Here is a 71677-nt window from a genome sequence, read left to right as displayed (position 1 = left end):
TGTTGGTGCCTCGTTAAAAAACCCTTGAAATCGGAAAAAGAGTTCATCAATTAAATGAGGTTCACTACTTAGCTGTAGTATTTCCTTTGGTTACAAGCGTGCCAGGACTTTCGGAGCTCCCACCCTTGGAGGTCGGACACTTTGTAGTAACCTTTGCCTAAGACCTCTACAATATTGTAAGGTCCTTTCCAGTTTGCAGCCAGCTTTCCTTCTCCTGATACTGTATTTCGATGTCATTTCGAAATAGGATGAGGTCATTGGTGGTGAAGTTTCTATTGATCACCTTTTGATTGTATATGAGAGTCATCCTTTGCTTCAGAGCTTTCTCCCTAATCCGAGCTCTTTCTCGAAATTCATGGAGGAGGTCAAGCTCTTCTTTTTGCACCTGGGTGTTAACTCTTTCATTGTAAAATATGACTCTAGGTGACTCTTCAACTACTTCTATGGGAATCATTGCTTCCATTCTGTAAGCAAGTCGGAAGGGTGATTTTCCCATGTGGAATGGGGTGGTCCGATATGGCCATAAGACTTGAGGGACCTCGTCTGCCCAAGCTCCTTTTGCATCTTGCAATCAGCGCTTTAGCCCGGCCAATATGACTTTGTTGGCAGCTTCAGCCCGTCTATTGGCCTCGGGGTGCTCTACTGATGTGAACTGGTATTTTATTTTTATGTCGGCCACCAAGTTCCCAAAGGTTGAGTCGGTAAATTAAGTCCTATTGTCTGTGGTGATGGAGCGGGAGACTCCAAACCTTGTGACAATGTTCTTATAGAAGAATTTCTGAATTTTTTTAGCAATAATTATTGCTAAAGGCTTTGCCTTAATCCATTTAGTGAAGTAATCAATCTCTACAATAAGGTATTTGACTTGGCATGGTGCTTGTGGAAATGGTCCAAGTACATCGAGGTCCTATTTCGCAAATGGCCAAGGTGAGGTAACACTAATGAGCTCTTCAGGAGGCATCAAATGAAAATAGCATGTTTCTGGCAAGGCGGACATACCTTAACAAATTTAGCTACCTCCTTCTGTAAGGTCGGCCAGAAAAAGCCAGCTTGGATCACTTTTTTAGCCAGTGACCGACCTCCCAAGTGATTTCCACGTATGCCACTGTGTACGTCCTCTAAGACTTCCTTTTTGTTGGAGGTTAGGACGCATTTTAAGAAGGGTGTTGAGATCCCTCTTTTGTATAAGATATTGTAGACTTGTGTGTAATTTTGTGCCTCTTTTATAAGCCTTCTGGCTTCCTTTTCATACTTGAGGAGTATGTCAAATTTGAAGTAGTTGACTATAGGAGTCATCCACCCTAAATGTTGATTCGATATGGTCAGTACTTCCTTTTCCTTTGATATAGATGGTGATTGCAGAGTCTCTTGAATGAGACTTCTTATTTCTTCTAGCTTGGTGATGGCTAATTTTGAGAGGGCATCAGCTCAGGCATTGGATTCCCAAGCTATATGTCAGACTTCACTTTCCAAAAGGTGTGTCAGTTGTTCTTGGGCCTCATCCAAGTACTTCTTTATAATGGGGTCTTTAGCTTGATAGGTGTCATTAATTTGGAAAGTTAATACTTGCGAATCACTAAATACCACCACTTTTTCTACCTCTACTTCTTTAGCCAGCTTCAAGCTAGCAAGTAGGGATTCATACTCTACTTGATTGTTAGAAGCATGGAACTTGAACCTTAAGGATAGCTCTATCTGAGTTCCTTGGTCACTTTCTAGAATAACACCAGCTCCACTTCCAGCTTTATTTAATGACCCGTCTATGCAATACAACTGGGTTTTCCAGGTTTTTGTGTTTTCAGCAATAAAGTCATTAAGGTACTGCGACTTAATGGCTGTCTGAGCTTCATACCTTAGGTCGAACTCGATAGTTCTACTGCCCATTGTAGCATCCGACCTACCAAGTCTGTCTTTTGTAAGATATGTTTCATTGGTTGATTAGTGCGGACTTTAATGGTATGAGCCTGGAAGTAAGGTCAGAGCCTTCGAGATGTGAGGATAAGAGCATAAGAAAACTTCTCTATCTTTTGATAGTTCAAGTCTGCCCCTTGTAGGGCTTTGCTGCTAAAATAGATAGGTTGTTGCCCCTTTTCTTCTTCTCAGACCAGGGCTGAAGCTATAGCTCGGCTTCTAACTTACAAATATAGCATGAGCACTTCCCCTTTGATAAGTCGGGTAAATATGGGTGGTTGCCCCAAGAATACTTTAAAGTCTTGGAAGGCTTGTTCGCTTTTTGGAGTCCATTCAAATTGCTTCCCTTTCCTTAGGATTGAGTAAAGGGGAAGTGATTTCAGGGCTAACCCGGCTAAGAATCTGGATAGAGCTACCAACCTTCCATTTAGTTGTTAGACCTCTTTGACATAAGTCGGGCTCTTCATGATGAGTATAGTCTGGCATTTGTCTGGATTTGCTTCTATGCCTCTTTATGTTAACATAAACCCCAGAAACCTCCTAGCTTCTACTACAAAGGTGCATTTTGAGGGATTTAACCTCATTTCATGCTTCCGTATAGTATAGAATACCTCGAGAGATCGAACAATAGTGTCGTATCCTTTTGGGTCCAAACGAGCATGTCGTCCAATACCTCCATGAGTTTTCCTATGTGAGGGGAAAACACTTTGTTCATTAATCATTGGTATGTAGCCCTTGTGTTCTTTAACCCAAAAGGCATTACTACGTAACAATAGTTAGCCTTTGGGGTTATGAACGAGGTCTTCTCTTGATCCGGCTTATACCTCAAAATTTGATTGTATCCCGAGTAGGCGCCCATAAAGGACAAATATTTGTAGTCTAATGCTGAGTTGACCAGAGTATCAATTCTAGGGAGCGGATAAGGATCTTTAGGGCAGGCTTTATTGAGGTCAGTATAATCAACACACATTCTTTACTCTCCATTTTATTTTTTCACCAACACAACATTAGGTAACCAAAGTGGATATTTTACTTCCTTTATAAATCCTGCTTCTAGCAAGGCTTGTACTTGCTCTTCTACGATCTGTGTCCTTTCAAATCCGAGCTTCCTGTGTTTCTACTGAACAGGTCGGGAGCCCGGATATATTGTCAGTTTATGTGACATCAGGTCAAGTTTTATGTCGGGCATGTCGGAAGCTTTTCAAACAAAGAGATTGGAGATTTCCCTTAACAGATCAATGAGTTGTTCCTTCAAGCTTCCTTCTAGGTTTGCCCCTAGGTTCGTTGTCTTGTCAGGATGGTTTTCAATTTGTACTTCTTCTATTTTGCCTTCAGGTTGGGGGTGCAATTCTTCATGAGTTCGGACCCCTCCTAGCGTGATGGTGTTGATCTCTTTTTCCCCTGGATTGCCTTTCAAACTGAGGCTCTCATTGTAACATTTTCGTGCTAACTTTTGGTCCCCCTTTACAGTGGAAATCCCCTCTGTTGTGAGGAACTTCATGCAAAGGTGAGGAGTAGAGACAACAGCTACAAGTCAGTTTAAGGTAGTCCGGCCTATTAAGGCATTGTAGGCCGAGTTTACATCGACTACAATGTAGTCGATGCTTAGTGTCTTTGATTGGATACCTTTTCCAAAAGTGGTTTACAATGAGATGTAACCAAGAGGATGGATTATGGTATCCCCCAGTCCGAAGAGGCTGTCGATGTATGCCTTTGGATCCTTTTCTTCTAACCCGAGCTTGTCATAAGCGGGTTTAAACAAAATATCAGCCGAGCTACCATGGTCTATCAAGGTTTGATGGAGGTTAACATTTTCCAGGATCATAGTTATCACCACTGGGTTGTCATGCCCTAGTAATATTCCTTTAGCATCTTCTTTAGTGAATGAAATAGTGGTTAGGTTAGTTGAGTGACTGTCTTCCCCAATTTGATATACCTCCTTGAGATGTCATTTTTGTGAGAATTTTGATATTCCTCCTCCAACAAACCCACCATTGATCATGTATATGTGTCACCCTGGGGTGTGAGGAGGGTGTTCTGGTCATCCTCCTTCTTCATCTCGTCTTCTTTTCTTTAGGTTGTTCGACCTATCGGCCGGATATCTATCAAGTCGGCCTTCATTGGCCAACTATTCTATGATATTTTTCAAGTCATAACATTCATTAGTGGAATGTCCGTAGAGTTTATAATACTCGCAATATTCATCCCGATTTCCAACTTTTTTGTGCTTAATCGGATGAGGGGGTGGAAGTTTCTCCGTGTGGCATATCTCTCGATAAACATCCACTAGGAAACTGATGGATGCGAGGGTTTATGTTGGTTTAGAATTGATCAAAATAAGAATCACTTCATTAGTAGCATAGTCCAAACCAACAATGAACTCTCACAATCAAATTTAGTTCAAAAGGGTAGTCACAATCAAAACAAAATAACCGGGAGTTTGAAGTCCCGGGTCGTCTCCCAAGGAAGCACTTAAGAAGCAATGAGTGTGCAAATTCCGGTTGTAGCAATCAAAGGGTTTTCAATGAAGAAATAAACATATAAATCAATAAAAGAACATTCAAAATTGTAATGATTGAACTAATAAAGAAATTAAAGAACCGACTATGTAATATGAACAAGTAAAGTATAAAAGAGATTAACATGGCAATGTATGAAAGGTTAAAAACTTAAAAAGAGGTCTTGGCTTGGAGTGAGCTAAGGATCCTTTCCTTGTTGGAACCATAACTATGACAATTGTATTGGATTAGTCTCACTTGATCAACCCTCACATCAGAAGGTAAGTTAAATGACCATAAGTGTTATTAACCCACAAATCCTAAATTGCTTGCTAATTGCCTTAGCAACAAATTAGCGTTAGTGGTAACAAGAACAATTAACAACCCAAGAAATGACACTAAATGTTGGACATTCCAACTCTAGGAACCCCATTGTCACTTCATCCAAGCCAAGAAGCAAAAATTTAGCCTAAAACCATGTTTGACATTTTGTCAAACACTTGGTGGGCAAAAAGCTTAATCATGAGAAAAAAATAGGAAAAGACTTGGAATAAGAAGCAACAATTAATCTCAATCAACAAGAATAACATAAGAAATCATGAAATGAACATCAAATATCAAACTCATTAACAAGAAAGTGAAATTGCAAAAGAGAAACAAAATTTGAGTATATCTTGCATGAGAAGAAAGAGTAATGATAATATAACCATAAAGAGTAATAACAAGAGATTACTTACAATGAGATTAGCAAAATCCAATTATCAAAAATGGAAATGGCACTTGTAATATAAAACCCTACTAAAACCCTAATGGAGAAGATGAGAAAACTTAGAGAAAACTAAACTAAAAACCCTCTATTCTACTCCTAAAACTATACTAATGCCATGCTCTGTTATTTCCTTTATTTCCCCTCCAATATAAGCTCTAAGACTTCAGAAATGGGCCCCCAAAGCCCTCAAATCGCAAGGCAGGTGCTTTTCTAATGAGGTCATGCGTGGACACCTGTGCGGACGCACAGGCGTGTGCGTCCGCACACTTTGCGAAAATTCCCTCTTGTGCATATGCACAAGAGGCTGTGCGCACGCACACTAGACGATGCTAGGCGGGATGCACGACGCGCTCGAACTTATCCACGCGCTCTGCTTGGGCTCCCGTGCAGGCGCACAGAGGGCTGTGCGCAAGCACACTTCTCTAAACTCTTCTCCTTTGATTCTTCATGCTTCCTCTATTTTGCAAGCACTTCTCCAATTTTCTCCAACCCGTTCTTACCTTATAAACCTGGATTTACTCACAAACAAGATCAAGGCATCGAAAATAGATCAAATTAAGCATAAAAGAGCATGTTTTCAATATCAAGCACAATTTGGGAAGAAAGTTCAAAAGCATGCTATTCAAGGGAATAAGTGCAAGTTTATGTGATGAAATCCATTCAATTCTAACCAAAAATCATCATCAAATATGGATTCATCAATTCCCCCACACTTAAACACTAGCATGTCCTCATGCTAAACACACTCAAAGGAGATAGATGAAAAGGGAAAATGACTTATGCTATATACTACGTAAATGCATGCAACTATCCTAAGGCCAATAGCTAAAATGTGTTATAATGACAGTTGGTAGAAACAAACCATGAAATTCCAATCCATCACAAGAAGGCTTAAGGGCTAATGCAAAGACTTCATGCATTAAGATTAATGTCCAAAGAATTGAATTGAAACTCTTAAAAATTACCCAATCAAACAACTTGCAAGAAGATACAGTGTAAGGTGTAAGAACATAGAATTGAGCAGTCGAACCCCTCACCGGATGTGTGTTCACTCAATTCGCTCAGTGTTTGAGGTTTAACCACTCAATTCTCCTTTTATCATGCTTTTCAAAGATTTGCAAGTCATCTAACAATCAAAATATCATGAGGTCTTTATTGGGATGTAATGGGGCTAAGGTTTAGGTAGGATGAAATATGGCTAAGTAGACTTAAAGAATTAGCTCTTTGATTAACTTGAATATCCACCTAATCCTATATCACCTATATACACATATTAATATACCTTATTTACCCATTTTTTCATTTCACCTCACCCATGCATTTCTTTTCAAACATGACATATGCATCCTTTATTGAACTCTTTATTTCATACTTTGTTATGTACAAGTTTTTTGTTTTTTGAAAAGAAAATTGAACTATGAATGCATATGTCTTCCTTAATGCAATGCATGAGCATCACCTAATTGCCAAAAATTTTCCACATCAATGCTTATGCCTTCATCACCAATGTTTCCCAAAATTCCCCCACACTTAGAATTTACACACTAATCTACCCAAGCTAATCAAAGAGTAATTCGGGGACATCAATGGTTTTCTGCTTAAGGGGAGTAATGTGCTATCATCAGAACAAAAGGGAATTCATAGGCTTAAAGGGGTTCACAAAGGTATATGCAAGGATTGGCCATATAGGTTAGTGAGGTTATCATCAAGCACGGCCTCAATCATGCTAAATGCATTCAAACATAAATACAGGATATAAAGAATCATGCAAATCAATGATCACAATAAAAAAGAGTAATAATCACACACAAGAACAACATTATGGTTGAAAAGATGCAACCTTCTATTAAGGCTCAAAGCTCATAAGGTATGTTATTCCAGCTCTTTTCCATGTTCTACAAACAATCTACTTCAAGCAAGTTGGCATACACAATATTTCCTTCAATTCAATCAATGGTACGCCCTAGAAAACGATTTCATGGAAATTCCTTGGTGTTTCACCAACTTATTTATTCTATCATGCAACATCCAAGTACTAACTACTAAATATCCAAGTGCGATAAAGAAATATTTACAAGCAACCAAACAAGACAAAATAGGTATAAAACTACTTAAAATAAAGAAAAAGTACTACAAGAAACATTGCAAAGTGCCAAGAGAAGAGAAATTTTTTTACCCCCTTGGGATCATCGATCCTCCCCCATACTTATTTGTTGCACGGTCCTCCGTGCATGCTTACGCTTTCGGGAGGATGAAGAGGGGCCACCTTCAGCTGATGAACTCAAAAGTGGGTTGATCAACTGCATCATACTCCTCCCCAGCTATCTTGGATGAAGCTCTAGGAGGCGGGCCAGGGTCTCTTCCTTCTAGTCTTGCCGCTATCCACTCAAAACATGTTTGCTCTAAATACTCCATGCGGTGGATATCGTGCAAGATGTCTCCATATAATTCCGAAAGAGGACGGAGAAAGGGTAAAGCAGGTGACGAAGTTGGTAAATTTGATGGTGTTGTGAGTGTCTTCCTCTTAGAGGGTGTTTCAGTTATTGATCTCTCCAAGTCACCCCTCGGAATGTACTTGTTGCTAGTAGGGACCTTGAACATGATGTCTCTCGAACGCCACTCTACCCCCGCTGTTGTTGCTAAACACATCACCATCGATGGAAAAGGGATGTTGATGTTCCTTTTCTCAATTAATTTCCAAATCGATGTGCATAATAAAGGTACAATGGCTATCCTTTTTCCTTCCATGATAGCTGATAAACCCATATTTTATGATGTATATTGAGCTCAATTTAAGTGATTTATTCAACCCTTCACCTACTTATTCATGTAAATTGCTTGGTTTCACTTTCCCTTCCTTATTATGTGATATATGAGAAAATATGTTCCTTATGCTTTAAAATAATCAAATTTAATTATCTTTTATTACCATTCAATGCTGTGATTTGTGTGTTGAGTACTTTCAGGTTTTACAGGGCAAGAATGATTTAAAGGATGGAAAGGAAACATACAAAAATAGAAGAAAAGCACAAATTGGAGTTTTGGAGCAATTGGCAGTGACGCGTCCACATGGACGACGCGAACGTGTGGCTCGCACAAAAGAGAATCGATGCGAGCGCATAGATGAGGCGAACGCGTGACTTGCGAAATACAACTGACGCGGGCGCATAACTGACGCGACCGCGTGGAAGAGCAACACTCCAGATCACGCGACCGCGTGACCCACGTGGACGCATGATGTGTGCGATCTGTAGAATTTGCAGATCTTGTTTCCAGCGATTTTTGGGCCCTTTTGGCCCAGATCCAAATCCAAGAGGCACAGATTAGAAGTTATAAAGTGGGAGAATGCATTCAGACGGAGGGTGGACAATCAGATAGCGAGTAATTTTCACTTTTCATAGTTTAGATGTAGTTTTTAGAGAGAGAGGCTCTCTCCTCTCTCTTAGGATTTAGGATTAGGATTTCTATTAGGATTAGGAATTATCTCATCTTCATATCAGATTCAATATTTCTTTTACTTTGTATTTCTCTTTTACTTTCAGATACTTTGATGCTTGTATTACTTATGTTGCCTATTTGGCTTATGCACCATTCATGTTAGGATTTTCTTAAATAATATAATTTGAGGTATTTTCAGATCTATGATTTTCATATAGCTTTTTATATTCTTGGCATTTAGTTGATTATTTGGTAACTCTTGAGTTGTCAAACTCATTGTCGACTGAAAATTGGAATTCTTCAAGAATTAACTCGAGTTCCAATAACTCTAGCCTTTCCCAAGGAATAACTAGGACCTGAGGAACCAAACTTATTCCATCCACTTGACTTACCTTCATAGTTAGAGGTTAACTTAGTGGGAGAAAAATCCAATTCTCATCACAATTGATAAGGATAACTGGGATTGGACTTCCAGTTTTCATACCTTGCCAAGAGTTTTATTAGTTATTAATTTATTAATTCTTGCAATCTATTTCTATTGCTTAAAACCTTTTTCAAACCCAAACACTATTTTTTCCATGACCAATAATAAATCATACTTCCCTGCAATTCCTTGAGAAGACGACCCGAGGTTTGAATACTTCGGTTTATAAATTTATTGGGTTTTGTTACTTGTGACAACCAAAACGTTTGTACGAAGGGATTTTCTGTTAGTTTAGAATCTATACTCACAACGTGACTATATTTTTACAAAATTCTTTACTAGCAAAAATCATAACGTCAATATCTCAAAGTAGCAACGCAGTCTTGAATCTCACGTGGGTAGCATGGGTGCTGGGAATAATATAGTCCGCCACAATTTGATGCCATATACGAGCTTCGACATTCAAATTAGTGTAAGCTATAGTTGCGTGAACAGAATTTCTCCCTTTGCTATACTCCCAAGAGGCACCGGGACGGCCAATTCTCTGAAGTATGGGAGTCAAGGACATCCTCCCCTTAGACGCATTCACCTTGGTCTTTAAATAATCATCATCCTCGGGTGAAATGTGGGGGATCTTCAGAATAGCTTCAATAGCTCGGTTAGAAGTATCCAACCTCTTGCCCCGGAAGAATACCGACTCCGCTTCCCAATTTTGGTAGTTGGCGTAGAATTCCCGCACCATGGTTTCATTAACTTCAATTGGGTCTTGTTCTAAGAACTCCCAATGAAGTGAGGCAATCCGCTCATGGAGGACCATTTTATACTTGATCAGAACCTTAAGCGTCCGTTCCCAGTGGATTGGCCTTTTTTCAATTTTGCCATATCGGTGCTCTGCTTTTTCGGTTGATTAAGATGTCCAGATTATCGCTCGGGCAATCCATGAAGTATGTTCTCGATGCGTGAGTTGTAGGTTCCACAACTGGTGAAGCGACCGGTTTCTTACCCTTCTTTCGCATCCTAAACAGAAAGTATCAAGGTCATAAGATAACAACAAAGCTAGAACAAAGAGGAAACACTTAATAACAGCAAGAAAACTAAGTTCTGGTGCACGAAATTGTGATCTCAATGGCGCCAACAACTTGGTACGCACAATTGTAATCTCAACTCTTTTTCACAACTTTGCATAACTAACCAGCAAGTGCACTGGGTCATCCAAGTAATAAACCTTACGTGAGTAAGGGTCGATCCTACAGAGATTGTCGGCTTGAAGCAAGCTATGGTCATCTTGTACATCTCAGTCAGGCGGATTCAAATGGTTATAGAGTTTTGATAATTAAAAGATAAATAAAACATAAAATAAAGATAGAGATACATCTTCTAAATCTCTGCTTTTCTACTGCCTTCATCCAATCCTTCATACTCCTTTCTATGGCAAGCTGTATATTAGGGGATCACCGTTGTTAATAGCTAGCGTCCATCCTCTCAGTGAAAATGGTCCAAAGGCGCTGTCACCGCAAGGCTAATCATCTGTCGGTTCTCACTCATGTTGGAATAGGATCCATTGATCCTTTTGCGTCTGTCACCACGCCCAACACTTACAAGTTTGAAGCTCGTCACAGTCATCCCATCCCAGATCCTACTCGGAATACCACAGACAAGGTTTAGACTTTCTGGATCTCAAGAATGCTGCCAATTGATTCTAGCTTATACCACGAAGACTCTGATCATGAACTAGAAGGCTAAGAGATATGCATTCAAGCTCGTTTGCATGTAGAACGGGAGTGTTTGTCAGGCACGCGTTCATAGGTTGAGAATGATAATGAGCGTCACATAATCATCACATTCATCATGTTCTTGTGTGCGAATGGATATCTTAGAACAAGAATAAGCATGAATTGAATAGAAAACAGTAGTAATTGCATTAATACTCGAGGAATAATAGAGCTCCACACCTTAATCTATTGTGTGTAGAACTCCACCGTTGAAAATACATAAGTGATGATGGTCCAGGCATGGCCGTGAGGCCAGCCCCCAATTTCTAAGATAGCATAAAACTGATCAAAGATCCCAGCATGTCCAATACAATAGTAAAAGGTCCTATTTATACTAGAATAGTTATTAGGGTTTACAAAAATAAGTAAATGATGCAGAAATCCACTTCCGGGCCCACTTGGTGTGTGCTTGGGCTGAGCATTAAAGCTTTCATGTGTAGAGACTTCTCCTGGAGTTAAACGCCAGTTTGCATCCTATTTTGGGCGTTTAACTCTAGCTTGTAACTTGTTTCTGGCGTTTAACGCCAGAATAGGGTAGGGAATTGGCGTTTGAACGCCAATTTTTGTCGTCAAAATTCAAGCAAAGTATGGACTATTATATATTGCTGGAAAGCCCTTGATGTCTACTTTCCAACGCAATTAAGATCGTGCCATTTGAGTTTCCGTAGCTCCAAAAATTCCATTTCGAGTGCAGGGAGGTCAGAATCCAACAACATCAGCAGTCCTTCTTCAGCCTCTGAATCAGATTTTTGCTCAGGTCCCTCAATTTCAGCCAGAAAATACCTGAAATCACAGAAAAACACACAAACTCATAGTAAAGTCCAGAATTGTGAATTTTGCTTAAAAAATAATAAAAATATACTAAAAATTAACTAAATCATACCAAAAACTATCTAAAAATAATGCCAAAAAGCGTATAAATTATCCGCTCATCACAACACCAAACTTAAATTGTTGCTTGTCCCCAAGCAACTGAAAACAAAATAGGATAAAAAGAAGAGAATATACAATGAATCCCACAATATCAATGAAACTTAGTTCTAATTAGATGAGCGGGACTTGTAGCTTTTTGCTTCTGAACAGTTTTAGCATCTCACTTTATCCTTTGAAATTCAGAATGCTTGGCATCTATAGGAACTCAGAATTTTAGATAGTATTATTGTTTCTCCTAGTTTAGTACGTTGATTCTTGAACACAGCTACTTTATGAGTCTTGGCCGTGACCCTAAACACTTTGTTTTCCAGTATTACCACCGGATACATAAATGCCACAGACACATAACTGGGTGAATCTTTTCAAATTGTGACTCAGCTTTGCTAATGTCCCCAATTAGAGGTGTCCAGATTTCTTAAGCACACTCTTTTTGCTTTGGATCAGGATTTTAACCACTCAATCTCAACCTTTTCACTTGGACCTTCATGACACAAGCACATGGTTATGGACAGCTTGATTTAGCCACTTAGGCCAGGATTTTATTTCCTTGGGCCCTCCTATCCATTAATGTTCAAAGCCTTGGATCCTTTTTATCCTTGCCTTTTGGTTTAAAAAGCTATTGGCTTTTTCTGCTTGCTTTTTTGGTGCACGAAATTGTGATCTCTAATAATGGCATTCAACGTGGTATGCGCGTTTATAACTCAGCACTTTCTTCACAACCTCACACAACTAACCAACAAGTGCACTGGGTCGTCCAAGTAATAAACCTTACATGAGAAAGGGTCGATCCCACAGAGATTGTTGGTATGAAGCAAGCTATGGCCATCTTGAAATTCTCAGTTAGGCGGATAATATATGGATATGGAATTTTCGAATAATAATAATAAATAAACAGAAAATAAAGATAGAAATACTTATGTAAATCATTGATGGGAATTTCAAATAGGCGTATGAAGATGCTGTACTCCTTCTGAATCTCTGCTTTCCTACTACCTTCATCCAATCCTTCTTACTCCTTTCCATGGCAAGCTGTATGTAGGGCATCACCGTTGTCAATGACTACATCCCATCCTCTCAGTGAAAAAGGTCCAAATGCTCTGTCACAGCACGGCTAATCATCTGTCGATTCTCGATCATGTCGGAATAGAATCCATTGATTCTTTTGCGTTTGTCATCACGCCCAACAATCGCGAGTTTGAAGCTCATCACAGTCATTCAATCCCTGAATCCTACTCGGAATACCACAGACAAGGTTTAGACTTTTCGGACTCTCATGAATGCCGCCATCAATTCTAGCTTATACCACGAAGATTCTGATTAAGGAATCTAAGAGATATGTGTTCGGTCTAAGGTAGAACGGAAGTGATTGTCAGTCACGCATTCATAGGTGAGAATGATGATGAGTGTCACAGATCATCACATTCGTCATGGTGAAGTGCAACGAATATCTTAGAACAGGAATAAACTGAATTGAATAGAAATAGTAGTAATTGCATTAAAACTCGAGGTACAGCAGAGCTCCACACCCTTAATCTATGGTGTGTAGAAACTCCACCGTTGAAAATACATAAGTGACGGTCCAGGCATGGCCGAATGGCCAGCCCCCAAAATGTGATATGAATTCAAAAATAGGGAGAAGGACCCCTAGTACAATTGTAAAAAGTTCTATTTATACTAGACTAGCTACTAGGGTTTACAGAAGTAAGTAATTGATGCAGAAATCCACTTCCGGGGCCCACTTGGTGTGTGATTGGGCTGAGCTTGAGCTTTACACATGCAGAGGCTTCTTTTGGAGTTGAATGCCAAGTTGTAACGTGTTTCTGGCGTTCAACTCTGGTTTGTCACGTGTTTCTGGCGTTTGACTCCAAAATGCAGCATGGAACTGGCGTTGAGCGCCAGTTCGAGTCATCTAATCTCGAATAAAGTATGGACTATTATATATTTCTGGAAAGCTCTGGATGTCTAATTTCCAACGCTTTTAAGAGCACGCCATTTCGAGTTATGTAGCTCTAGAAAATCCATTTTGAGTGCAGGGAGGTCAGGATCCAACAGCATCAACAGTCCTTTGTTAGCCTTTTATCAGAGTTTTGCTCAGGTCCCTCAATTTCAGCCAGAAAATACCTGAAATCACAGAAAAATATAAAAACTCATAGTAAAGTCTAGAAATGTGAATTTAGCATAAAAACTAATGAAAACATCCCTAAAAGTAGCTAGATCCTACTAAAAATTACCTAAAAACAATGCCAAAAAGCGTATAAATTATCCGCTCATCACAACACCAAACTTAAATTGTTACTTGTCCCCAAGCAACTGAAAATCAATTAGGATAAAAAGAAGAGAATATACTATAAAGCTCAGAATAACAATGAATATTAATTCTAATTAGATGAGCGGGACTTGTAGCTTTTTGCTTCTGAACAGTTTTGGCATCTCACTTTATCCTTTGAAGTTTAGAATGATTGGCATCTCTAGGAACGTAGAATTTCAGATAGTGTTATTGATTCTCCTAGTTAAGTTTGTTGATTCTTGAACACAGTTACTTTTATGAGTCTTGGCCGTGGCCCTAAGCACTTTATTTTCTAGTATTACCACTGGATACATAAATGCCACAGACACATGACTGGGTGAACCTTTTCATATTGTGACTCAGCTTTGCTAAAGTCCCCAGCTAGAGGTGTCCAGAGCTCTTAAGCACACTCTTTTTGCTTTGGATCACGACTTTAACCACTCAGTCTTAAGCTTTTCACTTGGACCTGCATGCCACAAGCACATGGTTAGGGACAGCTTGATTTAGCCCCTTAGGCCTGGATTTTATTTCCTTGGGCCCTCCTATCCATTGATGCTCAAAGCTTTTGATCCGTTTTACCCTTGCCTTTTGGCTTTAAGGGCTATTGGCTTTTTCTTCTTTCTTTTTCTTTTTCTTTCTATTATTTTTTTCGCCACTTTTTTTGCAAGCTTTTGCTATTCACTGCTTTTTCTTGCTTCAAGAATTAATTTCATGATTTTTCAGATTATCAATAGCATTTCTCTTTGTTCATCATTCTTTCAAGAGCCAACAATTTTAACATTCATAAACAACAAGATAAAAAATATGCATTGTTCAAGCATTCATTCAAAAAACAAAAAGTATTGTCACCACATCAATATAATTAAACTAAATTCAAGGATAAATTCGAAACTCATGTACTTCTTGTTCTTTTGTATTAAAAACATGTTTCATTTAAGAAAGGTGAAGGATTCATGGAATTATTCATAGCTTTAAGACATAGTTACTACATACTAATGTTCATGTAATAAAGACACAAACATAGATAACATAAAGCTTAAAAATCTAAAAACAGAGAAATAAGAACAAGGAATGAGTCCACCTTAGTGATGGTGGCGCTTTCTTCTTGAAGAACCAATGATGTCCTTGAGCTCTTCTATGTCTCTTCCTTGCCTTAGTTGCTCCTCCCTCATTTCTCTTTGATCTTCTCTAATTTCATGCAGAATGATGGAGTGTTCTTGATGTTCCACACTTAATTGATCCATATTGTAACTCAAGTCTTCTAGAGAAGTGTTGAGTTGTTCCCAATAGTTGTTGGGAGGAAAGTGCATCCCTTGATGCATCTCCGGGATTCCTTGGTGATGAGCTTCCTCATGCGTCTGTTGGGATCCATGAGTGGGCTCTCTTGTTTGCACCATCCTCTTCTTAGTGATGGGCTTGTTGATGAGCGGATAATTTGTACGCTTTTTGGCATTGTTTTTAGTATGCTTTTAGTATGATCTAGTTAGTTTTTAGTATATTTTTATTAGTTTTTAGTTAAAATTCACTTTTCTGGACTTTACTATGAGTTTGTGTGTTTTTCTGTGATTTCAGGTATTTTCTGGCTGAAATTGAGGGTCCTGAGCAAAAATCTGATTCAGAGGCTGAAAAGGACTGCAGATGCTGTTGGATTCTGACCTCCTTGCACTCGAAGTGGATTTTTTGGAGCTACAGAAGCCCAATTGGCGCGCTCTCAACGGCGTTGGAAAGTAGACATCCTGGGCTTTCCAGCAATGTATAATAGTCTATACTTTGCCCGAGATTTGATGGCCCAAACCGGCGTTGCAAATCAGCTTCAGAATTCCCAGCGTTTAACGCTGGAACTGGCATAAAAATTGGAGTTAAACGCCCAAACTGGCATAAAAGCTGGCGTTTAACTCCAGAAAAAGTCTCTACACATGAAAGCTTCAATGCTCAGCCCAAGCATACACTAAGTGGACCCAGAAGTGGATTTTTACGTCATTTACTCATTTCTGTATACCCTAGGTTACTAGTTCACTATTAATAGGATCTTTTGACATTGTATCTGTACCTCATGACACTCTACACATTTCTCATTGTATCTTTTACAGCATGAGTCTCTAAACCCCATGGTTGGGGGTGAGGAGCTCTGCTGTGTCTTGATGGATTAATGCAATTACTACTGTTTTTCATTCAATCACGCTTGCTTTTATTCTAAGATATCACTTGTTCCTAAACTTGATGAATGTGATGATCCGTGACACTCATCATCATTCTCACCTATGAACGTGTGCCTGACAACCACCTCCGTTCTACCTTAGATTGAGTAGATATCTCTTGGATTCCTTAATCAGAATCTTCGTGGTATAAGCTAGGATTGATGGCGGCATTCAAGAGAATCCGGAAGGTCTAAACCTTGTCTGTGGTATTCTGAGTAGGATTCAATGATTGAATGACTGTGACGAGCTTCAAACTCCTGAAGGCTGGGCGTTAGTGACAGACGCAAAAGAATCACTGGATTCTATTCCAACCTGATTGAGAACCAACAGATGAATAGCCGTGCCGTGACAGGGTGCGTTGAACATTTTCACTGAGAGGATGGGAGGTAGCCATTGACAACGGTGAAACCCTACATACAGCTTGCCATGGAAGGAGCCTTGCGTGCTTGAAGAAGAAGACAGTAGGAAAGCAGAGATTCAGAAGATGGAGCATCTCCAAAACCTCAACCTGTTCTCCATTACTGCAAAACAAGTACTTATTTCATGTTCTTTTACTTTTCACAATCAACCCTGATAATTATTGATATCCTGACTAAGAGTTACAAGATAACCATAGCTTGCTTCAAGCCGACAATCTCTGTGGGATCGACCCTTACTCACGTAAGGTATTACTTGGACGACCCAGTGCACTTGCTGGTTAGTTGTGCGGAATTGCAAAGTGTGATTGCAATTTCGTGCACCAAGTTTTTGGCGCCGTTGCCGGGGATTGTTCGAGTTTGGACAACTGGCGGCTTATCTTGTTGCTTAGATTAGGACTGTTTTATTTTTGTTGGTTTAGAGTCTTTTATTTGAGTTTAGTTTCATATTTTAAGTTTGGTGTCATTTGCATGCTTTTGTTTTTCTTTTAATTTTCAAATTTGCATGTCCTTAGTCCCTTTTTGATCCTTAAAAATTCTAAGTTTGGTGTCCTCTTTGTGTTTTTCCTTTAAAATTTTCGAAAATTAGTGTTTGATTTTCTAAAAATTTTAAGTTTGGTGTCATTTTGTTGTTTTTCTCTTTCCTCTTTTCAAAAAAAAAATATCAAATCTTTTTCAGAATAATTTTCAATCATATCTTTTTAATTGCCAATTCCAAAATCTTTTTAATTAGTTGATTGATTTAGTTTTCAATTTGCTTTGATTTTATTTTTCTTTTAGTTTACGACATTTTATTTTATTTTCTTTTTGTTTTATTTTATTATTTTCGGTCATTTTTTTTTAAAAAAAATTATCTACTTGTAATCCATATCATTTCCCTTTATCCATCATGGACCTAAATGGAATTGAACAGTCCAGAAGGACTTTGGGGTCATATGCTAACCCCATTACAGCTGCATATGGGAGTAGCATCTGTACACCTCCCATCAAAGCAAGCAGCTTTGAGCTAAATCCTCAACTCATTATCATAGTGCAGCAAAACTGCCAGTATTCTGGTCTTCCACAAGAAGAACCTACTGAGTTTCTGGCACAGTTCTTACATATTGCTGACACAGTACGTGATAAAGAGGTGGATCAGGATGTCTACAGACTATTACTGTTTCCATTTGCTGTAAAAGATCAAGCTAAGAGGTGGTTGAATAACCAACCTACAGCAAGCATAAAGACATGAAAACAGTTATCAGACAAATTCCTGAATCACTTTTACCCTCCAAAGAGGATGACACAGCTAAGGCTGGACATCCAAGGCTTTAAACAAGAGGATAATGAATCCCTTTATAATGCCTGTGAGAGGTATAGAGGTATGCTAAGAAAATGCCCCTCTGAAATGTTTTCAGAGTGGGTACAGTTAGACATCTTCTACTATGGGCTTACAGAAAAAGCTCAGATGTCTTTAGACCACTCAGCTGGTGGATCTATACACATTAGGAAGACAATTGAAGAGGCTCAAGAGCTTATAGACACTGTTGCTAGAAATCAATATTTGTACTCTAGCAATGAGTTCTCTCCAAAAGAGGAAGTCATGGCAGTAGCCACTGATCCTAATCCTCAAGAACAGATGATTGAGCTTAATCAACAATTACACCTGATGACAAAATAGTTAGCAGAATTTAAAGAGATGCTCCATGAAACTAAAATTGCTAACAAGAACATAGAACTGCAGTTGAATCAAGCAAAACAGCAGATATCTAAACAGATAACAGAAGAATGTCAAGCAGTTCAACTGAGGAGTGGGAAGACATTGAATAACACTGCTCAAAGTAGCAAAAGGCCAAATAAGGAACAATTGACAGAGGATAACCAAACCACTGTCCAAAATCCCTCTGAGGACAGTAAGAGCCCAGAGAGGAGTACTTTTGGCATTCAAATGCCAGAAAGGGGAGGAAAGCTGGCGTTAAACGCCCATTCCCTGCCCAATTCTGGCGTTCAAACGCCAGAAAAAGGAGAGAAGTTGACGTTAAACGCACAATCTTCACCCATTCTTGGCGTTCAGATGTCAAGGGAGGATCAGACACTTGAGAGTGCTGATAGTAATCCCTCTAAAAAGGCTTCTTCAACCACTTCTGTAAGGAATAAACCTGCAGCAACTAAGGTTGAAGAATATAAAGCCAAGATGCCTTATCCTCAGAAACTCCGCCAAGCGGAACAGGATAAGCAATTTGCCCGCTTTGCAGACTATCTAAGGACTCTTGAAATAAAGATTCCGTTTGCAGAGGCACTTGAGCAAATACCTTCTTATGCTAAGTTCATGAAAGAGATCTTAAGTCATAAGAAGGATTGGAGAGAAACTGAAAAAGTATTTCTCACTGAAGAATGCAGTGCAGTCATTCTGAAAAGCTTACCAGAAAAGCTTCAAGATCCAGGGAGCTTTATGATACCATGCACATTAGAAGGTGCCTGCACCAAGACAGCCCTATGTGATCTTGGAGCAAGCATCAATCTAATACCTGCATCCACTATCAGAAAGCTTGGGTTGACTGAAGAAGTCAAACCAACCCAGATATGCCTCTAACTTGCTGATGCCTCCATTAAACATCCATCAAGCATAATAGAGGACATGATTGTCAAGGTTGGGCCATTCGCCTTTCCAACTGACTTTGTGGTGCTGGAAATGGAGGAGCACAAGAGTGCAACTCTCATTCTAGGAAGACCTTTCCTAGCAACTGGACGAACTCTCATTGATGTACAAAAAGGGGAAGTAACCCTGAGAGTCAATGAGGATGAGTTCAAGTTGAATGCTGTAAAAGCTATGCAGCATCCAGACACATATAATGACTACATGGGCGCTGACATTATTGACTCTTTGGTGGAAGAGATCAATATGACTGAAAGTCTAGAATCAGAGCTTGAGGACATCTTCAAGGATGCTCAGCCTGATCAAGAAGAACCAGAGGAAACAAAGGAATTTTCGAAAATTCCTCAGGAGGAGGATAAACCTCCCAAACCTGAACTCATACCACTACCACCATCCCTGAAGTATGCATTTCTGGGAGAGGGTGACACTTTTCCAGTGATTATAAGCTCTGCTTTAAATCCACAGGAAGAGGAAGCACTGATTCAAGTGCTAAGGACACACAAGACAGCTCTTGGGTGGTCCATAAGTGATCTTAAGGGCATTAGCCCAGCTAGATGCATGCATAAGATCCTGTTGGAGGATAATGCCAAACCAGTGGTCCAACCACAAAGGAGGCTAAATCCAGCCATGAAGGAAGTGGTGCAGAAAGAGGTCACTAAATTACTAGAGGCTGGGATTATTTATCCTATTTCTGATAACCCCTGGGTGAGCCCTGTCCAAGTTGTCCCCAAAAAGGGAGGCATGACAGTGGTTCATAATGAAAAAAATGAACTGGTTCCTACAAGAACAGTCACAGGGTGGCGTATGTGTATTGACTACAAAAGGCTCAATACAGCCACCAGAAAGGATCATTTTCCTTTACCATTCATAGATCAAATGCTAGAAAGACTAGCTGGTCATGATTATTACTTCTTTTTGGATGGCTATTCAGGTTACAACCAAATTGCAGTAGATCTTCAGGACCAGGAGAAAACAACATTTACTTGCCCTTCTGGCATGTTTGCCTACAGGAGGATGCCTTTTGGTCTGTGTAATGCTCCTGCAACCTTTTAGAGATGCATGCTATCCATCTTCTCTGATATGGTAGAGAAATTCCTGGAAGTCTTCATGGATGACTTCTCAGTATATGGAGACTCATTCAGCTCCTGTCTTAACCACCTAGCACTTGTCCTGAAAAGGTGCCAAGAGACTAACCTGGTTTTAAACTGGGAGAAATGTCACTTTATGATGACTGAAGGAATTGTCCTTGGACACAAAATTTCAAGCAGGGGAATAGAGGTGGATAAGGCAAAGGTAGAGGTAATTGAAAAATTACCACCACCTGCCAATGTTAAGGCAATCAGAAGGTTTCTGGGGCATGCAGGATTCTACAGAAGGTTCATAAAGGATTTTTCGAAAATTGCAAAACCTTTGAGCAACCTGCTAGCTGCTGACACACCATTTGTGTTTGACACACAGTGTCTGCAGGCATTTGAGACCCTGAAAGCCAAGCATGGTCACTGGCATCACAGTGTTGGGACAGAGGCATAACAAGCTTCTGCACGTCATTTATTATGCCAGCCGTGTTCTAAATGATGCACAGAAGAATTACACAACCACAGAAAAAGAATTACTTGCAGTGGTCTATGCCATTGACAAGTTTAAATCCTATCTAGTGGGATCAAAGGTGATTGTGTACACTGACCATGCTGCTCTTAAGTACTTACTCACAAAGCAAGATTCAAAACCCAGGCTTATAAGATGGGTGTTGCTTCTGCAAGAGTTTGATATAGAAATAAGAGACAGAAAAGGGACAGAGAACCAAGTAGCTGATCATCTATCCCGAATAGAACCAGTACCTGGGGCGTCCCTCCCTTCTACTGAAATCTCTGAGACTTTCTCAGATGAGCAACTCTTTGCCATTCAGGAAGCTCCATGGTTTGCAGATATTGCAAATTATAAAGCTGTAAGGTTCATACCCCAAGAGTACAGCAGAGTGCAAAGAAAGAAATTACTTTTAGATGCCAAGTACTACTTATGGGATGAGCCTTATCTCTTTAAGAGATGTGCAGACGGAATGATCCGCAGATGTGTACCCAGAGAAGAAGCACAAAGGATCCTATGGCAATGCCATGGATCACAATATGGAGGACATTTTGGAAGTGAGCGAACAGCCACTAAAGTCCTCCAATGTGGCTTCTACTGGCCTACTCTCTATAGAGATGCCCGAGAGTTGTGCGTAACTGTGACAGCTGCCAAAGAGCTGGTAACTTACCTCATGGATACGCCATGCCTCAACAAGGGATCTTAGAGATTGAGTTGTTTGATGTATGGGGAATTGACTTTATGGGTCCATTCCCACCATCATACTCAAACACTTACATTCTGGTGGCAGTGGACTATGTATCTAAATAGGTAGAAGCAATTGCCACACCCACTAATGATACTAAAACCATACAAAAATTCCTCCAGAAACACATCTTCAGCAGATTTGGTGTTCCCAGAGTCATAATCAGTGATGGGGGTACTCATTTCTGCAATAAACATCTTTACTCCGCTATGGTCCGATATGGAATTAGCCACAAAGTGGCTACCCCGTATCATCCACAGACAAATGGGCAAGCTGAAGTCTCTAACAGAGAGCTAAAAAGAATCCTAGAACGGACTGTAATGGCCCGAAGAAAGGATTGGGCAAGGAGCTTGGATGATGCTCTGTGGGCATACAGAACAGCATTTAAGACCCCAATAGGAACCTCACCATACCAACTTGTGTATGGCAAGGCCTGTCATCTGCCCGTGGAACTGGAACATAAAGCCTACTGGGCAACCAGATTCCTAAACCTGGATGCTAAGTTAGCTGGTGAAAAGAGATTACTCCAGCTAAATGAGCTAGATGAATTTAGACTCAGTGCCTTTGAAAATGCAAAGATTTATAAGGAAAAGGCAAAGAAGTGGCATGACAAGAAGTTCTCATCCAGAGTCTTTGAGCCAGGACAAAAAGTTCTGCTCTTCAACTCTAGGCTCAGATTGTTCCCAGGAAAACTTAAATCCCGATGGAGGGGTCCGTATGTGATTACAGGAGTGTCACCATATGGATATGTTGAGCTTCAGGATATTGATTCTGACAAAAAGTTCATTATTAATGGACAGAGGATCAAGCATTATCTTGAAAGCAATTTTGAGCAGGAATGCTCAAAACTGAGGCTGGAATGATCCTCAGTAAAGGTCCAGCTAAAGACAATAAAGAAGCGCTTGCTGGGAGGCAACCCAGTTATTAGCAGGTTATATGTTTTATTTCTACAAGGGCAATTATCAAAATTGAAGGAATTCACAAAGTTACAGAAGGATTCAGTGCAAAAAGCAGAGAAAAAGAGCTTACTGGCGAAAAAATGCCAATAAGGGGTACTTTGGGCGTTAAACGCCAGAATGGGCACCATTCTGGACGTTTAACGCCAGTAAGGGTGCCATTTTGGGCGTTAAACGCCAGAATGGGCACCATTCTGGTCGTTTAACGCCAGGTGTGCAGCATCCTGGGCGTTTAACAAAACGCCCAGTGACAAAGGGGATTCTGGCGTTTAACGCCAGCCAGGTACCCTGGCTGGGCGTTAAACGCCCACAATGGCTAGCAAATGGGCGTTAAACGCCAAAATGGATGCCATTCTGGGCGTTTAACGCCAGAAAGGTGGGGGACAGAGATTTTGCTTTCTGCTTAATTTTTTTCAAACTTTCCTTTTTTGAACCATACTTTTCTACACAAACACATTTCAAACTTTCATCATTTATCCTCAAATCTTCAAAAAAAAAAATTAAAATCAGTCTTCAAATCTCTCTCAAATCCTTCCCAAATCTTGTTCAAAAACTCAACTTTCTCTCAAATTCTTTCCATATCTTCTCAAATCTCCTTCCAAGTTTTTGAAATCTCTCCTCCCCCCTTATAAATACACGTTCGGCCTCCCTATTCCCCCACACCATTCGAATTTGCTCTTCTCCTCTCTCTCCTCTTTCCTTTCTTTTGCTTGAGGACAAGCAAACCTCTAAGTTTGGTGTGCTTTTCCATGATCACTAAGCCAAGATTCATCAAGATCATGACTCCTAAGGGAAAACAAACCAATTTAAGAGGAAAGAAAGAGAATAATCCAAAGAATCTTTGGAATCAAGAGAAGTTCTTAACCAAAGAACATGAAGACCATTATCATAAAATAATGGGTCTGAGGTCAGTGATCCCGGAAGTCAAATTCGATCTGAAAGAAGATGAATATCCGGGGATCCAAGAGCAAATTCGAAACAGAGGATGGGAAGTTCTAACCAATCCTGAGATAAAGGTTGGAAGAAATATGGTTCAGGAATTCTACTCAAATCTGTGGCTAACAGATAAGCAGAGAATGACTGGAACTGCTTTCCATACTTACAGAACCATGGTCAGAGGGAAAGTTATCTACTTCCATCTGGACAAAATAAGAGAAATCTTCAAATTGCCTCAACTGCAAGATGATCCTGAATCCTTTAATAGGAGAATGGTGAGAGCAGATAAAGGGTTGGATCAAGTTCTAGAGGACATATGCCTCCCTGGAACTAAGTGGATAACCAATTCAAAGGGTGTCCCAAACCAACTCAAGAGGGGAGACCTCAAACCAATTGCAAAAGGTTGGCTAGACTTTATTGGGCGTTCCATATTGCCCACTAGCAACCGTTCTGAGGTCACTATCAAGAGAGCAGTGATGATTCATTGCATTATGCTTGGAAAAGAAGTGGAGGTTTATCATCTAATTGCTTGTGAGATCTACACAATTGCAAATAAGAATTCCACTGAAGCCAAACTGGCTTACCCAATCTTGATCTCCTTGCTCTGTAAAGAGGCTGGGGTAAAGATGGGAGTAGATGAATTCATACCCATTGAACATTCAATCACCAAGAAGTCAATGGAAGGACAAATACAAGACAACTCTATCAAGAAGAGGGCGCAGGAGTTCCTCCCTGAATTTCCTGAAATTGACTACTGGGCCGGCCTAGAAGCGCCTATCACCAAGTTGCAAGAGACTATGGAGCAACTTAAGGAAGAACAGCAGAATCAGAACTGCATGCTTTGCAAATTGCTGAAGGAACAAGAAAAGCAAGGGCGTGAACTTCAAGAGTTGAAATGCCAAAAGCTCTCCTCTCAAGTTGAGGGAGCATCCGCTTCTCAAAATCAAGGTTGTTGAGTCCTAACTCTGTGATAACCTCTATCATTAGGAGCCTATTTAAATTTTTATTTTCTATTCCTACTAGTCTTATCTTATATCTATTTTTGAGTCTTGTTCTTAATTCATAATTAATAAAATTTAAAGTTCATGCCTTAAAGCTATGAATGTCCTATGAATCCATCACCTCTCTTAAATGAAAAGTGCTTTAATCAAAAAAGAACAAGAAGTACAGGATTTTGAATTTATCTTTGAAACTAGTTGAATTAGTTTGATGTGGTGACAATGCTTTTTGTTTTCTGAATGAATGCTTGAACAGTGCATATGTCTTTTGAATTTGTTATTGTTCGGTAGTCGGTTTCCGGACAGGTCGGGTGAGCAGGTGAGATAGTGGGAACGCCTCTACGATCATGCTGGAACTGGTCTTGCCGAGTAGCCGGGTTTAGGTTGCAGGAGAATGAAGGGGGTGCCACCTGCAAAAACACTCCGACGCTCTTGTCAGCAATGTGCAGGCGGGAAGGTGGTTAAATGAAAGGGGATTACGTACCTTGGGGAAGGGCAGGTCCTTCCCTATTTAAACTGTGTCAGAGGTGGGCCCAGAGGGGACGAGCCCACTTTCCACGAAGATTCCCCCCAGCTGTGTTAGGGGAATGGTGAGGACGCGTGTCCAGGTGTCGTGGCGAACGCTGAGAGCTCGACCGCTCGGGTCGGGTTCTCGATGGGTCGGGCCGACCCGTACGTGACTTGGGCCAGACCGTAACAGTGCCCCCACGCGCCGATAATCAGCCGTATAGGCTGTTGGCGGCGAGTCTTCTATCATTGTTGTCGTTTGGTCGGCCGTTCGTGTGGGAGACGCGCTGCCCGCATGCGTGTCCGTTCGTGGTTCGGGCCGTTCCTTTGTCGCCTCGTTTCTCGCGCGGGGCATTAAATGCCCATAAAAGATTGAAAAATCCCGTGTGTGCAAAGACGATTCTGCCCCCAGGTCTTTCGCGCTTCCACTAGAGCGGTTTTGAACAGTTTTATGTTTCTGTTCTTCTTCCATTTACTTTGCTTTCCTGATCATACTGCCCATTCGTCCTTCCTTCGCTCTCATCACACAAAGGTTGTTTCCATTGCTCTAGTGTGCTTCGTCCTTATTTGAACTTCCTCAATTCATCCAGGTAACTACTTCTTTTTCCTTTCACTTTGATGAGTGTTTGCATGTCTGCCATGATTATTTTTCCTGTGCTTGCTCTTTTCTTGTTGTTCATGGGCGCATTTTTGTGGATGCACTTCCTTTTTCTTTTGTTGATCGTGGTGTGTCATAGGGGGTTTATGTTTTTGTTTTGGTCTTGGTTTGTTTGGTCCCCCCTGTGGTCACGGCACGAGGGATTTCTTAGGGTCTTTCCCGGATTCCGGCCTCACGGACTAACCGCGCGGTGCCCCCACTGTAGGTATGCCTCGTGTCGTTAGCCGAGCTTCAAGCTCTGCCGCGGGTTATGACCCGTATGCGTGGGTGGTTTCCGACCTCAGGAACTCTCCCAATCAGATGGGTGAGGAGGAGCTAACGGAGTTTCGTCAGGCCGAATATCTCTGTGGGGGTACCGACGAGGAGGCGAACTATGATGTTTATGTCCCCGCCCCTCACGAGCGGCTTTATGAAATTAATTTCAATGCCCCCCGGGTTGCCGATTGGATCTGGTTTTATAAGGCCATGTTCACTCAGGTTGGGGTCCGCATCCCCTTTTCCCCCTTTCAAATGAGCCTCCTAAACCGGATTTCCGTGGCACCGTCTCAATTGCACCTGAACAGCTGGGCATCCATTCGCTGCTTCGAGATGGTGTGCGAGTACTTAGAGCTACCGATCTCTGTTGACGTCTTCCTCTTTTTCTTTAATCTAACTAACCCTTCAAAGGAGGGGAAACACAAGAAAGGGTTCATGTCCTTCCGGTCTGCCCAAGGCCGGAGAATCTTTGGCTTGTTCGAGGACTCCTAACATGGGTTCAAGGACAAGTACTTTAAGGTCCGCCCGGTTAAGGGTCATCACCCTTTTTGGTTATCTTTGGAAAAGGAGCGCCTCATCCCGACGTATTGGAGTTTCGGGGCGGGGTCTAATCCTTTTATCAAAGTTACTTATAAAGGGATGTCGACCGTGGATCGGCGGATAGCCGACATTTTGTGGGCGGTTCTTGGGAGGAATAATGTGAATCCTCATCTCCTCATGGGTAACCGGGAGGCCGCCCGAGATTATATCTGTGAGTTCTCTTGTCGTGTAGTCGCTTGTTTGAATTTTCCTTTGCTGCTTCCATTAACTTGTTCATTTTTCAATTTGTTCTGCAGTGGGGCTTTCTGCCGAAGTGACCGGCATGGATAACTTATATCAAACCTTTCTTCAGGATGACGAGGGTGAGGAGACCGGAGGACAGCAGGTGACGGTTCCTCCGGAAGTGCCTCCTCCTGAAGTCGACGCGTCTGCTAAAGTTGCCACTCCTACTTCCGCAACCCCAATTCCTCCCGAGGTTCCAATTCCCGGGCACTCGTCCTCTTCTCGCCGGGAGGAGGAGGAAGAATTGTCCGTCATCCCCACCCCCAAGAGACAGAGGTCGCAGTCTAGTCCCAAGGGGGTTTTGACTGTCATGGAAAGGAATTTTGATGCCGGGACCTTCATAGATGCCCAGCTGCTTCCGGGCACGGAGGATCATTTCCATGGCACCGACCTCTCGGGGCAGGCTCGGTGGATGTACCGTACCCTTCTTCATGGCGCGGCCATAGCCCGAAAGGCTGAGTTTGAGCTTTCCGGTATGGCCTCGCTTCGTCGGAAGCTTGAGTCTGCGGTTGATGCCAATAAAAAGTACAAAACCCAAGTAAAAATGCTTCATGATCAGTTGGTTGAAGCGGGGAACAAGCTTGACGCCGCCCAGAAAAAGACTGCTTTAGCCGAGGAGAAATTGAAAACTGCCGACGCCTCCGTGTCCCGTTTGACGGAGCAAGAGCTGACCTTGAAGAGCCAGCTGAGCGCTGCGCAAGGTCGGGTGTCCGCTCTGGAGAAAGAGCGGGACGAAGCGGAGGCGGCTGCAAAGGCTGCCCGGGAGGAGGCCGAGTTGTTCAAACGAAAGCACAAGGAAGTCAAGGAGCAGGGCAAGAATGCGATTTTCATGACTGAAGAGGCCCTCAAAGCTCAGGTGAAGATCGTTTCTCCGGACTTCGATGTGTCGGCGATCGGAGTTTTCAAGACCATTAAGGATGGTAAAGTTGTTGATATGCCGAAGAAGTGATGTTTGTACTATTTGAACTTCTTTTTGTTGAACCTTTGTATTGCGACTTTGGTGCCCGTTAATGGGTTTGTGGGCTCGTTTGCCCGTAAGTTTAACTTCTTGTTTTATTCGTTGTTGATTTACTTCGCGTTTCCGTTTACTCGCGTTGGCCGTTTATGGCGTGCGTTCTTGTTATGGTCGTTCACCGTGTTTTTTGAACTGAGGGGCTCCCGGGGTGATCAGTCCCGAGGCCGCGTATCATCATTCTCATAGTGGTCGCTCAAAAAGTTAGAAATTAGAAAATAACATAGGCAAATATAGCATGTAGAAATTGGGCAGGTTCAATCATTGTAACAAAGACACTGAAGTGCTATTACAAAATAGATGGCTTATGAATAGAACCTCCTTAAGTTATCCGCATTCCATGTCCTCGGGACCTCCTTGCCATTGAGTCTTTCTAGTTTGTATGCTCCTCTTCCGATTACCTCCTTGACTCGATATGGTCCCTCCGAGTTCGCCGCTAGTTTGCCTTCTCCCGGGGTAGACGGGCCGATGTCGTTACGCCTCAGGACGAGGTCGTTTTCTTCGAACTTTCTTTTGAGTGCTTTGGCATTGTAGCGTAAGGCCATTCTTTGTTTTAGCGCTGCTTCTGCCAGATGGGCCATTTCCCTGGTTTCTTCTATCAGGTCTTTCTCGACGGCTTCCTCTACTCCCTCCAGGAGTAACCGTGGACTCGGCTCTCTGATCTCTACAGGTATCACTGTGTCTGACCCGTAGGTTAGTCGAAAAAGGTGTCTCTTTAGTGGAGGATTGCTCGGTTGTTCGGTAGGACCAGAGGACCGAGGCTAGCTCGTCGGCCCAAGCGCCTTTCTTGCCATCCAGCCTCTTCTTGAGCCCTTGCAGGATGATCTTATTTGCGGACTCGACCTGCCCGTTTGTCTGCGGGTGCTCTACCGAGGAGAATCTCCGCCTTATGCCCAGGCCGGTGAGGAACTCTGTGAACTTTTTGTCGGTGAATTATGTCCCGTTGTCCGAGATGACGACTTCCGGGATACTGAATCGTGTTATGACTTGTCTCCACATGAATTTCCTGCAATTGGACGAGGATATGCTGGCCAGCGGTTCGGCCTCTATCCACTTTGTGTAGTAGTCGATAGCGACTATGAGGTACTTGACTTGTCCCGGGCCGACGGGAAAAGGTCCTAAGAGATCGACTCCCCACTGCAAGAATGGTCGAGAGGCCGTTAGCAAGCTGAGCTCAGAGGCGGGTGCACGATGAAAGTTGGCATTTTCTTGGCACTTGACACACTTCTTAACGAATTCCTTGGAGTCAGCCATCATCGATGGCCAGTAATATCTAGCTCGGATTAGCTTCCTCGCTAGGGCTTTGCCTCCTATATGGTGGCCGCAGCATCCTTCATGGACTTCCCTGAGGACGTAATCCGTCTGGTCGGGGTGTAAACACTTCAGTAGGGGATGATTGAATCCCTTCCTGAAAAGCTGACCCTGGATGATGGCGTATCTGGCGGCTTCCCTTCTTAACTTTTTGGCATCTTTTTCGTTGTCGGGGAGCTTGCTGTTTTCTAAGAAGTCGATGATGGGATCCAACCAGGAGGGGCTTAGCTTCGAGAGGTGTAATGTGACTGCTGGCTCCTTCAACTTTCCTTGGATTAGAGACCGGTTACCCTCTCCCGGTTTGGTGCTAGCCAACTTTGACAAGAGATCTGCCCGTGTGTTCCTTTCTCTCGGGACGTGCTGGATCGTGACTTCTTCAAACTTTCGGCTCAAGTCCTTGACTTTTTCCAAGTATTTCTGTAGCAGTGAGTCCCTAGCTTGATAACTTCTGTTTACTTGGGAGGTGACGATTTGCGAATCGCTGCATATCTCCAACCTTGTTGCCCCGACCTCTGCTGCTAAGGTTAAGCCTCCTATAAGGGCTTCGTACTCTGCTTGGTTGTTTGAAACGGGAAAATCGAACTTAATTGACTGTTCGTATACGACTCCAGCCGGGCTTTCCAGGATAATCCCGGCACCCCCGAACGTCTGGTTGGAGGCTCCGTCTACATGGAGCTTCCACCGTGTGTTCGTGTCTTCGACCAGATCCCCCGCTACTTCCACTAGAAAATCCGCCATCTCCTGCGCTTTGATGGCTTGCCGGGGTTCGTATCGTATGTCGTATTGAGAGAGTTCAATCGACCAGGTCATCATTCTCCCCGCCAAGTCGGGTTTTTGGAGCACTTGCCGGATCCCCTGATCCGTTCTTACGACGATCTGGTAACTTTGGAAGTATTTCTTCAATCTCCTTGAAGAGGTCAGGAGTGCCAGCTAACTTCTCCAATTTGTTATATCTTAGCTCTGCCCCTTGTAAGGCCCTGCTGACAAAATAGACTGGTTGTTGTGTCCGTCCTTCTTCTCGTACCAAAACTGAGGCCAAGGCTTCTCCTGTTATGGCGATGTACAGGTATAACGGCTCCCCTTCTTTTGGCTTCCCGAGGACAGGTGGTGCCGCCAGGATTTCTTTAAAATGCTGAAAGGCTTCCTCGCATGCGGGTGTCCATTCGAACGCCATTCCTCTCTTCATGAGATTGAAGAAAGGTAGGGCCTTTGTTGCCGACGCTCCGAGAAAACGTGATAATGAGGCCAGCCGACCTGCCAACCTTTGGACGTCCTTGATACTGCCTGGGCTCTTCATTTGGAGTATCGCCTGACACTTCTCCGGGTTGGCTTCTACCCCTCTTTAGGTTATCATGAATCCGAGGAACTTCCCAGCTTCCACAGCAAAAGCACACTTTAGGGGATTCAGCCTCATACCGTGTTGCCTGAGGGACGCGAATACACTCGCCAGGTCGTTCAAAAGGTCGTCAGGTCGTGTTGTTTTTGCGAGGATGTCATCCACGTAGACTTCAACTGTCTTCCCTATGAGGTCGTGGAATATCCTATTCATCAGCCTCTGGTATGTTGCTCCCGCATTTTTTAGGCCGAATGGCATCACCTTATAGCAGAAAGTTCCTCCTGGCGTTATGAACGCCGTCTTGTCTTCGTCTAGACGGTGCATCGGTATCTGGTTGTAGCCGGAGTAGGCGTCCATGAAACTTAAATACCGGTATCCCGCCGCAGCGTCGACGAGTGCATCTATGTTAGGGAGGGGGAAGCAATCCTTGGGACATGCTTTGTTAAGGTCAGAATAGTCTACGCACATTCTCCACTTGCCGTTGTGCTTTTTCACCAACACTACATTTGAGAGCCATGTAGAGTAGTCTACTTCCCGTATGAAGCCTGCTTCTAGGAGGCTGGCCGTCTGCCTGGCCACCTCCTCTGCTCTCTCCGCCGACATCTTTCTCCTCCGTTGGGCCACTGGGCATGCTTCCGCCTTGACGGCTAGATGATGCGAGATGATTTTTGGGTCTATGCCCGGCATGTCGGCCGGAGTCCAGGCAAACAAGTCCTTGTTGGCTCTTATCATTTCGACCAAAGGCTCCTTCAACTCGTGCGGGAGGTTCTTGTTAACGAACGTGAATCTTTCCTCTTCGTCACCGATTCTAAACTTCTCTAGATCCCCTTCTGGTTCCGGTCTAGGCTTGTCGTCTACTCTGGCATCTAGGTCGGCTAGGAACACACCGGACGCCTCCTTGGACTTCTTTCTAAGGGAGAGGCTGGCATTGTCACAAGCGACCGCCGTCTCAAGGTCTCCTCTTATGGTCCCTATGGATCCGTCGTCGGTAACGAATTTCATGATTAGCCGCTTTGTGTTGATTATGGCCTCGAAATCATTGATCGTTTTTCTTCCCAGAATGATATTATAGGCGGTGGAGTCTCGGAGGATCACGAACTCGGCCATCGCCGATCTCCTGTCCTGGGATTGTCCTACTGAGATTGGCAGGGATATTATTCCGTCTGGTTTGATGAAGTGGTCGCCCAATCCAATGACCCCGTGTTGGTGAGTCGTTAGATCGGCATCCTTTAATCCCAGCGCATCGAACACGTTGCGGAACATGATATTCGAGTCCGCTCCCGTGTCGACAAGGATGCGCTTGACGAGACCGGTCCCTACTCGGGCCGTTATGACCATGGGTGGGTTTTCCGGGACGTCGTCGAACCATTGGTCTTCTGGGCCGAAAGAAATGAATGGAGGCTTCTTAGAGTTTCGCGTCGATGAGGAGGAGATCGACAATATCTTTGTGTCCTTCTTGTGTGCGGATCTGGATCTTGGTGTGGCATTTTTGGCCGTTACTACGTTTACCACAGTGAGGCTGTGCTCTCCGCCTTCTGGCTCTTGTCGCCGTTTTGCCGAGCGGGTTTTGCCTTCTTCGTCTTGGTCGCGGTAGCACCTCCTTGGCTCCCTGATTAGGTGGGAGAAGGCCGCTAGTTTTCCTTCCCTTATCGCTTGTTCCAGTGCATCTTTCAGGTCAAAACAATCCTGCGTTAGGTGGCCATAACCCTTGTGGTAGTCACAATAAAGGTTTTTGTTCCCTCCAGTACGGTCCTTGAGTGGTCGGGGCTTCGGCAGGATTCCTTTCTCGGCTATTTGTTGGTAAACTTCCGCGACGGGGAGAGCGAGCGGAGTGTAGTTGGTGAATTTCCCGATTCGGGGGAATGTCCTCGGTGCCTTACTTAGCGCCTCTTCCCTAGCTTGTCCTTTTGGCCTTTCCCCGTTGCCCTGTTGTCGGGTTTGATTATAAATGGACTGCCGTTTGTTGGCGGCTACGACTCGGCTGACTTCCTCGTCGTTTATGTATTCTTTGGCTACCGTCTGGATCTCATGCATTGTCCAAACCGGTTTCGTGGTGAGATGTTTTCGGAAGTTCTCGTTGAGGAGGCCGTTTGTTAGGCAAAGACTGGCCACCGAGTCGGTTAGGCCATCGATTTCCAAGCATTCATCGTTGAACCGATCTAGGTATCTCCTGGTCGGCTCTCCTTGTCTCTGGGTTACCCCTAGAAGGTTGATGGGGTGTTTTGCCTTTGCTATCCGTGTTGTAAATTGGGCCAGGAATGCACGGCTGATGTTCGAAAAGCTGTAGATGGATCCTTGCGGGAGGCCGTTAAACCACCTGATCGCTGGCCCCACTAAGGTTACTGGGAAGGCACGGCATCTTACCTCGTCCCCCACTCCCTCGAGATTCATCCTGGCCTCAAAGGCCGTGAGGTGTTCTAGAGGGTCTTGAGTTCCGTCGTACCTCATGTCCGTTGGTTTGTCGAAGTGTTTCGGCAACCGGACCTCGAGGATAGATTGGTGGAATGGGGTGGCGCCCATTATCACAGGTTGTCGTGTTCTCTCGGATCTCCTTTCCTCGTCTTCGCGACCTCTTGTCTCTCGGCGGGTTAGCCTGCCCCGGGAGTAGATGATCGTGTCGTTTCGTCTTCTCAGGATAGGAGACTCCTCCCGCGTGCTCTCCGCTTCCGTTCGGGATGCGGGTGTACGCCGCGGGCGGCTTCGGTGAGAGTCTTCCTCCTCGCTTCCGGGGGACGTGGTATAGCTGGGATCGGTAGTTCGTTCGTCCCGCTCCCGGTCGGCCAACTGTCGCTCCAAGTTCTGGACCCTGTGGCGCAGCTCCTGCATTATTATGGCGCTGTCGCCGCCTGTTCCCCCGAAGGGTCGTGCCCTCGTGTGCTGTTCTGTGTATTGTCGGGGGGACCTCCGCCGCCCCCTTAGCGAGGCGACGGAGGCTGCCCCCTCCGCTCCGGCTGCTCGGGCTTGGTCTCCGGGACCCAGCGCGACTTTCTTTTACGTCAGACTCCCCACAGACGGCGCCAATGTTCGGTAGTCGGTTTTCGGACAGGTCGAGTGAGCAGGTGAGATAGTGGGAACGCCTCTACGATCATGCTAGAACTGGTCTTGCCGAGTAGCCGGGTTTAGGTTGCAGGAGAATGAGGGGGGTGCCACCTGCAAAAACACTCCGACGCTCTTGTCAGCAATGTGCAGGCGGGAAGGTGGTTAAATGAAAAGGGATTACGTACCTTGGGGAAGGGCAGGTCCTTCCCTATTTAAACTGTGTCAGAGGTGGGCCCAGAGGGGACGAGCCCACTTTCCACGAAGATTCCCCCCAGCTGTGTTAGGGGAATGGTGAGGACGCGTGTCCAGGTGTCGTGGCGAACGCTGAGACCTCGACCGCTCGGGTTGGGTTCTCGATGGGTCGGGCCGACCCGTACGTGACTTGGGCCAGACCGTAACAGTTATTTTAAGAATGTTAAACTTGTTGGCTCTTGAAAGAATGAGGGAAAAGGAGAACTATTATTGAGGATCTGAAAAATCATCAAATTGATTCTTGAAGCAAGAAAAAGCAGTGATTCAAAAAAAACAAAAAAAAAAAACGAAAAAAATAGAAAAGAAAGAAAAGAAAGAAAAAAAAAGAAATAAAGTTGTGATCCAATACAAAAAGAGTGTGCTTAAGAACCCTGGACACCTCTAATTGGGGACTCTAGCAAAGCTGAGTCACAATCTGAAAAGGTTCACCCAAGTATGTGTCTGTGGCATGTATGTATCCGGTGGTAATACTGGAAGACAGAGTGCTTTGGGCCACAGCCAAGACTCATACACTAGCTATGTTCAAGAATCATTATACTTAACTAGGAGAATCAATAACACTATCTGAGTTCTGAGTTCTTATAGATGCCAATCATTCTGAACTTCAAAGGATAAAGTGAGATGCCAAAACTGTTCAGAAGCAAAAAGCTATTAGTCCCGCTCATCTAATTGGAGCTAAGTTTCCTTGATATTTTGGAGTCTATAGTATATTCTCTTCTTTTTATCCTACTTTGATTTTCAGTTGCTTGGGGACAAGCAACAATTTAAGTTTGGTGTTGTGATGAGCGGATAATTTGTACGCTTTTTGGCATTGTTTTTAGTATGTTTTTAGTATGATCTAGTTTGTTTTTAGTATATTTTTATTAGTTTTTAGTTAAAATTCACTTTTCTGGACCTTACTATGAGTTTGTGTGTTTTTCTGTGATTTCAGGTATTTTCTGGATAAAATTGAGGGTCCTGAGCAAAAATCTGATTCAGAGGCTGAAAAGGACTGCAGATGCTGTTGGATTCTGACCTCCTTGTACTCGAAGTGGATTTTCTGGAGCTACAGAAGCCCAATTGGCGCGCTCTCAACGGCGTTGGAAAGTAGACATCCTGGGCTTTCGAGCAATGTATAATAGTCCATACTTTGCCCGAGATTTGATAGCCCAAACCGGCGCTGCAAATCAGCTTCAGAATTCCCAGCGTTTAACGCTGGAACTGGCATAAAAATTGGAGTTAAACGCCCAAACTGGCATAAAAGCTGGCGTTTAACTCCAGAAAAAGTCTCTACACATGAAAGCTTCAATGCTCAGCCCAAGCACACACTAAGTGGACCCAGAAGTGGATTTTTACGTCATTTACTCATTTCTGTATACCATAGGTTACTAGTTCACTATTAATAGGATCTTTTGACATTGTATCTGTACCTCATGACACTCTACACGTTTCTCATTGTATCTTTTACAGCATGAGTCTCTAAACCCCATGGTTGGGGGTGAGGAGCTCTGCTGTGTCTTGATGGATTAATGCAATTACTACTGTTTTTCATTCAATCACGCTTGCTTTTATTCTAAGATATCACTTGTTCCTAAACTTGATGAATGTGATGATCCGTGACACTCATCATCATTCTCACCTATGAACGTGTTCCTGACAACCACCTCCATTCTACCTTAGATTGAGTAGATATCTCTTGGATTCCTTAATCAGAATCTTCGTGGTATAAGCTAGGATTGATGGTGGCATTCAAGAGAATCCGGAAGGTCTAAACCTTGTCTGTGGTATTCTGAGTAGGATTCAATGATTAAATGACTGTGACGAGTTTCAAACTCCTGAAGGCTGGGCGTTAGTGACAGACGCAAAAGAATCACTGGATTCTATTCCAACCTGATTGAGAACCGACAGATGAATAGCCGTGCCATGACAGGGTGCGTTGAACATTTTCACTGAGAGGATGGGAGGTAGCCATTGACAACGGTGAAACCCTACATACAGCTTGACATGGAAGGAGCCTTGTGTGCTTGAAGAAGAAGACAGTAGGAAAGCAGAGATTCAGAAGATGGAGCATCTCCAAAACCTCATCCTGTTCTCCATTACTGCAAAACAAGTACTTATTTCATGTTCTTTTACTTTTCACAATCAACCCTGATAATTATTGATATCCTGACTAAGAGTTACAAGATAACCATAGCTTGCTTCAAGCCGACAATCTTCGTGGGATCGACCCTTACTCACGTAAAGTATTACTTGGACGACCCAGTGCACTTGCTGGTTAGTTGTGCGGAATTGCAAAGTGTGATTGCAATTTCGTGCACCACTTGTCCTCATCAATAAGGATGTCTCCTTCTATGATAACTCCAGCTGAGTAGTATAGATGGCAAATAAGATGAGGAAAAGCTAGCCTTGTTAAGGTAGAGGGCTTTTCGGCTATTTTGTAGAATTCAAGGGAGATGACTTCATGAACTTCTACTTCCACTCCAATCATGATGCTATGGATCATGATGGCCCGATCCACAGTAACTTTGAATCGGTTGCTAGTGGGGATGATGGAGCGTTGGATGAACTCCAACCATCCTCTAGCCACAGGCTTGAGGTCCAGTCTTCTTAATTGAACCGGCTTGCCTTTGGAGTCTCTTTTCCATTGAGCTCCTTCACACATATGTCCATAAGGACTTGGTCCAACCTTTGATCAAAGTTGACCCTGCTTGTGTAGGGGCGTGCATCTCCTTGCATCATGGGCAAGTTAAACACCAACCTTATATTTTTCGGATTGAAATCTAAGTATTTCCCCCGAACCATTGTAAGATAATTCTTTGGATTCGGGTTCACACTTTGATTATGGTTCCTAGTGATCCATGCATTGGCATAGAACTTTTGAACTATTAAGATTCTAATTTGTTGAATGGGGTTGGTCAGAACTTCCCAACTTCTTCTTTGGATCTCATGTCGGATCTCCGGATATTCATTTTTCTTGAGTTTGAAAGGGACCTCAGGGATCACCTTCTTCTTGGCCACAACATCATAGAAGTGGTCTTGATGGGCTTTAGAGATGAATCTCTCCATCTCCCATGACTCGGAGGTGGAAGCTTTTGTCTTCCCTTTTCCTTTTCTAGAGGTTTCTCCGGCCTTAGGTGCCATAGGTGGTTATGGAAAAAAAACTATGCTTTTACCACACCAAACTTAGAATATTGCTCGCCCTCGAGCAAGAGAAGAAAGAATAGATGAAGAAGAAGAAAATATGGAGGAGAGGGAGAGAGGGATGTGTTTCGGCCAAGGAGGAGAAGAGAGGGTTGTGTTGTGTGAAAATGAAGAAGAATGGAGGGGTTTATACAGTGGAGGGAGAGGGAGTAGGTTCGGCTATTTAGGGTGGGTTTGGGTGGGAAAGAGATTTTGAATTTTGAAGGTAGGTGGGGTTTATGGGGAAAAGTGGAAGGATGTGAGTGGTGAAGAGGTGATGGGGAAGAGAGATTGAGGTGATTGGTGAAGGGTTTTGGGGAAGAGTGTTATTGGATTGTGTGAAGAGGAGAGAAGGTGAGTTGAGGTAGGTGGGGATCCTGTGGGGTCCACAGATCCTGATGTGTCAAGGATTTACATCCCTGCACTAATGAGGCGTGTAAAATGCCCTTTTCATGCAATCCTGACGTTCAACGCCAGATTGATGCTTGTTTCTGGCATTGAACGCCAGCTTCATGCTTGTTTTGGGCGTTCAACGCCCATTTACAGCATGTTTCTGGCATTGAACGCCAGTTCCATACTTGTTTCTGGCGTTCAGCACCAGCTCTCCTCAGGGTGTTTTCCTGGCGTTTAAATGCCAAGATGTTACTTGTTTCTGGCGTTCAATGCCAGATCCATGCTCTGTTCTGGCGTTGAACGCCAGCTAGATGCTCCTTACTGGTGTTTAAATGCCAGTAAGCCCTTCCTCCAGGGTGTGCTTTTTCTTCTGCTATTTTTTATCCTGTTTTTAATTTTAATATTTATTTTGTGACTCTACATGATCATGAACCTAATAAAACATAAAAGAACAATAAAAGAAAAATAAAATAAGATAAATAAAAATTGGGTTGCCTCCCAATAAGCGCTCCTTTAATGTCACTAGCTTGACAGTGGGCTCTCATGGAGCCTCAAAGGTGATCAGGTCAATGTTGTAGACTCCCAACACCAAACTTAGAGTTTGAATGTGGGGATTCAACACCAAACTTAGAGTTTGGCTGTGGCCTCCCAACACCAAACTTAGAGTTTGATTGTGGGGGCTCTGTTTGACTCTGTACTGAGAGAAGCTTTTCATGCTTCCTCTCCATTGTTAAAGAAGAACACTCTTGGGTCTTAAACACAAGGTAGTCCCCATTCAATTGAAGGACTAATTCTCCTCTGTTAACATCTATCACAGCTCCTGTTGTGGCTAGGAAAGGTCTTCCAAGGATGATGCATTCATCCTCCTCCTTCCTAGTGTCTAAGATTATGAAATCAGTAGGGATGTAAAGGCCTTCAACCTTTACCAACACGTCCTCTACCAATCCATAAGCTTGTCTTACTGACTTGTCTTCCATTTGCAATGAGAATATGGTAGGCTGTACCTCAATGATCCCCAGCTTCTCCATTACAGAGAGTGGCATAAGATTTATGCCTAACCCTAAGTCACACAGAGCCTTTTCAAAGGTCATGGTGCCTATGATACAGGGTATTAAGAATTTACCAAAATCTTGTTTCTTTTGAGGTAAAGTTTGCTGAACCCGTGTATCTAGTTCACCAATGAGCAATGGAGGTTCACCTTCCCAAGTCTCATTACCAAACAACTTGGCATTCAGCTTCATGATAGCTCCTACATATTCAGCAACTTGCTCTCCAGTTACATCTTCATCCTCTTCAAAAGAAAAATAGTTTTCAGAGATCATGAATGGCAAAAGGAGGTTTAATGGGATCTCTATGGCCTCTATATGACCTTCAGATTCCTTTAAGTCATCAATAAGGAACTCCTTCTTGCTTGAGAGACCTCCCCTGAGGTCTTTTTCATTGGGATTCACGTCCTCTCCTTCCTCTCTAGGTTCGGCCATGTTGATTATGTCAATGGCCTTGCACTCTCTTTTTGGATTCTCTTCAGTATTGCTTGGGAGAGTACTAGGAGTAGTTTCAGTGACTTTCTTACTCAGCTGGCCCAGTTGTGCCTCCAAATTTCTGATGGAGGACCTTGTTTCACTCATGAAGCTTAAAGTGGCTTTAGACAGATCAGAGACTATATTTGTAAGTTAGAGGTGCTCTGCTCAGAATTCTCTGTCTGTTGCTGAGAAGATAATGGAAATGGCTTGCTATTGCTAAACCTATTTCTTTCACTATTATTAAAGCCTTGTTTAGGCTTTTGTTGATCCTTCCATGAGAAATTTGGATGATTTCTCCATGAGGGGTTATAGGTGTTGCCAAAGGCTTCCCCATGTAATTTACCTCTGCCATTGCAGGGTTTTCAGGATCATAAGTGTCTTCTTCAGAAGATGCCTCTTTAGTGCTGTTGGATGCATTTCGCCATCCATTCAGACTTTGAAAAATCATGTTGACTTGCTGAGTCAACATTTTGTTCTGAGCCAATCTGGCATTCAGAGCATCAATTTCAAGAACTTCCTTCCTCTGAGGCATCCCATTATTCATGGAATTCCTCTCAGAAGTGTACATGAATTGGTTATTTGCAACCATTTCAATAAGTTCCTGAGCTTCTGCAGGCGTTTTCTTTAGGTGAATGGATCCACCTGCAGAATGGTACAGTGACATCTTAGAGAACTCAGACAGACTATAATAGAATATATCTAAGATGGTCCACCCTGAAAACATGTTGGAAGGACACTTTATGGTCATCTACTTGTATCTTTCCCAAGCTTCATAGAGGGATTCACCATCTTTTTGCTTGAAGGTCTAAACATCCACTTTAAGCTTGCTCAGCTTTTGAGGAGGAAAGAATTTAACCAAGAAGGTCGTGACCAGCTTATCCCAAGAGTTGAGGCTATCCTTAGGTTGTGAGTCCAACCATGTTCTAGCTCTGTCTCTTACAGCAAAAGGGAAAATCATGAGCCTGTAGACTTCAGGATCTACTCCATTAGTCTTAACAGTCTCACAGATCTGCAATAACTCAGTTAAAAATTGGTAGGGATCTTCTGATGGAAGTCCACGAAACTTGCAATTTTGTTGCATTAGAGCAACTAGTTGAGGTTTCAGCTCAAAATTGTTTAATCCAATGGCAGGAATTGAGATGCTTCTTCCATCAAACTTGGAAGTAGGTGTAGTATAATCACCAAGCATCCTCCTTGCATTATTGTTGTTGGGTTCGGCTGCCATATCCTTATCTTGTTCAAAAATTTCAGTAAGGTTGTCTCTGGATTGTTGTAATTTAGCTTCTCTTAGTTTCCTCTTCAGAGTCCTTTCAGGTTCAGGATCAGCTTCAAAAAGAATGCCTTTTTCCTTGTTCCTGCTCATATGAGAAAGAAGAGAAAAGAAAGGAAGAGGAATCCTCTATGTCACAGTATAGAGATTCCTTTATGTTAGTAGAAGAAGAAAGGAATAGAAGAAGGAGAAGAGTTAAGAATCCAAACACAAGGGTGAAGATATGTTCAGATTCTTGAGATGAAGAGAAGTGTTAGTAAATAAATAAATAAATAGAAGAAGATGAGAGGGGGAGAATTCGAAAATTAATTTTGAAAAATGGTTAGTGATTTTCGAAAATTAAAGGAAGAATTAAAATTAAAATTAAAATTTAAAATAATTAGTTAATTAAAAGAATTTTGAAAAAGAGGGAGGTAATTTTCAAAAATTAGAGAGCTAAAATTAGTTAGGTGGTTTTGAAAAAGATAAAAAATAAACAAAAGTTAATTGGTTAGTTGAAAAAGATTTGAAAATCAATTTTGAAAAGATAAGAAGTTGGAAAAGACATTTTAAAATCAAATTTTTTGAAAAAGATAAAATTTAAAAAGATATGATAAAAAGATATGATTAAAAAGATATGGTTGGAAAAGATTTAATTTTTTTTAAATTAAAATTACTTACTTGACTAACAAGAAACTAAAAGATATGATTCTAGAATTTAAAGATTGAACCTTTCTTAACAAGAAAGTAACAAACTTCAAATTTTTGAATTGATCACATTAATTGTTAGTAAAGTTTTTGAAATTTTGAAATAGAGATAAGAAAAAGATTTTAAAATTCAAATTAAAAATTTTCGAAAAAAAGTAAGAAAAATGAAAAAGATTTGATTTTTGAAAAAGTTTTGAAAAGATAAGATTTTTAAATTTGAAAATTTGACTTGACTTATGAGAAATAGCTAAGTTTTAAAAAATTTTGACTAAGTCAACTCAAACTTTTGAAAATTAAGAGTAAAATAAGAAAAAGATTATTTTTATTTTTGAATTTTTAATGATGAGAGAGAAAAACACAAATATGACCCAAAACATGAAATTTTTGGATCAAAACACATGATGCATGCAAGAACACTATGAATGTCAAGATGAACACCAAGAACACTTTTGAATATCATGATGAACATCAAGAACATATTTTTGAAAAATTTTTGATGCAAAGAAAACATGTAAGACACCAAACTTAGAAATCTTTAATGCTTAGACACTATGAATGCAAAAATGCACATGAAAAACAATAAAAGACACAAAACAAGAAAACATCAAGATCAAACAAGAAGACTTACCAAGAACAACTTGAAGATCATGAAGAACACTATGAATGCATGAATTTTCGAAAAATGCAAGAACAAGATGAATATGCAATTAACACCAAACTTAAAATTTGACTAAAGACTCAAACAAGAAACACAAAAATAATTTAATTTTTTTTATTTTATGATTTTATTAATTTTTTTGTATTTTTTATTTTTTTTCGAAAAACATATAAGGAAAAAGAAAATAAGAAACTCAAAATTTTTAATAAGAATTCCAGGAATCTTTCAATGTTAGCCTAAAGCTCCAATCCAAGGGTTGGACATGGCTTAATGGCCAGCCAGCTTTAGGATATAAATCATGCATGCAACAGCTGATACTTCATCCAACTCCATATACATGCCTTTTATGTTGATAAGTGGAAGCCTCAATCCAAAAGAATTTGGATATGGCTTTACAGCCAGCCAGGCTTCAACATGTTACCATGAAACTCTAGAATTCATTCTTAAAAATTTAGAATAATTTTCGAAAACAAAAGGAAAAAAAATTTTGAAAGAATTTTGAAAAATATTTTTTTTTCGAAAATAAAACAAAAAGAAAATTAACTAATCTGAGCAACAAGATGAACCGTCAGTTGTCCAAACTCGAACAATCCTCGGCAACAGCGCCAAAAACTTGGTGCACAAAATTGTGATCTCTAATAATGGCATTCAACTTGGTATGTGCATTTATAACTCAGCACTTTCTTCACAACCTCGCACAACTAACCAGCAAGTGCACTGGGTCGTCCAAGTAATAAACCTTACGTGAGTAAGGGTCGATCCCACGGAGATTGTTGGTATGAAGCAAGCTATGGTCATCTTGAAATTCTCAGTTAGGCAGATAATATATGGTTATGGAATTTTCGAATAATTATAATAAATAAACAGAAAATAAAGATAGAAATACTTATGTAAATCATTGATGGGAATTTCAGATAGGCGTATGAAGATGATGTGCTCCTTCTGAATCTCTGCTTTCCTACTACCTTTATCCAATCCTTCTTACTCCTTTTCATGGCAAGCTGTACATAGGGCATCACCGTTGTCAATAGCTATATCCCATCCTCTCAGTGAAAAAGGTCTAAATGTTCTGTCACAGCACGGCTAATCATCTGTCAGTTCTCGATCATGCCAGAATAGAATCCATTGATTCTTTTGCGTTTGTCATCACGCCCAACAATCGCAAGTTTGAAGCTCGTCACAGTGATTCAATCCCTGAATCCTACTCGGAATACCACAGACAAGGTTTAGACTTTCTGGACTCTCATAAATGCCGCCATCAATTCTAGCTTATACCACGAAGATTCTGATTAAGGAATCTAAGGGATATGCGTTCGATCTAAGGTAGAACGGAAGTGGTTGTCAGTCACGAGTTCATAGGTGAGAATGATAATGAGTGTCACGGATCATAACATTCATCATGGTGAAGTGCAACGAATATCTTAGAACAGGAATAAACTGAATTGAATAGAAATAGTAGTAATTGCATTAAAACTCGAGGTACAGCAGAGCTCCACACCCTTAATCTATGGTGTGTAGAAACTCCACCGTTGAAAATACATAAGTGATGGTCCAGGCATGGCCAAATGGCCAGCCCCCAAAATGTGATATGAATTCAAAAATAAGGAGAAGGACCCCTAGTACAATTGTAAAAAGTTCTATTTATACTAGACTAGCTACTAGGGTTTACAAAAGTAAGTAATTGATGCTGAAATCCACTTCCGGGGCCCACTTGGTGTGTTCTTGGGCTGAGCTTGAGCTTTACATGTGCAAAGGCCTCTTTTGGAGTTGAACGCCAAGTTGTAACGTCTTTCTGGCATTCATCTCTGGTTCGTGACGTGTTTCTGGCGTTTGACTCCAGAATGCAGCATGGAACTGGCGTTGAGCGCCAGTTTGCGTCATCAAATCTTGAATAAAGTATGGACTATTATATATTGCTGGAAAGCTCTAGATGTCTACTTTTCAACCCCATTGAGAGCGCGCCATTTAGAGTTCTATAGTTCAAGAAAATTTATTTCGAGTGTAGAGAGGTCAGGATCCAATAGCATCAGCAGTCCTTTGTTAGCCTTTTATCAGAGTTTTGCTCAGGTCCCTCAATTTCAGCCAAAAAATACCTGAAATCACAGAAAAACATACAAACTCATAGTAAAGTCCAGAAATGTGAATTTAACATAAAAACTAATGAAAACATCCCTAAAAGTAGCTATATCCTACTAAAAACTACCTAAAAACAATGCCAAAAAGCGTATAAATTATCCGCTCATCATTTTTCTTTTTCTTTCTTTTTTTTTGCCATTTTTTTCTTTTTTTTGCTATTTTCTCTTTTTCACTGCTTTTTCTTGCTTCAAGAATCAATTTCATGATTTTTTAGATTATCAATAACATTTCTCTTTATTCATCATTCTTTCAAGAGCCAACAATTTTAACATTCATAAACTTCACTATAAAAAATATGCACTGTTCAAGCATTCATTTAGAGAACAAAAAGTATTGCCACCACATCAAAATAATTAAACTAATTTCAAGATAAAATTTAAAATCCAAGTACTTCTTGTTCCTTTTTTAATTAGGCACATTTTTCATTTAAGAGAGGTGAAGGATTCATGGAATTATTCATAGCTTTAAGGCATAGACACTAGACACTAATGATCATGTAATGAAGATAAAAACATAGACAAACATAAAGCATCAAATTCTAAAAACAGAAAAATAAGAACAAGAAAATCAAAGAATGGGTCCACCTTAGTGATGGCGGCTAGTTCCTCCTCTTGAAGATCCAATGGAACGCCTGAGCTCCTCTATGTCTCTTCCTTGCCTTAGTTGCTCCTTCCTCATAGCTCTTTGATCTTCTCTAATCTCATGGAGAATGATGGAGTGCTCTTGGTGCTCTACCCTTAGTGTTTTTGGTGCTCCTATCCTTAGTTACTCCCAATAATTGTGTGGAGGAAAATATATCCCCTGAGGCATCTCAGGGATTTCTTGATGAGAGAATTTCTCATGCTCTTGTTGAGGTCCATGAGTGGTCTCTCTTGTTTACTCCATCTTCTTTTTAGTGATGGGCTTGTCCTCTTCAATGAGGATGTCTTCCTCTATGACAATTCCAATTGAATTGCATAGGGATCACCTTTTTCTTTGCCAAAACTTCATAGAAGTGGTCTTGATGGACCTTTGAGATAGATCAGAGACTATGTTTGCTAAGCTAGAGGGGCTCTGCTCAGAATTCTCTGTTTGTTGCTGAGAGGATGATAGAAAAGGCTTGCTATTGCTAAACCTGTTTCTTCCACCAATATTAAAGCCTTGTTGAGGCTTTTGATGATCCTTCCATGAGAAATTTGGATGATTTCTCCATGAAGGATTATAGGTGTTTCCATAGGCTTACCCATCTAATTCATCTCTGCCATTGCAGGGTTCTCAGGATCATAAGCTTCTTCTTTAGAAGATGCTTCTTTAGTACTGTTGGATGCATTTTGCAATCCATTCAGACTTTGAGAAATCATGTTGACTTGCTGAGTCAATATTTTGTTCTGAGCCAATATTGCATTCAGAGCATCAATTTCAAGAACTCCCTTCCTCTGAGGCGTCTCATTACTCACAGGATTCCTTTCAGAGGTGTACATGAACTGGTTATTTGCAACCATTTAAATGAGTTCCTGAGTTTCTGCAGGCATTTTCTTCAGGTGAATAGATCCACCTACAGAATGGTCCAACGACATCTTAGACAATTCAGACAAACCATCATAGAATATATCCAGAATGGTCCATTCTGAGAGCATGTCAGAAGGACACTTTTTGGTCAGTTGCTTGTATCTTTTCCAACTTCATAGAGGGATTCACCTTCTTTCTGCCTGAAGGTTTGAACATCCACTCTAAGCTTGCTCAGCTTTTGAGGTGGAAAGAACTTGGCTAAGAAAGCCGTGACCAGCTTATCCCAAGAGTTCAGGCTATCTCTAGGCTGAGAGTCCAACCATGTTCTAGCTCTGTCTCTTATAGCAAAAGGGAAAAGCATAAGCTTATAGACCTCGAAATCAACTCCATTGGTCTTAACAATATCACAGATCTACAAGAATTCATTTAAGAACTGAAAAGGATCTTCTGATGGAAGTCCATGAAACTTGCAATTCTGTTACATCAAATAAACTAATTGAGGCTTTAGCTCAAAATTGTTTGCTCCAATGGCAGGGATTGAGATGCTTCTTCCATGGAAGTTGGAATTTGGTGCAGTAAAGTCACCAAGCATCTTCCTTGTACCTCTACCATTGTTATTGGGTTCGGCTATCTCTACTTCTTTTTTGAAAATTTCAGTAAAGTCATCTTCAGAGTGTTGTGTTTTAGCTTCTCTTAGCTTTTTCTTCAGAGTCTTTCCAGGTTCCGGATCAGCTTCAACAAGAATGTTCTTATCCTTGCTCCTGCTCATGTGAAAAAGAAGAGAACAGAAAAAAAGAGGAATCCTCTATGTCACAGTATAGATATTCCTATATGTGAGTAGAAGAAGATAAGAATAGAAGAAGGAGAAGAGAAGAATTCAAACACAGAGAGGAAGAGAGGGTTCGAATTATAAGAAGAAGAAAATAGTGTTAGTGATTAAATAAATAAATAGAAGAAGATGAGAGATTGGGTTTTCAAAATTAATTAAAGGAAAAAGGAAAATATTTTTGTTTTTATTTTAAAATTTTGTTAGAATTCGAAAATTAAGAAAAGGAATAAAATTAAAAGTTAAAATGATTAGTTAATTAAAAAGAATTTTGAAAAAGAAGTTAATGATTTTCAAAAATTAGAGAGAGAAAAGTAGTTAGGTGGTTTTGAAAAAGATAAGAAATAGTAAAACAAACAAAAAGTCAATAAGTTAATTGAAAATGATTTGAAAATTAATTTTGAAAAGATAAGAAGTTAGAAAAGATTTTGAAATTGATTTTGAAAAAGATATGATTTGAAAAAGAAATGTTTTGAAAAGATATGATTGAAAGGATAAGATTGAAAAGATCAGAATTAATGACTTTACTCATAAGAAATCAAAAGATATGATTCTAAAATTTAAAGTTTGAATCTTTCTTAACAAGAAAGTAATAAACTTGAAATTTTTTGAATCAAAACATTAATTATTAGTATTAATTTCGAAAAATATGAGGTAAAAATAGAAAAAAGATTTTGAAAAGTTTTGAAAAATATTTTTGAAGATTTTCGAAAAACAAAGGAAAAAAATGAAAAAGATTTGATTTTGAAAAAGATTTTGAAAAGATAAATTTTTGAAATTGAAATATTGACTTGACTAACAAGAAACAACTTATTTTAAAAATTTTGACTAAATCAACCCAAAGATTTCGAAATTTATGAGAGAAATAAGGGAAAGATATTTTTTTTAATTTTTAATGAGCAAAGAGAAAAACCACAAAATAACTCAACACATAAAATTTTGGATTAAAACAAATGATGCATGCAAGAACACTATGAATGTCAAGATGAACACCAAGAACACTTTGAAGATCATGATGAACATCAAGAACTTTTTTTTGAAAAATTTTCAAGAAAAGAAAAACATGCAAGACACCAAACTTAGAAATTTTTAATGCTTAGACACTAACAAACTAAAAATGCATATGAAAAACAAGGTAAGACACAAAACAAGAAAATATGAAGATCAAACAAGAAGACTCGTTAAGAACAACTTGAAGATCATGAAGAATGCAATGCATGAATTTTCGAAAAATTTTTTAGAAAAATTAAAACATGCAAGACACCAAACTTAAAAATTGACACCAGACTCAAACAAGAAACACAAAATATTTTTGGTTTTTATGATTTTATTAAAAAAATTTGAATTTTTTGAAAATTATTTTTAGAAAAACGAAAAAGAAGAAAAATTTTGAAAGATTTTGAAAACTTTTTGAAAATAAAATAATGGTTAAAACAAGAAGAAAATTACCTAATCTGAACAACAAGATGAACCGTCAGTTGTCCAAAGTCGAACAATCCCCGGGAACGGCGCCAAAAACTTGGTGCACGAAATTGTGATCTCAATGGCGCCAACAACTTGGTACGCACAATTGTAATCTCAACTCTTTTTCACAACTTCGCACAACTAACCAGCAAGTGCACTGGGTCATCCAAGTAATAAACCTTACGTGTGTAAGGGTCGATCCCACGGAGATTGTCGACTTGAAGCAAGCTATGGTCATCTTGTAAATCTCAGTCAGGCGGATTCAAATGGTTATAGAGTTTTGATAATTAAGAGATAAATAAAACATAAAATAAAGATAGAGATACTTATGCAATTCATTGGTGGGAATTTTAGCTAAGCGTATGGAGATGCGTTATTCCTTCTAAATCTCTGCTTTCCTACTGCCTTCATCCAATCCTTCATACTCCTTTCTATGGCAAGCTGTATGTTGGGGGATCACCGTTGTCAATGGCTACCATCCGTCCTCTCAGTGAAAATGGTCCAAATGCGCCATCACCGCACAGCTAATCATCTGTCGATTCTCACTCATGTTGGAATAGGATCCATTGATCCTTTTGCGTCTGTCACCACGCCCAACACTTGCGAGTTTGAAGCTCATCACAGTCATCCCATCCCAGATCCTACTCGGAATACCACAGAAAAGGTTTAGACTTTTCGGATCTCAAGAATGCTGCCAATTGATTCTAGCTTATACCACGAAGACTCTGATCGTGAACCAGAAGGCTAAGAGATATGCATTCAAGCTCGTTTGCATGTAGAACGGGAGTGTTTGTCAGGCACGCGTTCATAGGTTGAGAATGATAATGAGCGTCACATAATCATCACATTCATCATGTTCTTGTGTGCGAATGGATATCTTAGAACAAGAATAAGCATGAATTGAATAGAAAACAGTAGTAATTGCATTAATACTCGAGGAACAACAGAGCTCTACACCTTAATCTATGGTGTGTAGAAACTCCACCGTTTAAAATACATAAGTGATGATGATCCAGGCATGGCCGTGAGGCCAGCTCCCAATGTCTAAGATAGCATAAAACTAATCAAAGATCCCAGCATGTCCAATACAATAGTAAAAGGTCCTATTTATACTAGACTAGTTATTAGGATTTACATAAATAAGTAAATGATGCAGAAATCCACTTTCGGGACCACTTGGTATGTGCTTGGGCTGAAAATTGAAGCTTTCATGTGTAGAGACTTCTCCTGGAGTTGAACGCTAGTTTGCAGCCTATTTTGGGCGTTTAACTCTAGCTTGTAACTTGTTTCTGGCATTTAACGCCAGAATAGGGTAGGGAATTGGCGTTTGAATGCCAATTTGCGTCAGTCAAACCTCGAGAAAAGTATGAACTATTATATATTACTGGAAAGCCCTGGATGTCTACTTTCTAACACAATTGAGAGCGTGCCATTTGGGTTGCTGTAGCTCCAACAATTTCATTTCGAGTGCAGGGAGGTCAGAATCCAACAACATCAGTAGTCCTTCTTCAACCTCTGAATCAGATTTTTGCTCAGGTCCCTCAATTTCAGCGAGAAAATACCTGAAATCACAGAAAAATAGACAAACTCATAGTAAAGTCCAGAAATGTGAATTTTGCTTAAAAACTAATAAAAATGTACTAAAAACTAATTAAATCATACCAAAAACTATCTAAAAATAATGCCAAAAAGCGTATAAATTATCCGCTCATCAAGTTCTCAGTTGGAAGCTCCAAGATAGTGTGATTCACCAGAATAGCGGTGTATATATTCCAATGGTGCGCGCAGTTGGAACATACACACCGGCCGCACAAAGCGACAATCACAATCTTATTTCAACTAAAAGTTCAAAGCTTCACAACTAAGTGCTCAAGTTGTGCATAAAAAACAAGCACCAAAAGAGAATTGTCATATGTTCATCATCTACAAGTTGTAACCACATATACAATGTTCTTTAATGTGAAGGTTTAAAGATGTTTGACCAAAACATCATTCAAAGTTGAACCATTGCAATATGATTATTCAGATGAAATTCCAAGATGAACAATGAACTTACATTCCACCAACACAATGCAATTACCGTATATGAGCAAGAGGGCATGGAATTGTATTGGTGAAACCATTTGATCAACATCAAAATGCACAAAAGAAGTTGCACAATCATACAATAAGCCTAACAAAGGATAAATTGAAAGCATATGATGGCCAAGTCATATGAATCAAACAAGATGATCATTGAGGCTTTTTATCAAACATGTGGTATGCAATGTGCAAGTGCATCACAATTAAGCTCATAATTAATCAAAATCAACCCAATAATCAAGCATCAACACTTTATAACAAAAAGAAAGAACTAAGAAAGCAATAGATTTAATCTAAGTGACATAAAAGAAATGAAAATAGATGTAAAGGCTATAAATATAAAAAGAAAGCGAAAGACAAAATCCCTTAAGCATAAAAATTGAAGAGAGGAAGAACTAGGGAGGAACAATGGCACTTTTAATAGCCACTGCAAAATCACGGCGGTTGGGATCGCCAGAAAGAACACCAGAGGAGAAAACTCACCGGTGGTGGCAAAAGAAAGAGAAGAGGAAGAAAGAAAGAAGGAGAATAAAAGAGAGAGATGGCGGTGGTGGCCGGTGGTTGACGGCGGTGGTGGCGACCGGCCGGACTGGACGGAGAAGAGAAGAAGAGAGCAGCCAAGAAGAAGGAAGGAGAAGAAAGAAATGCTGCCTCTTAACAGGGCAGCTTGCTCTATTAACGCCCAGATCGCCACCTGTGCGGACGCACAGAAATGAAAACACAGAGAGGGTACGATCGCACACAGCATATGATCGCTGCGACCAGAGAGGTTGCAAAAGGATGTGCGGGCGCACAAAGGGTGTGCGACCGCACAGAAGAACTCTCCCCTTTTTTCTTTTTTCTTTTTATTCTTGTGGACAAAACACGCGTGCGTGCGCACACAGGACCGTGCGCATGCACAAACGATAAGAAAGGGGAAGGGGTGCGCTCGCATAAGCTATTCCCTCGCCCCCAGCAGAGGGACTTACAAGTGGTGTGCGGATGCACACGTCTGTGCGGCCGCATCCATGAGGCACAAGGGAGGAAGTGTGCGTACGCACGAATTTATGCGCACGCACTAAGCAGAGAAAAAGGGTAGTGCGCTCGCACAAGCTGTGCTGGCGTTGCCACCAGAGGGCACTTCAGGGTGTGAGCAGACGCACAGGCTCGTGTATCCGCACAGATGGCGAAAAACACAGAGTTGTGCGCACGCACAGGGTGGTGCGCACACACAAATGCCCTGTTTCAGGATTTTCTTTTCTCTTTAAAACTAAGGTTCTCAACCTTAGCATAGCAACATACCATCCCCAAATCATTCAAACAAACACAAAATCATAATCCATAAGTAATTCTAACTTATTCAACTCAAAAATCATCAAACAAACTTAATTCAAGCATCATATCACAAGAAAACAAATAGTTCAAAAAGCTATAAACAAGAGATAGAATTGAGAAATGTCACCATGGTGGGGTGTCTCCCACCAAGCACTTGGGTTTAAAGTCCTAAGTTGGACTTGATTGGCTTCATTGATCATTTAGGCACTTCCCCAAGGAGGAAAGTCTCTAACTCCTTGGCTTGTTTTGGTTGAGCATGATCCTTTGAGATTGATTCTTTGGCACTATCCTCCTTTCCTTGCTCATTGCCTTCCTCACTCACTTTGTCTTCAACTATTTTGCTCCCAAAAATGGAGTAAGCTTCAAGTATCGGCTTGTTGGACTCTTCCAAAGTGAACTTGACTAGCTTGACATCTGACTCAAAAGAATAGACTCCCGAGTGGGCGTCTAGCTTAAAGCGAGCCGTCTTCAAGAAAGGTCTTCCAAGGAGTATTAACGATGGCTTGTTGGAGTCAATGGGAGGTGTCTCCAAGATGTGAAAATCAGCTGGAAAGAGCAATTCTTCAATATTGACTATGACATTCTCAGCAATCCCCACAACTGACATAATACTCTTGTCAGCTAGCACAAATCTCACCCTAGATCTCTTTAGGGGTGCTAAGTTCAACTTTTCATAGATGAAAAGTGGCATGATGCTCACACACGCCACCAAATCACACATACAATCTATGAACTTGGTCCCACCAATCAGACAAGTAACAAAACATGGGTCGGGATCATTGCATTTTTCAGGAAGCAAAGAAGAGATAGAATCATCTACCAGTTTTTTATTGAGGTTGCCAAGCTTGTCTTTATGAGTGAAAATAACCTTGAGGAACTTGGCATATTTCGGCACTTGTTGAATGGCTTGAAAGAGAGGGACGGTAATTTCAACTTTCTCAAAAACTTCCACCACAGCGGGGTCAAGATCTTCTCTTAGGCTCCTTGACCTTTGGTGGTTCTTCCTCACTTTTGTCAACAGTTCCATCCTTACTCCCCATCACATCCTCTTCATCTTCTACCTCCTCCTTATTTGCCTCCTCACTCAACCTTGCGGGAATAACCACACTCCTATTCAATTTAGTACCACTCCTAAGAGTAATGGCATTTATGCTTCCTTTAGGATTGGGTTGAGGTTGGGCGGGCAAACTACTTGAGGTTGAAGCTTGTTGGGTGCTTTGTGTAGTTTGAGGAGGGAGAGTTAGGTGAGTAAGGGCTTCAGCTGTTGTAGCCATATATGCATCTTGTTCCTTATGGAACTCTCTTTGTTCTTGCATGAAGGTATGGATTGTGTCATTTGATGGGTGGAAATCAGATTCCAACGCAAAACTCACCGGCAAGTGTATCGGGTCGCATCAAGTAGTAATAACTCACTTAGAGTGAGGTCGATCCCACAGGGATTGATGGATCAAGCAACTTTAGTGGGTGATTAGTTTAGTCAAGCTAACATTGGTGAATTGGGTGAAATTGAGCAACAGAATGTGTAAATTGCAGTGAAAGTAGAGTGCAGAAAGTAAATTAGATAGAAACTTAAAGTGCAAGAAAGTAAAAGAGCTGAAACTTAAATTGCAAGAAAAGTGAATTGAAGAAACTTAAAGTGCAAGAAATGTAAATTGCTTGAATCTAAATTGCTGGGAAACTTAAATTGCTTAAAGATTAAAGGATTTGGGTGCTGGGATTCAAAATTGAGCAAGAAAATATAAATTGCAGTGAACCAAAAAAATATAAGATGAAGGGAATTGCAGAAAAACTAAAATAGAATTTAAAAATTACAAAAGAAGTAAAACAGGAACAATTGAGATCAGATCTCCAAATTCATGAAAACAGAAACAAAGGGATCAAAAGGAAACTCAACGATGGAGAGATTCAGAAGAATTCTCCAATCAGAGTTCCAAAATCACAATCAGAAAGAAAGTAGAAATTGCAGAAGAAGAAGTAGAATAAAAACCAAAAAGCAAAATTCAGATTTGATCTCCAATTCTTCAAATTCAAAAAGGAAAATTAAAAGAGAGCTCCTACTCCTACTTGCTCCCTATTGGAGCCACCCTTCTTACAAAAATGAAAATGATGCCTTATATAGGCTTTTTACAAAAATAAAAATGAAAGTGAAATTAAAAACAAATTATAATTAAATAAAATTCCTATTCTAAATATATATCTCTTGTGCCTTTGAGTGATGATAATGGGCTTTGCTTGCTTTGGATTTGAGGAAGAGTGGATCCGGATGGCCTTGGTTCAATTGGTTTGGAGGCATGGATCAAGGTTGCTTGATTCAAGTTGGTTTGGTGTGTGGGAACCTTCCAGGGGAGCGTTCAGTTAATTCATCCAACTGAGCGCTACCCATTGCCTTTTGCCCCCAATTCTTGTTGCGTGCCAAGCTTTCTTGGGCCTTCATAGCGCTAAGTTAACAAAGTTAACTCAGCGCCCTTGGTGCCTTGAGGTTCCCAACTTCGAATCCTTGCTGAGGCCACTTTGGGGCCAATTTCCCTTGGATTTAAAGTAGTGGTGCTTCCTCTGGGTTCCTCATGTGCAAGGTTTGATCCTTGGTGGCTTCACTAGCAAATATTGCGCCTTACATTTTCTCTTGCTAAGCCATGATAAAGTTAACTCTCTTAACTGAGCGCTATTGATTTTCTTGGGTTCCTTGGGTGCCCAGTTAAGAGAGTTCACTTAGCGCCAAGCCTTTGCTCCCTTGGCCTTGGTGAAGCAAACTTGATGCCAATAATTCATGAGGAGTGGCGCTCAGTGAAGTAAGGGATCTGAGCGCCCTTTGTTGTGGAATGGAGCTCCAACTTCGAGCCTTGCCTCCAACATTTTCCTTGTGAAGCATTGGCGCTCAGTTAAAACATTTAACTTAACTCCCTTGCTTTCCCTTGGTGCGCGTTGCTTTTTCCTTGGCCTAGCAATTCTTGGTGGCCCGAGAAAGTTAAATTATTGAACGGAGCGCTCCCTTTGATTTGATGAACGCTAGCTCATTCATTTCCGTGCCTAATGAACGCTGGCCAATTGGTTTCATTCATTGGCATTTAAATGCATGCTTTGAATAATGCTTTGCCTAATGCATGCATGCTTTACCGTGAAGCTCTCTTTTATTTATCAATTCATGCATGCATGTACAATGCTATTAACGCCTTGGCATTAACTTAAATCATTCTCAGTTAAATGCATGCGTGCTTTATTAGTTAGTAATGCCATTTTAGCGTGCATTCATGGATTGGCGTTAATTAAATGCATGCATAAATGAGTAATGCATGCCATGGCTTCATGGTCATAGGCCACGCTTTTAAAAGAGTGACCTAAGATTTCAAAGTGTGTTCAATATTCAAAGCGTGCCCAAAATTCCTCTTTTTTTTTAGCTGATTTTGTGTCATTTTGCTTCTTTTTTCACTTATTTCCTACAAAATTTATAAAATCAAAAGATCAAGAAAATATACCATTTAAGCACAAAAGAATGCAATATTTAAGCATTAACCATCAATTTCTTGTATGAAAAAGCATAGAAAAATATGACATGATGACATGTCATCACAACACCAAACTTAAACCTTGCTTGTCCCCAAGCAAGAAAAGAATCATGTAATAGAGATTGACAATCCAAGGTAAGAAGAATAGCAACTCAATGTTCATGGTTGGCTAGTTTTCTATGCATGCCACAATCACAAAAGAAAGATAAATGATTGATGCTTCTATCTAGCTCAATTTATGAAATCTTTTCCTTATATTTCTTCCTTGAAATTAAACAAGCTTTTGATTTTCTTATTAGCTTCTCCTTTTGGGTACTTTGCCCCATTAGTTGATAACAAAACTACAACTCTAAATGCTTTGTTTTCAAGTATTACCACTTGATACATAAGCACCACAAGCATTTAATTAGAGGACTTCATTAAGCTCATTTGTTTCTTTTCTTGACTCTCTAATCATTAATGCTCAGAGCCTTGAGCTTTGAGGGAGTGCATTTGCACTTTGAGCCTAACCTTGACTCTAAGTGTTTTATTTTCAAGCATTTTGCTTGATACATAAACACCACAAGTACTTAACAAATGAATTGTCATTGATACTCAGAGCCTTCAGCTTTCTCATTCTTCCCCCTTTTGCTTTTCTTGCTTTAATTTGTAATTGCTTCTTCAAGGTTTTCATGATTTCAAAAGATTTCACAAAATGTCCCAGATGAAAATTTCAATTAAATAAAATTCAATGCAATTGAGCAACAATTAATCATACTAGCCTTCCAATACTTGTATGCACATGCTAAGTTCTTCTTTAATTCCTTGTTTGTTTATGATCATGATACTTTACTGCTTTGAACTTTACAAAACTCAAGTTGGTAGTCATAATGGCATAGCAACATGTTACATATCAAAATTCAGGTTATGCTTATTCATACCACACATGTAAACAGAGAAGATAAAGACAATCATGCAATTTAAAGTGCTGGAAACAAATGAGAGGAAAAGGAACTTTACAACCTTGTAATTCATCTTCTCTACTGTTGTCATTTTCCTCCCATTCTTCCTCTTCCCTTGCCAAACTCAGAATGCTTGCTCATCCTCAAGCAACAATTAGAACAATTTAATATTTGTTGCCCTTGAGTGATTTGCCTCAGCAAAATTGTCATCTCACCAAGGGTCTTTGTCAAAATTGCATCTCCGGAGGGAGAAACTTCACTCACTGCTTTTGGTTGTGGACTTCTAGCCCTTGAATGTTGAGTTGAATCTGCTAAGTCCGATGTAACTTCCCATGCTTCTGCTGCGGTCTTGTTTTTGGTCAATGATCCTCCACTCACGGCATCCAAGAGAAGCTTATCTTGGTGGTGCATTCCTTGACAAAAATAACTGATCAGAACCAACTCATCTATCCAATGGTGAGGGCAAGCTTCTAGCAACTTCTTAAATCTTTCCCAATACTCATACAAAGTATCCCCATTCTTTTGTACAATGCAAGAGATCTCTCTTCGTAGCTTGTCTGTTTTCTGAGGAGGGTAGAACTTCTCCAAAAATTCTTTTCGCAACAAGTCCCAATTAGATCTAACTTCACCCGGCTAAGTATAAAACCACTCCTTTACTTTTCCTTCCAAAGAGAAAGGGAAAGCAAAGACCAACACCGCAGATTCATCTGCTCCATGTCTCCTTGCAGTTGCACATGCAACCTGGAAATACTTAAGGTGCTTCAGAGGATCTTCCCCAGGTAATCCATTATACTTATGGAGCAAATTGATCGTGCCGGACTTAAGCTCAAAATTTGGGTCCAAGGCTGGATACAAAATTTGAAGCGGTTGCAAGGCAAGATCGGGGGCTCTAGCTTCTTTCAAAGTAATCCTTCGCGGAGGGTCCACCATGACAGTGTCACCTGAGTCACTCAAAGATAATTCAGTACTCCCCACAGATGAATATAGAGTCTCCTCGTTGATCGGAGAATGAGAGTCATGGATGGTTGGTGATAGTGAATGGGAGTGATCCTCAAGGGCACCCGATTCACTATGCAAAAAAGCTAGCCGGCACCGGGCTTGCCTTATATGAGTTGAAGTTCTTTCGATTTCTAGGTCAAAAGTGGCCAAGCTTGGGTCTGGAAGCGACCGTGTCATTCAACCGAGGAGGCAATAAAAGCATGCAATTATGAAAGGCAAAACAAAACAAATAAGAAAAATAAGCAAGTAAACAGAACTAATTTAGCAATCTATAACTACCTAGACTAAATAAAGAAGAAAAATAGTGTTTACAATTAATGCCAAGTAGCAAACCAAAAATTAAGTATTCAAACTATTCACATATTTACACAACCAAAATCATGGCACTCATTGCACTTAAAATGAACTTCCCCAGCAACGACGCTAAAAATTTGATGGATGCGAGGGTTTATGTCGGTTTAGAACTGATCAAAATAAGAATCACTTCGTTAGTAGCATAGTCCAAACCAACAACGAACTCTCACAATCAAATTTAGTTCAAGAGGGTAGTCACAATCAAAACAAAATAACCGGGAGTTTGAAGTCCCGGGTCGTCTCCAAAGGAAGCACTTAAGAAGCAATGAGTGTGCAAATTCTGGTTGTACCAATCAAAGGGTTTTCAATGAAGAAATAAACATATAAAGCAATAAAAGAACATGCAAAATTGTAATGATTGAACTAATAAAGAAATTAAAGAACCGACTATGTAATATGAACAAGTAAAGTATAAAAGAGATTAACATGGCAATGTATGAAAGGTTAAAACTTAAAAAGAGGTCTTGGCTTGGAGTGAGCTAAGGATCCTTTCCTTGTTGGAACCACAACTATGACAATTGTGTTGGATTAGTCTCACTTGATCAACCCTCACATCGGAAGGTAAGTTAAATGAGCATAAGTGTTATTAACCCACAAATCCTAAATTGCTTGCTAATTGCCTTAGCAACAAATTAGCGTTAGTGGGAATAAGAACAATTAACAACCCAAGAAATGACACTAAATGTTGGACATTCCAACTCTAGGAACCCCATTGCTCACTTCATCCAAGCCAAGAAGCAAAAATTTAGCCTAAAACCATGTTTGACATTTTGTCAAACACTTGGTGGGCAAAAAGCTTAATCATGAGAAAAAATAGGAAAAGACTTGGAATTAGAAGCAACAATTAATCTCAATCAACAAGAATAACATAAGAAATCATGAAATGAACATCAAATATCAAACTCATCAAACAAGAAAGTGAAATTGCAAAAGAGAAACAAAATTTGACTATATCTTGCATGAGAAGAAAGAGTAATGATAATATAACCATAAAGAGTAATAACAAGAGATACTTACAATGAGATTAGCAAAATCCAATGATCAAAAATAGAAATGGAACTTGGAATATAAAACCCTACTAAAACCCTAATGGAGAAGATGAGAAAACTTAGAGAAAACTAAACTAAAAACCCTCTATTCTACTCCTAAAACTATACTAATGACATGCTCTGTTATTTCCTTCATTTCCCCTCCAATATGAGCTCTAAGACTTCAGAAATGGGCCCCCAAAGCCCTCAAATCGCAAGGCACATGATTTTCTAATGAGGTCATGCGCGGACACCTGTGTGGACGCACAGGCGTGTGCGTCTGCACACTTTGCGAAAATTCCCTCCTGTGCGTACACACAAGAGGCTGTGCGCACGCACAATAGGCGATGCTAGGCGGGATGCGCGACGCGCTCGAACTAATCTACGCGCTCTGCTTGGGCTCCCGTGCGGGCGCATAGAGGGTTGTGCGCATGCACACGTCTCTGAACTCTTTTCCTTTGATTCTTCATGCTTCCTCCATTTTGCAAGTTCTTCTTCCATTTTCTCCAACCCGTTCTTGCCTCATAAACCTGGATTCACTCACAAACAACATCAAGGCATCGAATGGAAGGCAAATGGAATAAAAATATATCAAATTAAGCATAAAAGAGCATGTTTTCAATATCAAGCACAATTTGGGAGGAAAGTTCAAAAGCATGCTATTCAAGGGAATAAGTGCAAGTTTATGTGATGAAATCCATTCAATTCTAACCAAAAATCATCATCAAATATGGATTCATTAGAAACCCTTAGAGAAGTGTAGTTGTGGTACTTTCAGGGATTCTCTACAATTTGCTCCTCCTTCTTTTTGGGCTCCTTTTCCTTTTCCCGAGGGTAATAGGGCAAGTTTGTTCGGGGAAAGGGTTTCTAAGTCAGGAATTTTCCTCCATGTTGATGTATTTCTTTGCCCTTTCTTAAACTTCATTCAAAGAAGTCGGGTATCGTTTGGATATTGATTGGGAGAATGGTCCCTCTTTGAGACCATTGACTAGGACCATGATCATAGCTTCAGTGGGCAGATTTTGAATTTCCAAGCAGGCCTTATTGAACCTTTCCATATAGGCGCGAAGAGTCTCTCCGACTTCATTAGTGGGCGTGCTTGGTTTTATCCTTTTGGATAGAGAATCTGGTTAAGAACTTTCTAGCAAGGTCATCGAAGCTCGTTATTGACTTGGGTGGCAAGTTATCGAACCACTTTATAGCCGCCTTCGTCAAAGTAGTCGGGAAGGGGGCTTTACAACGGGCGGCGTCAGAGGCGTCGGCTAGGTACATTCTGCTTTTGAAGTTACTGAGGTGGTGGCTTGGGTAGGATGTTCCGTCATAGAGATCCATGTCGGGTGATTTGAAATTCCTGGGAACCTTAGTCCTTATGATCTCTTCTGTTAACGGATCTTCTCCTCCTAAGGGACTTTCATCACGATCCGCCCCATCATTCCTATTTTGTAGATCAGCTTCCAGCTTCCGGAGCTTGTCTTCTAGTTCCTTTTGTCGTCTCACCTCTCTTCGAAACTCCCGTTCTGCTTCTCGTTGTCGTTAAGCTTTGTGTTCGAGCTGTTGCAGTCGATCCTCCTGGCCATGAACCAGGTCCAAGATCTCGGTTGTATAAGGGTGGTCCTCATTCTCGGGATGGTTGACTTCAGAATAGATCCTCCTTGGATGAGGATTTTCTGAGGTCCCTTCCGCGTGAGGCCCTTGGTGTTGTGGTGGAGGAGGAAGCATGAGGGCTTGGCCTTCTGGCTGAGCTTCTTGCTCAGATTCAGATGCCATGTGACCGTTTTCATGCTCAAGGTCCGCCATTTGTCAGGAGAGAATTCCAAGTCCCCGACAACGGCGCCAATGTTCCGATAGTTACCTGAACGTGAGGTCTATATCCCTTAGTATGGCAACATCCGACCTCTTTGGTGCCGAGGTGCCGCTTGTCCGAGTTCCTCATGAGGAGGAGGGGGTGGTACCTACAAGAGAATCCAATGCTTAAGTTAGCTAGGGGTTTAAGCAGGTGTTTAGTAGATTAAAACGTGTCTTATACCTAGGGGATGCATAGTAGAGTTGATAACCACCTTTGTTGGAGTAGTTCCATCTTTTCTGATTGATAAATGTTCTCTTTATCTTGGGAGTTTGTTGAAATCTATCTTTTAGGGAAAATAGAGATACTAGGAGTGATTTCGGGAAGTAATTATCTGCCTTGGGCAAGTAGAGCTTAGCCTCCTTATGCCGGTGTCCGACCTCTTTAAAGAGGTCGGGCTTGTCGTGAAAACCACACTTCTTGGTGGGCCTTTTTATCTTATTAGGCCTGGCTTTTATTTGTTGGTCAGTGTATGAACAATATATATATATTCGGATTATTGTCTCTCTTAATAATCCTATGATCAAGAACAATTTAGATTAAATTATAAAATATTTCTCTCTCATTATTATGATCACCATCATAATGATAAATTTCTAAATTTAATCAAAGATTTTATTATATTAATTCTTTAATATCATAATAATAATAAATCATTTGATACACAATAAATTGAATTGTAATAATACTACTTATTCTCAACAAATTTGCAAAAATTTAATATAGCACATAAACTTTAATTCACTAAAAATTTGCAAAATGTTGAAATCTTAAGACATTGAATTGCTACAAATCTAGCAATTTTTATTATCCGAAAGTCGCATGCAATAACAAGAATATTCAACGATCAAATACAAGTCTTTTCATTTTTCTTGCTGTTGTTTTTCTCAACTGTTAACATTACTAGCTAAATCTCTCCTATCTCATTCATTTTGATCCCATTACAATACGTTAAAAAAATTTAAAAAAATCTTTTACATTAAATTTATATTTTATATTAAAGCTTGTGTCGTAAAACAGCATTCTGAACCACTTTCTACCATTTATTTGATAGTCCAAAAGTATAACCCCACTACAAATTTGTACCTCATAGCCAACAAAAAGGTACAAGCAACAAATATGAACGAAACTCCCCGTGTAATGTACAACAAATACCTAGTTAGCTATATCAACAAATGAGGAAATAAATTAAGCTAAAGAATCATATTCATTATAACTTACTTTTCTACAAAGCCTATTTTCAACCATATCTTGAGAATAGGGAACCCCCATAACTACGCATCAACAACACTGGCAAATTAGCCTTGGGCACATGAGAATCAAACAACAAATTTTTCAACCCGTTACTTCAAATCAACCTTGGGCAACTTTGGAATTACAGGAGTTGCCAATCATCCTCATTGTTGCCTGCTTCGTTGGCAATGTCCATAACTACGGAATCATCGTCTTGGAATCCAGTGTTGCTACCCAGCACATTGTTACTAGCGGCCTGCGGTAAGAATCCCCTAGACTGTGCTACCGTGAATAATGGGGCACCATTTGATACTTCAGCAAGCTTGGAAGCTCGGGAACAGAAGTCGTCGAAATCATCTGACAGCCACCATTAACAAGCAGATGATCGAGGTCAACAGAAAGCTTAGATGTTAGCCCAAGTTGTTTTAAGTTGTGAAATTAAGGCAAAGAAACCAGCAAACCTTTGTCTCGGCAGTAAAATCCAATAGCCAAGGATGGGTCAATTGAATCTAGGGGTATGTGCCTGATAACACTGGTAGAAGTTTTGCAAAGTGAGACAAAGATTGAAGGAGATAAGAACAAGAAGAAAATCAATACTCGTAATAAGCCTACTTGCTATGGTATGAGGAGGTACTAGTCTCTTGGGATTCCCCATTGATATTAACAACCTGAAAAGCATATAAAACATAATAATGTAGCTCTTGCCACCTTCAACTCATAAAGAACAAGTTATTAATGGAAATCATTCGGCCCCTGAATCATGATGCTTTACCCATCAATGAAGCTAAAAGTAAAATTACTGTAAAATTAAAACATCATGCAAAGGAAGCAAATGCTAATCCACTTTTGTGTGATGAGAAATTCCTAGGAATTGCTTTACCATTTCTAATTTAGCATAGAAGATTATTCATATACACACAACTTTAAAGAATATCAGATAATATTATTATCCATAATAATCCAAACTGAATTTCGAGAATGATTCATCCTGATTTCATCACTACAATCATTGCAGATTGTGTTTAATTTAACCAAATCATGTTTCAATCGATATAATTTATTGCAAATCGAGATAGATACGTAGATGGTTTCTTGGTTTTTCACTCTTACTTTTTGACTTGTCTGTTTCTTTTGAAACTAAAGGGCTACTACCTAGGTCAGTTGAGAACATACAATGTATAAGTTTACTAAATCAACAATGGAAATAAACATGGAGCGACATATACCTAAATTAATACAATGCAGTAGTGTACAACCTATATGACAAGTTCCAACATCCGAATAATGCAATTAATTAATAAAGCCAGTAAATGGCAATTATTTGTTGAGAATAACGTACCTGCTGAACTTCATGTGGATCAAGGTACAATGCCTTGTCACCCTGAATACCAATAAGATATGTTGAAGCACCTGGTTTACCGCCCAAAATACCAAGGCTCTGGGGGAATTTAAAAGTTGATTGCAACAATGGGATATACCTGATAATGGTTTAGACACAACACATCAGTCATACTGTCATAGTGCTATATTGAAAATGAATGAGAGCAGAAGTAGAACAAATTTCAAATTATATTTTTAGATCTTCATGTAGCAGTGACTTAACATGAGCCAATTATATAACTGTATTCAGATAAAGGAAGCTCTTTCTTTACAAATTGACACTTTAATAGTTCATGTAAGAATAAAAATATTTTCTTATGCATTGGAAGTTCCAAAACTTACCATCACATAAAACTATAATAAGTTCCCTAATAGTAGTACCTATTGGTTTATAATCCTATAGAACATTGAAAAAGTTACACACCTTGGATTGATTTTATCAAGTCCAAGAACCAGAGGAACCAATAAAAGCAGAGGCATCCAAACAAGTTTGCCCCTTGAAAAGTCATAACAGCGTTTGGATGCATCTTCAATGCAGACAACTGGTGCTCCACCATGTTCTCCATCTTCATCTCCAGAAACAACATAAATTGCCATTGGAAGTGGCTGCTCTACAAGGTTGTCTGTCTCCCTCTGGTTATGAACTAGAACTTCCCATGTTCGACACATGGCATATGGGCCCACCCATGATCCAACAGCAAGGCCATAACCTTTACCGGCTTGAAGGAGATTGTGAATAGAGAAAGCAGAAGCCTCCGAATCACCAAAACTTTGCAAGATCTCAATATATTCTTTATCCAGTGGCTGCAGATTATGAAAAGATACATACTTACTCAACCTATTGGCATTTATATTAAACAAGGAAATACATACAACAAATGAATAAAAAAGTTACAATCTGATTACTAGAACAACACACTGCAAATTAATCACCTTACCCTATCAATATTTTTCCTCCATGATCTACCTAATTTATGAAAGAGCAATGCCTGTACAAGAGGAAGGCCATTTGATGCTGTTAGTTTGCTATATTTTGAAAGAGAACACAAACTGAGGAAACATTAAATAAATAAATAATAGAAAGTAATAATTTATATATAGAGGCTTTTTTCTTTTTCTTTTTCTTTTTCTTTTTTTTCCTTTTTCTTCTTTCTGGGATACCACAAGAACTATTATTAGAATAGAACTGAGATTACAAAAAGAGGATAAGCCATCCTCACACCCACATATGCATACAACAGGTAAATTTCAGACGTGAAAATCTTAGCTACATAACAACACATCCTAATCCTTTTAAATATTAGCTAAAAGAAGTACAATGTGGCAATAGCTTAGTCAAATACAAGCATTGGATAAAAGGCGCAATACCTGAGCTACAAGCATCTGGCTGCTCCGTAGCATACATCCCCAATTAACATCACTAGTATACTTTGAATCTCCAATAGGATCAAAGCCTATAAATATGTATGTACATTAATATTTGTGAATAAAATATCTAAAATAGAAAAACATCCTAGGAAGCACAGTATATATTTGACAGACCCTTCCGATATGTTACTAGGATTTTTGAAGAAAAATCTTGCTCAAATGCGGCAAACTCGTTACTAGTATCTACATTTTCAGTCGATTCTTGTTGTGAAATATTATGGCAGACACCTAGAAGCCATATATCACCATCAGAACTTGAAATCTCAGTCCTCCCTGTCCCAAGTACACGTTCTTGAAATCTCCTCATCGAGCCGCTGTTAACAACTTTCCTCACAGCAGCTGCCCACCCACTATTTCCAAAATAAACTGCTTTCTTTTCAGAAGACGATGGTTCATTATACGTTTCATAGACCGAAAAACCAGCTGGAAAAAAACCTGACCACAAGGAAGCCTTAGGATACTTACTTTCACCAGACACTACTTTCGAAGAAGCAGGCACCTGACTGTTATCTATAGTCTCAACTGAGCTTTTAGAAGAACATGTTGCACCAATGATCTTCTCATAGATACTCTTCAATACCATTATGATGCCACAGAAAACATGAGTTGGCTCTTAGAAACAAACCTGAGTGTAGGCCAATATCTGCAGGTGAAGGGGAAACAGACCTGAAAGGCATCCAAAAACATATGCTTGTAATCATTGAAAACAATCTAGGAATTGAAAGATTCAGCCAAGAAACAACATAGGCTGTCTCGACTATCTAAAAAAGACAAAGGAATCAACGAATATTAACATTATCATCCACAATTCATGAAGTATCCCCTAGTCATAATCTTGTTGAAAGAAAAAATCAGAAAATCCAATCCCCCAAATCTGTAGAACCATCCTTAGCTAAACAAGATAAACGCGTTACACATACATAATCGATGTCCAAGATCAATGAAGCCATTTCACACATTTTCCAAAGCACAAAACATGAATCTTCATTACAAGAAAAAAAAAAGAATAACATAAAATAAAAAACGCAAGGAACAAAACACAAAAAGGAAATTCGCGCAGGGACATAAATTGATAAATCGAATGGTTTCTGAGCACGCAAATCCAAAATTCATTGAAATGCTAAAGCAATTGCAGAGTAAATCAACAAACCTTGATAAAAGAAAATTCGAAGGGAATTAAAAAAGTTAACAGAAAATAGGGGAGGAAAGAAAAGCAAGATTCTGAAAACCGAACCAGTCATCAAACCACTCCAACTACTGGTTCACTGGTTCATTGGTTCAACCAATTTAACTATGATTCAATCAGAATAACCGTTTTATAATAAAATAATAATTAAAATAAATAAACACACTAAATCATAATTATAGTCTAATATAAATTTTAAAATATCATTCAAATTAAAAGTACTACATCAAAATTATACAAATATTTAACTTAATTCATGCATTCACTAGACAAAAGAAACAACCAAACATGAAATGCCAACATTAAATTTTATCATCAATAATCAAAATCCACAAAAACTTGCTCCACATTTGCTTCATTTAGATCATCTTCACCTTCTTTTTTAAACATAGACACAAGTATACAAGTATATAGCTTAATTCATGCATTTACTAGAAACATAACACTGCCACAACTAACACAAATACAAATCAATTGATAAGCATTCATCCCTAATAACCAAATTTTTCCCAGTACTACTATTTTCTTTTACATACTTATGATACCCATTTATCCATCAGAACCTAGAAAATTAAAAAAGAAACTACAAATACTAAAGTTAAATCATTCATTACAGTCAATGAGAGATTTTTCTAATTTCTTTTAGGCATATGATCAAACACCATGTGCATGAGTGTCCACAATGGCAGAATCTTATTTTAAGCTAGACAGAACTTTAACTACTACTAACAATAGCTTATAAATGAGCTACGAAACCCTAACTACTCCCACGCTAACCTTTAGATAGAAACAATTTCAGAGGTGGAAAGGCTCCACGTTAAATAATCAAAATTTGAGGAGAAAGTTGAAACTCGCCATGTTACCCGTCTTAGACTCTTCGTTACATAAACGGGGAGAGTAGAAAATATCGAATTAACTTTAAGGAAATTTTCAGTTGAACTTTCATCATTTTCAGTGTTGAAATAAAAAACATAAATTCAAATTTTGCATATAAAAGAAAATTAATAAGACAGCATATGCGAGTTTCCACAGCATCAGTAACAACAATGACAATTTCAAAAACAGCAGCAGAAAAACTAGCAGGACTAGGTAAGAAACAGAAGCAAAACAACAACGTAATAAACAGCGGTTTAAAATGTAAGACATGAAATAAAAACAACAAATGTTAAATTAAACTTTAAATAGCAGCAAGGAAAACAACGTAATAAAGAAGAAACCAGTACCAGCAAGAACAATGAATAGAAATCACCTTTCACAGCTGAGGGAGATGGAGTACAAACTCGAACAGATGAGGGAGATGGAGAACAAACGAGGGCTGCAACTCAAACACGCGAGGGAGAGGGAGCACAGATGAGGAACTCGAACGGGAAGACGAGGACTGGAGCGCGGCGGAACAGAGGATGAACAGCGGCGGAAACGCGGCGACGCAGAGACAGAACAGACCCGTGGATACGATGCTGGAGCAGTGAGGACGGCGGCGGAGCAGACGCAATAGCGACGGCAGCTGGACAGCTTGAAGAAGGGCGAGGAGATGGAGGCATAGGGCTGCCCCTTTTCTGCGTTTGAAGGTCGAAGATGAGAGTAGTGTGAGCTGAGGGAAAATTTAGGGATTTTTGCGTAAAACGACGAACGTATTGCGCAATTTATCAAAAACCGACCGGATCCTGGTTCGGTTTGACCAACCGGTTTCTGGCCGGTTTAACAGTTCCGCGACGATTTTTAACGGAGACGGCTCTGTACATCAATCGAGCTGCGTAAGTCATCGATTCGGGAGTGGATCCTCTCTAGTGGAAAAAAAACTGGATGGTATCCAGTGGAAGATCTCACCATTCAATACATTCTCTCTCTCATTTATTGCTGGTCCCACTTATAAAATTAAAGGTGGGAGATTACACTTTATTCTCTCCAGTGACAAAAAAAATGGAGAGGATCTATTTCCCATCGATTCCCATTTCCCAGTTTGACGGGTCTAGCCAATCGTTTTTCAGAACATTGAACAAGAGGTTACAAAGGTTTATATTCTTAAAGCGGTTTATGTTTAAATTTTAAAATTAATTTTTAATTATTCTATTTGAATAATTTTAAAACTTATTTTATTTAATTATGTAATTTGTTCTAATTTAATGTGTATAAAAAATTAAAAAGTATATTTAAGGCTTAATAATTATTTTCTTTCCAACTTTTCCCTTTTCTTTTTTTTTTCCTACTCAAACAAATAAAGTCTTAGGATTTTGGTTTGAAGCTCGCCAGTACGACTTTGTTTCATATTTTTTTAAAAAAAAATAAAAGACATTTATATCTCTTTAATTTAAGATAAGAATTAATTTGTGAAAATAATGTTTTCTTAATTTATGAAAATAGTCTTTATTTTAAAATTTATTTTGTAAATATTTACATCTCTTTAAATTTTTCCTATTTTTGTTATTAGTTTTTTGTTCAAAAATATTGAATCTTTTATAAACACAAAAAATTAAATAAATAAGATTTTTTGATAAAAAAATTACATCAAAAATTTTTTTTTGTTTAAAAAGTTAAACTTAGACCTCTTTTATTAGGATAGTTTTAAGGGTTTAATTATTCTATTGGTTTTATAGTTTTGCAAAATTTTTAATTAGGTTCCTATACTTTTTTTCTTTTTAATTGAGTCTTTACACCAAATTTTATTTTTAATTGAATCCCTATGTAAAATCCGGTCAAATCATAATTAATTAAATAATAAATTAAATATGAGCGAATACGGTTAGAAAATTTAGCAATCGAAATTTGATAATTTAAATATGATATTTGGACTCAGTGAATTTTTTTGAGTCGGAAAACATAGTTTTCTGAATAAAAATGAGCACTGAAAATTTGACCGGCAGTACCAACTGCGCTCTATTCGGTACTGTGACTGAGAAAATTAATTAGAAGTGAATAATTTTAAGAAATAAGAATTTATAATTTGGGAAGATAGAAATATTTAAAATACGATTTAAAACTCTAATCTTAAAGGTTTTGGTCCAAAATTAGGCCAACGGGTTAAACCAAGTGAACCGTTCCAAGTGGGCCCAAGACCTAACATATATAAATATTAGTTATGAACATTTCAGCTCATTAACCCTAAAGAAAGGGGCTTGGGGCGCTGAAACGGAGAAGGGAGGAAAAAGAGAGAAAATCCTAACTCCATCAAACTTCAAATCACCATAACTTTTGATCCGGAACTTCGATTGACGAGCCGTTTGGGCCACGCATCGCTCCTTTCGTCCTCTACAGTTCTATCTAAGTTTTGTGGTGAGTAATCCACTACACTCTACCCCAGTTTTCGTTTTTTTTCTTTAAATTCGAATCTGGTTTGGATTTTGAAAAAATCTTGTGATTTTGGTTGTTTAGGAGTGCTCTAGTATGAGCCATTGGTGAGTTCTATCAACCAATTTCGTGGGTTAAGGTAAGGAACCTTCTAACCCTTGTGATTTATCAATTTCATGAACCCTAAGTTGATTATTAGTGTGAAATTGGTTATGTTAGAGTATTGGTTGATTTTGGTGCACAATTGGGAGGTTGGTGTTGCTTGTAGAGCTTTGGTGAGGCTTGGAGCTAAGGGTTGGTGGAGACTTCCAAGAAGAAGCTCAATTATTTTGGCTACAAGAGGTATGATTTAAGTTTCATTTAAGTACCGTATGGTTTGATAGGAATTCCTAGGCTAGATGTCCCTAGAATTAAGTTTAGATTGTGTAAATGGTTAGTACCAATGTTCTGAAAACCGAACCGGACCGGCCAGTCAAATCGATTTAACTGAAAACCCGTAGTATTGATGGTCCAGTCAGGCATATAAAACCGACAATAAAAAAATTGGCAAAAAACTGTTAAACCGGATGAGAACCGGCCAGTCAGATCAACCGGAACCTGGCTGGTCAGATCGAACCGGAACTCGGCCGGTTTACACAAAAAGGGAAGCTCCTTTGTTTCTTTCTCCCGTTCTCCCTTTCTTTCTTTCAGTTAGAGAAATCACACAAACCCAACCACAAAACCCTAGCACTGTAAGCCTACACCACCACCACAAGGAGGGGCATATTGCCGCCGTCCGTCGCACTCAAAGTTCGCCATCCGTCATCTAGCTTCCCTCGTGCTCCAAGTCTTCAACCCCTATTCACTGTCACCGATCGCGGTTGCTTCTTCGAGCTCGGCATCGCTTCCGTCGCCGCTTGTTTGTCGTTCACATTCGCGTCTTCGTTCGCGTTCTTCGCCGTTCGCGTTCACTCGGCATTCACCGTTCGCGTTCACTCGTTGTTCACTGTTCGAGTTCGCGTTCGTCTGGAAGCCACGTTGCTCTGCTTCTAACTCTGCGAACAACCCACGTGCTCCACTCAGCCATTGAGCTGCTCTCTGTTGTCCCCACCGTGAGTTCCCTAAACTTGCCACCAGACAATACATTCACACAACAGACAACACCAATACTCTTCTTCAAACTCTGCAACTTCTGATTTCTACTACAATAAGTAATTATTTGATTTGGTAGTGGTTTGGATTTTTTCATAGACTAAATTAAAGTTACAATAGTTTTGTTCTCTTCTCTATCACATTGAAATTAAGCTTTGGATTTTCTTATTTCATTTTAATTTTACCACACTCAACATGTTTGATGAAATGCTTTAACAATATTTCTGATTGGTTTTATAATTTCTAGCTTTTATAATTTCTCTCAATCAAGGTTAGTGGTCTGAACTCTAAAATTTCAAATTACTCAAACATGCAATTTCTGAAATTAGGGATTTGTGAATCTAAACTCTTAAGTTAGTGATTGATTTCTGATATGTTACTGATTCTATTCCAATATGTGCTTTTGTTACTGATTTGTTACTGATTCTGAAATTGAGTAATGGATTTGTTTCTGAAATTGAGTAATGGATTTGTTACTGATTCTGTTCTATGGTCTTATGGATGATTATTGGATTTCTAGCCATTCTGTTGCTGTTTTTAATTTGGAGTATGATTTATTGATTTTAGTTATGAATGAAAGTATTAATCAAGAAGTAGTTGCTGATAATGCCTGTTTGAGTAATAATTCGTCTGCCAACCATCCTAATTCAAATGATTCTGCTAATCCTAATCCACCTAATTCGAATAATAGTCAGTCACAATGTTCTTCTAATTTATGGATTTTGATGATTGATAAATCTTCATGTTGGTTTTTAATATTTAGATATTTTCTTTTACTATTTAACTTTTGAGATTGTATTTTGATAAGATCATATGGATTTGATTGATGACACTTTGTTTTTGAATGCTAATTTTTGTTGTTGAATGCCCTATTTGTTGCTGAATGATAATTTTTGTTGCTGAATGCTGAATGTTGTTGGTAATGGTGTTTTTGCTGCTGAATGTCCTACTGTTTTTATTTCTTTTTGTTGCTGCTGAATGTTGGTGGCAAAATTTAGATATGGTCATGTTGATAATTTTTTATTTTTCAATGTGTTGTGGCTAGTCTTTAATTTCGTATCTGGTTATGGATATTTCTTTGTTTTGTAGTTGTTGATTTTGCTTTGATTTGTAGTTGGTTTTACTTTGATTTGTGGTTGTTGGCTCCTAATTATTGCTTTGGTTTTGCTTTGATTTTTCATTGTGCTGTGGCTGGTCTTTACTTTTGTTTTAATTAATAAAACCTTTATTAATTTCAGTTATCGATAATAGTATTAATCAAATAGAGATTAATAAAACTTTTATTAATTTCGAATGATGCTGCTAATCCTAATCGTAATCCACCAAAGCAAATTTGTAACAAGTTCTTGCGGATTTTGATGATTGATAAATCATGATGTTGGGATTTAATATTTAGATATGTTTTTTTACTATTTAATTTTTGAGTTTGTATTTTGATAAGATCATATGGATTAGGTTGATGATATTTTATGTAGTGTTTTAAATTTCGAAGATATTTTAAGATTTATATTAGACTATAATTATATTTTAGGATTTTTATTTATAATTTATTTATTATTTTATTCTAAAACGGTTTTTCCGGTTGAACCACCGGTTAGACCAGTGAACCAGTGACTAGAACGGTTTGATGACCGGTCCGATTCTCAGAACCTTGGTTGGTACTAATATGCATAGTTGATATGTAATGTAAATTAATGATTGGGTTGAGAATTGTGTGAATTTGTATGTTTGGGGTGTTAAGAATTTGATGAATTGGACAACGAATATTGGTTTGTGGAATATGCATTTAAATTGTGAATTTGGGCCGGAGGCCGTGAATCTTGGGTCGTAGGCCAAAAAGAGGTAAGGAAGGTAAGTTGATGTGTGTATTAGGTGATGATATAAGATATTGGATGGATTTTTGATATTGAATGTGTGAATAATTGGTTTGATTATTGAATAATAGGGTTTGAGGAATTGAGGTGTGGAATTTGATAGTTTTGGGTGAAAATATGTAGATGAGGTAGGTTTGGTTTTAGTTGAGTGTAATTATGTGAATGTGGTTGGGTTGTGGTCATTTGGATGAGTGAAAATGAATTTGGCTTGTGAACATTGGAAAAATTGGTGATTTTTATTTTTGGGTAAAAACTGATTTTTGACCAACTTTGACGGTACGTAACTTGATCCACGGAGTTTGGAATTCTTCAAAATTGAATTTTTATGAAAGTTTATTCAATGATCTTTCCAACGGTTCAGAAATGGTTGAAAAAGGAATTTTATAGAAGAAGTTATATGTGTTGGAAGTTTGGAGTTTGAAAATGTAGTTCTGCAGCTTTTTAACTTAGTAAAATTTTTGGTAAAACGTACTTCGATGCGCACGCATCAGTTACGATTTTTACTCTCTCACACGTGCGTCTGACCAATGTGTACGTGACGCTGTATTGATACAAGTGCCCAGTAGAAAATCCAAAGAGTTGCGCTGGTACTGTGCTGGGTTTGTGCGAAGAGCACGAAACACACCCACGCGTACGCATCACTGACGCGCAAGCGTCGTGCTACCTTTCTGCTTTCCATGCGTGTGCATGGACAACGCTCATGCGTCACTTCCTTTTCCATTTTCCACGCGTGCGCATGGGCAACGCGCACGCGTGACACTGCTTTCTGCAAAAGTTGATTTTGAGTTTTTAAAGCCAAA

At 39.9% G+C, this 71677-nt stretch overlaps 3 protein-coding genes and 2 non-coding genes across 8 annotated transcripts; 2 read left to right on the top strand and 3 right to left on the bottom strand.

The window, feature by feature from the left end:
* Positions 1–28228: 28228 nt before the first annotated feature.
* On the bottom strand, positions 28229–29803 carry LOC112794902 (uncharacterized). Its single transcript, XM_025836871.1, has 2 exons — positions 28726–29803; positions 28229–28665 (listed from the first exon to the last, which is right to left on the bottom strand). The coding sequence occupies exons 1-2, from the start codon at positions 29801–29803 to the stop codon at positions 28229–28231; spliced, it is 1515 nt and encodes a 504-aa protein (XP_025692656.1).
* Positions 29804–29858: 55 nt separating this feature from the next.
* Positions 29859–33227, bottom strand: LOC140184133 (uncharacterized). Its single transcript, XM_072234424.1, has 2 exons — positions 30772–33227; positions 29859–30405 (listed from the first exon to the last, which is right to left on the bottom strand). Exons 1-2 carry the CDS (start codon positions 33225–33227, stop codon positions 29859–29861), a joined length of 3003 nt encoding a protein of 1000 aa, XP_072090525.1.
* Positions 33228–39484: 6257 nt separating this feature from the next.
* On the top strand, positions 39485–39593 carry LOC112799507 (small nucleolar RNA R71). The gene has a single exon (XR_003201083.1). It is a non-coding gene; the product is annotated as a small nucleolar RNA R71 (small nucleolar RNA).
* Positions 39594–55584: 15991 nt separating this feature from the next.
* Positions 55585–55691, top strand: LOC112799134 (small nucleolar RNA R71). The gene has a single exon (XR_003200714.1). It is a non-coding gene; the product is annotated as a small nucleolar RNA R71 (small nucleolar RNA).
* Positions 55692–60332: 4641 nt separating this feature from the next.
* LOC112796805 (cysteine protease ATG4) lies at positions 60333–66206 on the bottom strand. 4 transcript variants are annotated; one of them, XM_025839430.3, is made up of 10 exons: positions 65837–66202; positions 63867–64067; positions 63516–63767; positions 63342–63427; positions 62912–62962; positions 62398–62777; positions 61933–62071; positions 61206–61261; positions 61055–61125; positions 60333–60950 (listed from the first exon to the last, which is right to left on the bottom strand). In XM_025839430.3, the coding sequence occupies exons 2-10, from the start codon at positions 63982–63984 to the stop codon at positions 60736–60738; spliced, it is 1368 nt and encodes a 455-aa protein (XP_025695215.1). In that variant the 5' UTR covers positions 63985–64067; positions 65837–66202; the 3' UTR covers positions 60333–60735. The 4 variants fall into 4 exon arrangements, with proteins under 4 accessions (XP_025695215.1, XP_072091695.1, XP_072091694.1 ...); XM_072235594.1 differs by having other exon boundaries at positions 63516–63751; positions 65837–66180; XM_072235593.1 differs by having other exon boundaries at positions 63516–63774; positions 65837–66175.
* Between the last annotated feature and the right edge of the window lie 5471 nt (positions 66207–71677).

This window comes from Arachis hypogaea, chromosome 4, assembly GCF_003086295.3.
Source record: "Arachis hypogaea cultivar Tifrunner chromosome 4, arahy.Tifrunner.gnm2.J5K5, whole genome shotgun sequence".
Lineage (NCBI taxonomy): Eukaryota > Viridiplantae > Streptophyta > Magnoliopsida > Fabales > Fabaceae > Arachis > Arachis hypogaea.
The sequence above is the reverse complement of the archived record's forward strand: the minus strand, read 5'-3'. Positions and strand labels throughout refer to the sequence as shown.

Coding starts and splice junctions, on each gene's coding strand:
- LOC112794902 (XM_025836871.1), bottom strand. CDS start 29,803: ATGGCGGATTTTCTAGTGGAAGTAGCGGGGGATCTGGTCGAAGACACG. Junction 28,666..28,725: donor ACAAGTCATAACACGATTCA/GTATCCCGGAAG, acceptor AAAAGTTCACAG/AGTTCCTCACCGGCCTGGGC.
- LOC140184133 (XM_072234424.1), bottom strand. CDS start 33,227: ATGCAGGAGCTGCGCCACAGGGTCCAGAACTTGGAGCGACAGTTGGCC. Junction 30,406..30,771: donor GACGCTGCGGCGGGATACCG/GTATTTAAGTTT, acceptor GATAACCTAAAG/AGGGGTAGAAGCCAACCCGG.
- LOC112796805 (XM_025839429.3), bottom strand. CDS start 63,984: ATGGTATTGAAGAGTATCTATGAGAAGATCATTGGTGCAACATGTTCT. Junction 62,072..62,397: donor CTTGATAAAATCAATCCAAG/GTGTGTAACTTT, acceptor AACCATTATCAG/GTATATCCCATTGTTGCAAT. Junction 61,262..61,932: donor ATCCACATGAAGTTCAGCAG/GTACGTTATTCT, acceptor TATGCTTTTCAG/GTTGTTAATATCAATGGGGA.